The following is a 72,089-nucleotide window of genomic DNA, read 5'->3' on the forward strand; positions in this document are numbered from 1 at the left end:
TTAAACCCTTTTCCAGGGTGGAAAAGACAAGTCTTCTATGTTAAAAAAAAAAAAAAAGAAAGAGAGAAAGAAAGAAAGAAAGAAAGAAAGAAAGAGCCATTGCCTTCAGAAGGTGGCATGCAACTCCCTAATGTTAGTCATGTATCTTTCCTCTTTCTATGTGTGTAGGCATGTATTTATCTGTGTACCTGTTAGGGGACACATGTGCACACGTATATGGAAGTCAGAGATCAACAGGCATTTTCCTAAGTAACTCTCTACCTTCTCTTCAAGATGGAGTCTCTCACTGAAGCCAGAATTCACCCATTGGCCAGACTGCCTGACCAGCAAGTCCCAGCTCGTAAGCCTGTCTTTGCCTTACCTGTACAATCCTTGTATCTCAAAACCACACAACTTGTTTGATGTCCCAGGTCACTGCTGGAGGGGAATTTATCTCAGCATGGCTGATGCCTTGCGTCTCCTCCTTTTCTGCATTAGATGATGTTTACATGAGGCTCTGATCTGGAAGCTTTTGAGTAGTTCCTACAATGAGTTGGGTTAAGACCTTGGGGGCTATTAAAGATGGAATGAATGTGTTTTATATGGGAAACACTAATTTGGGGAAGCATGGATGGAATAGTAAGGTTTAAATGTCCTCATTCCATTCTCTGCTGCTGTCATTGTGTCAGTATTAAAAGATGGGACCTTGAAAGGTGGCTAGGCCATGAAGGTCCCTTCCTTGTGAATGACATCACCTGTCCTCAGGACAAAAACAGCAAAAGGAGCTGGTTGTTCCTTGTCCTTCTGCCGTCTTCCACAAGGGGGCACTGCAGGAGGGCACCAAGCAGGTAGAATGCTAATATACTGATTAGGGGGTGGGGTAGTCTGTCACAGCAGCGTCAATGGAGCACACACTAAAACACAATGTTTTCAATAAAAGCAACAAGGTGACAAAGTTCAGAAGATCCCTTGTGGTGAAGGTAGATGAAAGGGAAGCCACTGGGCCTTCAGCTGTTCTCACGCTGAGCGACGGGATACAGCGACACATCTGTTCCCAGTGATGCCCTTCACACACTTCAAGTGTGTGGGCCTTAATAAAAACTGACAGAGGAAAAAGGAAACAGTTTGAGGTAACTAATTAGGCCCGTTGACTACTCTGAGACGCTGGAATGCTTTCGGTGAGCCGAGCTACGCTGACTGAGGATAAGGCGTCCCACTTCTATGTGAGATTGCGTGAGCGGATTCTGGAGCACGAGAAGTCTCCAGTATGTAGGTCACAGGCTGATTTTGACAGGGTGAACAGGCTTTACGCTTGTTTATCCAGCAGCTAAGCTGTGACTACTGTCTACAGCGGTGTGAGTGTCCAGGGCTAAGCCTTCCTCTAGTGTCTCTGGTTTTGTTTCCTCTGTTGTCTTTAGACTTCCCTGGTGACTCCTTCTTAAATAAGGGGTCAAAGCAACAGCCAAACTCAGTGTTTAGGACATACATTTTCCTGGAAGTGGGAGAGAAAAAAAGTTCTATCTAATAGCTTTCTGAGTCAATATTATCATTTAAATTTAAAGTCTGTAGTTGTCCTTTGGAAATTGAAACAGGAAAATTACCATTGAGTCTACAGCTATACTAGGCTACAGACCAAGGCCCTGAATTTTTTAAAATAGTTATTCATTCAAAAATTGATTTTATGTTACAATATTTTTTCTCTGATAAAATTATAACAACACCGTTGGTATGTGTCAACACTGTAAGAATATTCTTGCAGTAAAAATGAGATTTCTCCCGGTTGTGGCTTGAATGGAAATAGGCTCATATGTTTGAATGCTCGGTCTATATGTGGCGGAACTGTTCAGGAAAGATTAGGGCATCTGGCCTTGTTGGAGGAGGTGTGTCATAGGGGGTGGGCTGTGAGGTTTAAACACCCAGTGTCATTCCCAGCCTCTCTTTCTCTGTTTCCTGCTTGGGGATCAAAACGTTAGATCTCACCTTCTGCTCCAGTGCCGTACCTGCCTGCTGTTTTGCTTCCCACCGTGACGGTCACAGACTCTAACCCTTTGCAACCGTGATCCCCGCATGAAATGTTTTCTTTTATAAATTGCCTTGGTCATAGCATCTTACCACAGAAGCAGAAAAATAAGACACCCCCTAATGTGGTTAGTAAATCATGATGAGATTAATATATACATTGGAAACTTTTCCCCACCAAAGGCTTGCTGATGGTTAAGCTTTCATACATGGGTATCCACTGGTATTTGATTTGAATATGTAAGGCATGATGTGATTTTTGACACAGTTCCTAGACTGATAGTTATATTAACAGACTTGATCTCATAGTCTACAAACTCAGACTATGAAAGTAGTTTCTATCTCCACATGAACATTTTCCACGAATGATAACAAATTAATGCTAGTCAAGCATAACTTCTCAAGACAGTTCTGAAATTTTTCTTTACCCTCTTTTTGATGTCTGCAAGGTGGCATCTACAACATAGACAGATCTATACAACACCCAGGGACTACTATCAAAGGGCACCAGAGACTATTGTTATCCATGCATACCGGCATTTTCTGCTTGTCCTTCCTCTTGTTGGTCTCTAATGCAGGACAACGATCCATTCCAATACCTACCACTGCCCATGGTCCTATCTTGCTTTTCAGATAAACTGGACAGTTCCTCTGGGTCAACTTTGTATAAACCTCGGAGCTCTGTCAGTCTAAAAACTCTTTCCTGAACCACTGGATGATGACGTTTCTCTCTCTCTCTCTCTCTCTCTCTCTCTCTCTCTCTCTCTCTCTGTGTGTGTGTGTGTGCATGTGTGTGTGTCTGTTTCTGTGACCATCTCAAGGGCAGAGCAAGGTTTAACTGCTTTCCCTACTGCCTTGTCCAGAACCATGCCTGTACCATGGCAAAAGGGAACTGTGGACTCTCATTCATACTTAGGGCCATTATCTCATTGCACCAAAAAATTAAAATTATTTTGGTACTTTATTTCAAAATAAGTATGACATTAAAAACGGAAGTCTGCTCCTTTTACTGCCATATATACATGAACAATTACTAATTCTGTGCCAGTGACTAGCCAAGGTATTTACAACACTGGTTCGTCTTCACTGGGGAGGCGTGACTGATTCTGAGAGTCCTCTTTAATGGCATTAATGAAAATATTTCTTAAACATATTCCCAGTGGAGTAACAAGCCGAAGTAGCAGTTCTGCCTGGACAACTCACCCGCCCGTGTATGAACACACATCAGACCCATAAAGAAACCCTGCACGTTCATCGCAGCCATGGCTCTTTCCATCAAAACAGCTGCAGTTTGAGCGCTTCGCAGGGAGCTGAAAATTCTGGTCCACATCAGGGGACTCTTCGTTTCTTCTACGCCAGCGCTAACCCCTTTACTAATCAAATTACTTTTTCCTAATCTAGTTTTCAAAATCAAGTGACCCCAGGCAGAGCTACATACTAGTTCTTTAAAAACAAAACAACAACAACAAAACCTGGGGGTGGGGGTGGGATGGAGAGTGTCATCATGGCTTGCCAGCAAGACTCCATTGAGGCCCATGTGGGGGGGGGGGATTCCCTTTCGTTTTGCGCTAAATGTCAAGGAGCAGTTGTACCCTGGACCTTCTGCACTCACTCATCTTCTCATTCTGCCAAGTGAGGCATTTTAGAAGGGGCATGAGAGGCACAGCTGGACCATGACTCACCCTCCTGCGAACCTCAGCTGGACCATTAGAGCCCCCCAAGCAGCCCAAGAGCCACGATTAAAATCTCTACTCTCTGGCTACTGCTGAAAGCACTAATGTCATGCTCCATCCTGTTTATAGGCCCTGATTTACCGCTGCTGGACAATGACTGCATTCACTTCTTTATTTCCATGCGTAATGCTGCCATGAACATCTTTATGGAGTATGTTTTCCTTCTGCTGAATTCTTTCCATGTGATAAATTCCCATAAATGAGATTATTAAAACTCTTCCAAATGATAATTATGACAATTGTATAAAAATCAGATTTAGGATAAAACTCTGTTAAAAGAGAATGCAAGTTTGCCACAAAACTAACAATAACTGTGCATGTGGTCAAGATGTGGAGAAACACACCAACATGAAAATTGTACCAACATAACAGGGTTATGCTGGTTTCTTTTTTCTTTCAATGTTCATAAAATACTGTTGAATTTTGATGGAATTTTTAAAAAGACCCCTGACATTTTCTAAGCTTAGGAGTTTGTCAGTTTCTCATTGGAGATTATTGTTCATAGTCTTTAAAGAGCCTATAAAAAAAAGAACGGCTTTCCGTCAGAGCCTTACAGCTTTAATTACACAGACTATACTTCCATTGTTTGGTGGAGGCTTCAGTAATTGAGAAGTATCTAAGGGACAATGACAGAAAGAAACATCCCCATTCCACTGTCCTCCCCTTTCTCCTAAATATGCACTCTTGGGGACTGTTGTAATCACAACCGGCTAGTAACTAAGTACACAGAGAGCAATGTTTTCATATTTCCATCCTCATTCAGATTTTAATCTAATTTACATCTTATATGCAAATTCCAGAGGAAAGGCAAACAATAAGAAGGAAATACCATTAAAGTTTAAGTGTCCAAGTTGGGTGGACAAGATGAAGTAAGACATAGACTTTATTTGTAAAATTATCTTTAAAAATTGCCTCAGAGCCATGAGTGTATTCTAATTGCTTATTAATTTCAATCAAATATAATAGACCACAACTCTCTTCTTGTTGTTTCCAAGGTTCATTATGTCATGTCACTCTTTCTTTTTTAATAATCCTTTCTTTTTGAAAATCTTAAAATGCATGTTTTGATCAAAACCACTCCATTCGCTTCCTTCCAACTTCTCCCCTAGTTCCTCAACTTTCCCTCACATGTTTTGTGCACTTCAAGACCCACTGAGTCCACTTAGAGATGCCTGTATGTTCATGAATACCTCAATACTGCGAAGCCTCTAAAATTATTTGTTGAACTTACTCCTCCCTGGTAAAGCCAGGTGAAGAAACGAAGACTCTTAATGTCCCTGACATGATGACTTCAATAAAATACACACAAGAGAGGGGGGTGAGAGATAGAGGTGTGTGTGTGTGTGTGTGTGTGAGAGAGAGAGAGAGGGGGGGAGGGGAGAGAGAGGGGGGCGGGAGAGAGAGACAGAGAGACAGAGACAGAGAGACAGAGACAGAGAGACAGAGAGACAGAGACAGAGAGAGCAAGAGCACCACAAAAAGTAGCTCATAGTAAACATAAGAACAGCCTCGATTCCCTTCCTATGCTCTTCATAGTTGCCGGCATGGTTGTCTTTGTTTGCTGGGTGGTGGGAGCACACACAGATCATGCCCTACAGGCCACAGACGCCTGTGAAAGTCCCAGAACAATTTATAAGTTGCTTCTCTCTTTCTACCATATGGGTTCTAAGGATCAAATTCAAACCATCCGGCCTGGCGTAAGACACCATTATCCTGCGACCTCCTGGCAGCTCCCGGACTTGAGTTTTAAAAAGTGATTTTCACTGAAATCATGTAGATTTGTTTTTGAGAAACAGCACAACCTTCAAAATAAAAATGTGCCTAGGCTGAAAGCTTCCAGACAGTAAAGCATGGGCTTGGAATAGAGTTCAATGAGAGAGGGCTCACCTTGCTTAGACATGAGGCCCTAAGTCTTGTTCTAATACCAACAAAAGAAGAAAGGAGGAGGAGGGGAGGAAGCAGGTACATGTGTTGAGCTGAAAATAAACTGAGATGAAAATGCATTGTTATCTGTTATAACATAAAAACAAAACTATCTTCAAAAAGTTGATTCGCTTGCATGTATTAAACTGTAACCCCATCTCCTAAAACAAAAACCAACGACAAAAAACTGCAAGAAGTTTAAATAATGCTGCAACACGCAAACCTAATTCCATACCAGAGTTGTTTTTCTCTCAAATCTTGAAGTCTGATATACAAACATGTCAGAGGTCAAGATGGTGATAATAAACTTAGAGCTTTAAACTGGTTTCTGAAAAGATGACATTCCATCTGTAAAACTATATTAACAAATTACATGCCAGCAAGTTTATTCCATAAGGGCACTGTTAAAATAACAAACGGCACATTACCATCTAATAGCTGAACTTTATCAAGCATAGCTTAAAAATAATATGCTAGGGCTGGAGAGATGGCTCAGTGGTTAAGAGCATTGCCTCCTCTTCCAAAGGTCCTGAGTTCAATTCCCAGCAACCACATGGTGGCTCTCAACCATCTGTAATGAGGTCTGATGCCCTCTTCTGGCCTGCAGACATACACACAGACAGAATATTGTATGCATAATAAATAAATAAATAAATATTTAAAAAAAAATAATATGCTAATATTTCATGGCTAACTCATAAATTCAAATGACACAATAGCAATTAAAAACTCTAAACTCTGTTTATCAACATTATAAACTGTACAAATTCAACTTCTTTTAAAAATAAATTACTATGTCTCTTTTCCAAATCAAAAAAAAATGATTGTTTAAGAACTTAACATCCTATTTTGATTGCTGTCCTTCCCCAAGTCCTTTCTCTCAAAAGGATTGAGTTACAGTAGCCAATTCTTATTTAAGTTGCCGTATACCTCACCGCCCTGACTCTGGTGTATGAGAGGAAGCACTGTGTACCCTGAGACCTGTGATCACAGAGGTGTTCTCAGCAGGCCTCAGACACAGTAAGGACTATCAGATTCACTGTCGCCAACCTTGTGCCTTTAAAATAGTAAATGCCGTTTTGACAAAAAGTGTTGAGAAACCCTGACTTTTTCTCCAGTTGGACATGTTGAACTCTACTCTCCTAGTTATAAAAGCTTTAACTGAAAACGTGGTTCAGGTATGTATGTGCTCTGAGCTATGTGGGCAGCTAAGGCAGGGGGATGGCAGATTCAAGGGCTGTTCTGAACTATAGCGTGAGTTCAGGGACAATCCTGGGACCCTGTCAAAATAAAAACAGGGCTTGAGGTACAGTTCAGTGGTAGAATGAGTGCCTAGCTTTCATGAGGTCCTAGATGAAAAAGAAATGGGTGGGGGATAGAAGCAGAAAAAAAATACCTGTGATTATGACTAAAATTTATGAACTACTTCAAAGACATGTCTAAATTGGGATTTATCTGACGGGCTTAAAATAATTGGTTGGAGATTAGTAGTTTTTTTTTTTTCTGTGAAGTACAGCCTTTCAGTTTAATTTGGTATAACAGGATTCACATTTTAACTTTCAATTTTTAAAAGTCATCCTAATGCACTACATAGAAAAACACATTTTTCTATAAAATAGTCGATCGCATAACTACATCTAAATGGATTATTCAGCCCATAACAAGCTTATTCAAATACAATAAAAATCACTTAAGATACTTTTATATTAACATCCAAGCTCTGGTTCACATTCACTCAAAATGGTTTAGATGCTGTGGGTCTTGACTTTCTGTCTTTAAGGCATCATGTAAATGTGGCCAAGGGTCTTTCAAAACAGAACAGCTGTCCAAGCTCACAGGAAACGACAGGACATGCGTGGGAGTCCACTTATCTCAAAAGGAATACTAAAGTTTTAAATCACACTTCAGTTGGCAATCCTGATTGGATGATGAGATTTATGTCTACTATTGAACTAGAAAAATTATAGAGGATTATATAATATACATTTGAACTTACAGATTTAAGGGAGAAATCAAAATAAAAATGTGATGTTCTAATGTTGAATCAAAAATGGCACATACATATGCAAAACCAAAATATGGATATAAAACTAAAATGCAATTGTAATGGATTGCTATTTGGTAGCTGAGCTTCCTTGTAACTTAAAGCTACAGGAAGACACAGAGACGACAGAGCCTCAGAGTGAGTTCTCTGTGCTACCCAGTGCAGGCCCCATGCAGGTAACTTAAAGCTACAGGAAGACACAGAGACGACAGAGCCCCGTTCTCCTCCCCCAGGCTAGGACTTTATTTCAAGGGGTGGAGCACATGGACTTCAACCAACAAGAAAAATTCTACAAAGGAGAGAATTAACGTGAATTAGGGAAAACAATTTAGGAGGCTCAATTAGCAAGCAAAACATATGTTTTATTTACCAAAAACAATGAAAAAACCATAAAATACAAGAAATACAAAAGAGGTAATAAAACATAATAAATTTTATTTTTCCTTAAAACTGGAATAATGGTCATGAATAGTTAGATGTGCCTTTTAGTCCGTGTCTAGCAATCAATTTTGTATGTTCTTTGTAGCTATATTAAGTGACAATCTTTACATGTAAGCAGTAATGCAATTTCTATCATCTTTGCTGCTGCTGTTCTAAAGCTAAGATAAAAATGAAAACCCCAGGAAACAGTGATGTGTAAGACGCCAAGCATTGTAGCTATGGACATAAAAGCAGCACGCACTCACCACAGACACTCAGCACCCCTATATTGCACAGATACATTTCCATAAAATCAAAATATGTATTTTCTGTTATTCAGTTCATCTTATGTTTTTACAAATTACAATCATTAAGCAAGGCGCTATTAACAGAAAAAGATTTTATTTGCTAAGTTTAACAAATTAAGCATTTAAAGAAAAATGATTACAATAATACTGAAAGATACTTTTATTGGCTTTTTAAAAGACAAATGCAAATGAGAATATATTTGATAAATCAATTTTTAAAATTGTCTTAGATGTAAATAAATATAAGTTCTAATTCATTCTCTTCTTGTAAGAATTGCTAAGGTGAGTAATCCTCAAATCTAAATCTCTTGTTTGAAAATCCCTAAAACTAGTATTGCCTCTTAGCTTCTTTTTCTTTAAAGGGCATTTGGCATACTCACATCTTCTTAGCGTTCATCTATCTTTAGAAACCATTCTATCTTTAAGAAAGTTTATTTCTATATATTTAGTTTACTTAATTTAAAATTAATAAAAAGAAACCTAGACATAATTCTAAGAAAAGAATGTAAAAAGCAACTTATGTATGATTATTTACAGTTTTCCTAAATAATATCATACTCAAAAAATCTGACAAATCTTTTCTAATAATCACACTGCAAGTTTTAATAAACATCACCTACAGCAAAGAATATTTCATGTTTGGAATTACCAGATGAATCTAAGCCAAAAACTAAAGCATTTGACAAGATTAATAATGTAATTTTTATTACGCTAACAGTCAAGTCAGAAGCATTTACATGCTGGAAGTGTTTACCACTCAACTCTTCCAATTTTATCAAACACTGATTAACCAAGTATGACTGGACTTTGCAACAACTTTGTGGACTTTCAAGTATATGCGTATCTTTTAAATAGGCACATATGCAAATGTGCAAAATAAATGAAGTACAGACAATTAAAAAATGAGCAGAAATGGCTTTTAAGCATAAACCACCCTGTCATTTAACTTCAAAGCTCCACCTCTCATAGCTTCCTCCTGCTCGCAGTAGTCTTCTATCCTAGCAAAGCTGTGGTTTACAGATGACGTGGACATTTCACATTGGTACGAGGAAGGAATGTTGGCTTGATGCAGTCTGGAGACAAAGAAAAAGGCACTCTTAAAATGTATTACGCTATACTTGTAATCATAATACAGTAAAAACACATTTTATAGCTGCATTTCATTTAAGTATGTAACAGTCTTTGGATAAAGATAACCATGTGTTTTAATATTTTTCTAAAAGAAAAAGCCTCTATAAAAGACCTTCATGGAGTCTACAATATTTACATTATATCTGACTCTTTAAAAACCACAAAATAATCACACTACTCAGAGAACAGTGCTCAAGTTAGCAATATTCTCTGCCTTTTAATATTGTTAATACAACAAATCCTTGGTGCCACTATTCACGCAGACATTTTAATGATTAAAAAGAAAATTTAGTATCTTATGGGAATAGGGGATCTTGAGGAACACTTAAACTAATATTTTAATATAATCCAGAAATACCTTTATATACACATTATATTTACATGTATAGTCTTCAGCAAAAATAACAGTATAATTTTTTTTTTTTTTTTTTTTTTTTGGTTTTTTCGAGACAGGGTTTCTCTGTGGTTTTGGAGCCTGTCCTGGAACTAGCTCTTGTAGACCAGGCTGGTCTCGAACTCACAGAGATCCTCCTGCCTCTGCCTCCCAAGTGCTGGGATTAAAGGCGTGCGCCACCACCGCCCGGCTAACAGTATAATTTTTATCTTTTTAATTAAAATATAATTGAATCATTTCCTCCTTTCTTTTCCTTTCTCCAATTCCTCTCACCTAAGTCCCTCTTAAAATCAGGCCTCTTTTTCTCTGTTACTGTAAAATATAAATATAACCTGCTCAATCCATTTAGTGTTACTTGTATGTAAAATTCCAAGGCTGACCACTTGGCTCTGGATAACCAACTAGGGGTTCATCCACGGGGAAGACTACTTCTCTCAATCTCAGAATTCCTTAGCTGCCTATCTTCATGCAAGGGTGGGGTACTTATAATAAGTAACAAAAACTATAAATGTAAATAATCAAATCATAAACTACACAGTTTCCTTGCAAGGAGTAAAATCCTCCCTCAGTAGCTACAATGTGTTGGTTTCAGGACCTCCCTCCAACTTCAAGCTCCTCTGATGCTCAAGATCAACAAATAATTGGCAGGTAGGCAAACATGTGTGCATCCTCTCTGTGTGTGCCACCTCCACTCACGTGCAGTATTCAATACTGTCCAATACACTGGACTGCTGGGACAGCGACAGGAGGAAAATGTGCATGTTCAGTAGGGATGCAGTTCTTTTCAACTGTCTTCAACCCATGGTTGGTTAAGCGCATGGAAACAGAGCCCATAGATACAGAGAGTTGAGTAAACATATAAGCTCTCTTTATCTGAAGAAACCCCTTGGCTGTTTAATAAATGCTGACTTCACACACAACTTCCGGAAACTCTGAGTAACTATCAAGTTCTCTCTGCTCATTTTTTTTCTTACTTTGTGACAAAGTGCTTTTCAATCACAAATCTGGGGTCATTCTGGGTTTTTTGCTTGTTTGTTTTCTACAGACATATGCATGAACCTTGCACTACATTTGCAGAATAGCCATCCTTTCTTCGTAAGTATGTTATTATAAAAATCATTCTTTTCAAAGCCTTCAAGTGTTACGCTGCTAGTTACTTCAAATGCACCAATGACAAAACATTAAAGGAAGTTGAGAAAGGAGGATTTAAATTTCTCTGGGCATAGAGGTGCACACCTATAACTGTAGCACTTAGGAACACCCCAAGTTTAAAGCAAGCCAGGACTACATAGCAAGAGCCTGTCTCAAAAGACCAAGGGCAAGGGCTAACATGCTTGCTTGATCTACGTGTGAAGTACTAGGCTTGATCATGACACCACAAAATATAGAAAATATGAAATAGTTTTCATTTATGATTTTGTATTTTAAAATTTAAATTAATAAAATTCAATTCAAAAAATTTTTATCTAAGTTATCTATGAGGGTCATGTAACTTATTAAATTTCAATAAACTATTAAGTGCATAGCAACCAGCATAAAGCACACTAAATATATTAAGTAAAAATTATGAGTGCATATTAAATATCTAGCATGTATCTGGAAAATATGATCCTATAATGTGAATAAACCAACATCACATTAACATTTCTTACCTCTATAGTAAGAAGAAGTACCTTGTTCTATGCGCAGCTGCCATACTTTCAGACATGTTTCTGACTTTTAGGTAATTAACAAACCCTCTGAAGAAAAGGAGGAGGCCTAGGAAGATTGAAATAACAGATATGTTCTTAACATAAGGGGAGCACACAGACAATAGACAATTATAAACATGATTTCTTCTGCTCAAGGAAGTAAATTTGCAGAATCCCATTTATTCTATATTGTATCTTAAAATATAATGATAACTCCATCGTGATAAAATATAATAACATTTTATTGACATTCTTCCAATTCTTTCAATCATAACCGTAACAAAATTAAAGCAGGGTAAGCTATAAAAATCCAAAGTCACATAGAAATATACAAGCAATGATCGTGCTAAGTAGCAAAGTTAATGTATTTTAAAATAAGCCCAGTCCTAGAAATCTTACTTTTAAAAAAATACAAAAACTTATTCTTTGTGGATTTCACATATGTTGTGTGATATTTTGTTTGTGTTCTGACAAATAAAGCTTGCCTGGACATCAGAGGGTGGAGCTAGCCATTAGTTAATCATAGAAGCCAGGCGGTGGTGGCAAATGTCTTTAATCCCAGCACTCGGGAGGTGGAGACAGGAAGGGATGAGGCAGGAGAGACAGGATCTCACCCCTTTGGACTGAGGAATAAGAGAGGAAGGAAGCAACTGACAGCTGCTCCCAGTCTTTCATCTTTCAGGTTCCAGCCCATATCTAACTCCCTGGTTTTATTGATCAATGCTCTGACTAATGCTTCCCTTAGCTTTCATTCTGGCCCCACTCATCTCCCCAATTCCTCGCATCTGCCCTCTGCCCTTGCAACCACCACCCAATCAAAACCAAATTTAAAAGAAAAACCAAAGACCAATCAAAACAAAGCTTTAAACAAAATAAAAACAGAAAATTTAAAAGAATCTTGTTGGGAAGTTGTAGTGTTGAGACACAGATTACCCTTTAGTCTTTCCTTTTATGAACCTTTCCGATGACTGTAACTACTGAGCAAATGAAGATGTCTATTTTTAAAGTTCCCAGACAAAATGAGTGCAGATAAAAAAACAAGCCTGTCTTCTTACAATATAAAGTGCCTAAACTTGTGAAACTGCACACAAAGATGGGTATGTTTTTAAGTTTTTATTTTTAACTGAGTCTAATAATAAAAACTGAGACAAGCCACTCCGGTGATTTCTGTGATTGGACAGCTGAGGTGGCTCGCTAATCAAAATGCTACTTTATATATTACCCACTTACTTCACTAAAAATGTCTGTGAAATGCTTCTGAGTTTCAGATACAGAATGTATTAGATAGTGTAGAAGCATTAACATTATTCATACCAGCCTCTAAATATTCACATATACTGTTTTCTGGAAAGCACCTAACTCCAGTAAATCTGTCACCAGAAACTGTGGGGAGAAACAAAAGCAGAAGGCATAGATGCATGTGACCGCCTTCACTAGGAAGGAAGAAAAGTGCTTGCTCATTGGAAATCAAGTCCAAAACAAATTTTACCCAATTCTCAGACAGTAATCAGGGCACTGCAGAGGGGCACATGTGTAACAGACTGGAGAGAAGGAACATATAAATGTTAAGGAAATGGAGGCAGGAAGTTTCAATCAAACCTAGTCCCGTCTGCTCTTATACTCAGCTCTCTCCATTTGTGACTTCCTCTCTAGGAACTCTCCCCTCATTCCCTTCCAGATGCAGGCCAAAAACAAAAACGCTGGTTTGTTTGTCTTGTCTTTTTCAAATACAACAGCACTATTGAAAAATAACAGATAAAATTTAGTTGTGAGATCCCTTTTTTTGTCTATGAAGCTGCTAGCCTTTAACATAGTTGTTCTACTCAGGCGTTTTCTAAAACAAGGCATTCATTTTCCAGAACCCACTCAGTGACTACTACCCTTAGCATCCTACTTGTATTTTGCTCGTTTTAAGTATGAGACGGCAGCATTTTAGCGCTGATGAAGTCTGCGTACTCCTGTAACTAAATCTGAGATCCTGGCTCTGATGGGAACAGGGTTGTCGCCCGCATTCTATCCCATCGTTATCTTCTCTAACTTCACTCATCTTTTAATGCACGCATAAGCAAATACACTCACTTTTATGTTTAAATACTTAATAGAACTGATAGTTTCTCCCCCCTTTTAGATAAAAGACTCAACAAAAAGCAAAAAATTCAGGAGGCTAGGACAGAATTAACAATATATAAACCTATCTTAACCATTATATAAATACGATCCCCAACATAGTTGCAACACTAAAATAATTTCACTATAATAATACAGAAAGAATTTAATGACCTTACCTGGCCACCAACAATTTGTTTTCCCAAAAAACCCTAAAGGTTCAATACTACGACTAAAAACCTAAAGGAAGACTGCCACCTACTGTAATCTAAAAGAATTAAAATATGAACTGGCAATCAGGACTTAAAATATGGGTCAAAAGTATAATATGATGTTAAATTAACTTAATTACCATGTGTTATTGTAAAGTCATAAATTTCACTAACATAATAAAGAAACATGCCTTACAAAAAGACAACTAAACCAAAGTGCTGTGATCACTGGGCATGACGCCTTTCCCTGCACTGGCAGATTAATGATTAATAAAGGGCACATTTCAAAAGCACAAAGAATGTTTCCATGATCCAAAAATAAGAGAAAGCACTGACTGCTCAAACCCTCCTACTTGCATAATATCATTAAAATTATGCACATGTGTTTCCTAAGATAATTACTAAAGATAACAATATTTGATTAGGTTGAAACTTTCAAATTCTGCAGGGCTTAATTGCTACTCAGCCTCTAGTTCTCTGTGCTGACAGCTTCTGCTTTTTCCACCTAGGAGACACCACCTAGGAGCCCCCTCTAGGAGTGGTGCCCTCTAGGAGTGGCACTCAGAGAGCTGGGAGCTGAGAAGGGAGAGTGCAAGGATTCTACACCAGAGACCTTATTTCTGCACAACTAGTAACATAGATTATCTGTACTTTATGATCTTAGAAATACAAGTTAACTGAGCAATAAGCCAAGATTATTAAGAATAAACTTACCAAGTACAAGAAATATCCACCAAAGCCAATACTGTCCATTGAAATAGCCAGTAAAATAGTCGGAAAACTAGGGAGTGAACATATGTTAACCATATTTGTATTATTAAATTTGAACATTCAGATTACTCTAAGTTTTAGAATACTTTATCTCAAATAATCTTTAATGCTTAAAAAGGGCATATAAAAGCAGCATGAAAGGAAAGCACAGGAATAATACTTAATGGTATACATATGTATCTGGGGGAAACGCTCTTATACAATTGCAAACATATAAAATGCTCTATGAACAGAACCTCTACACTGCCTGCAGGGAATAAATGCCCAAAAGTTACATATCGGAACTAAACATTTTCTTCATTGAAAAGTTAATGTCGATTTCTTACAGTCTCAAAAACTACAACTACCATTCCACATATGCCACAGCAACCTGCTGCTCTGGATATTAGCACAAAAGACATATTAGTTTAATCTTAGCAGACAAGGATATTGTGCTGACCTCTAGAAAAAGCGCTTTGACCTTCTGTACACCCCCTAGTGTTAATCACTGCCCAAATACCAGACACATAAAGACCCCCAACTCATTAGAGACTTTTCATTTTCAAACTAGATGCCTGGCGTTCAGCTCCCAATGGCGAGCTGAGAGTAGCTAAGTGAACCCTGAAGTGGCATTTCAACAGCTGCTATTACTAGCCGTGTTTGCTGGTCTCCTATTCTGTGAGTTGGGAAGTTAACAGGGCCTCGCAGCACAGGGCACAGGTATCTTCTTTTGAACAGACATTGTACTTAATGGAATTTAAAAGATTTATCTTAACCTATTATGGATAATTCTTCCCTATACAAGTAGCTTATGTACCTTAAATTATGTATACTTTGTATCTTAAATTACTTCAAAATTATTTTAAGTATTTCAGATAACCAAAATAATTAAAAAAAAAAAACTTGTTTTAATTTTATTTCTTTCTATTGGTCTCAAACTGAATCTTACCTACCTAAAAATAATTTTTTTAAATGCAGATTGATGCCTGTATCTGAAATTAATTAAAAGTATTTCCAACTATTTGTTGGTAATTTCTATAAAAGCTTAAAAATCTACAGCTTTAGTAATAATAAAAATACAAATTTCCATGGTATCACAACTTGGGAAGTATATAAATGGAGATTATCAAACCATTTTTTTAAACTACTGAAGCACCTAAATGTCATAGTTCTCATTGTTTGATTTGAATATACTTTGAAAAAGCCCTTGGCAAACTCTACATTATTCTTGGTGACCTTGATCAACCTTAACTAAGAACAAAAAGGCATAGGAAAAAACACTTTAGAAGATATTTAAATTATTAACTTATTAAACAGAAACCTTTGTGTTTTTTAGTTAAGGCACACCTGTACACATCACAAGAGCAGAAAGTATGAGTTATTTAAAACATATATACTGTATTTCTGTATACTATATGTATATACATACACCTGTATACTATATGTTCAAAACATATATACATTATTTCTGCATGCTGTAGGTAACTAGGCAAGGTACTTTGCTTTTTATACTCAGAAATAATCCCATGAGGCAGTTATCAACGTATGAGGAAACCAAGTAAACGCTGAGAACATTTAAATAACTCAAAGTGAGGACACAGATACTACAGGTGGAAGCATTTTCTTATTGCAAACTAACAATCTTTCACATACAGTTAAGGCACATATAGCTATACCAAATCTGCATGGTTAAAGAATGCCAAAATAAAAAGTGTAAGTCTTTACTGGGTGGAATGTGTGTTCATGAAGCAAACACTGCAATGAACAACACATTTTAGGTAGACATTATCAAGATGCTTACCCTAACAATAAGGATCCATTTGATCAGAGAAAGGCCAAATCCACAGATAGCACCATACCTTCCAGCTATGGTGTTGGTGATACAGAAGGATAAGCAGAATCCAAGCCAGTTGAAAATGAATGCCACTAAAAATAACAGAAACAAGCTTTTTAAGGTCATAACTTCTATAAGAAACACAGTTAGTAGCAATGCACCACTGCTTAAATGAAATAGCAATTTCTTTAACTCTACCCACAGACTGCCACAGCTGCTGTCTGCATCTTTATCCAGTACAACAAGCAAATAAACTACTAAGCTTGGCTCCTTCAGTCTACTCAACAGTTTCCTTGAGTTATCAGTGTGTCAAGGCTTATTACTAGGTGTAAAACTACATTATTGTTAAAGAAGTTTAGTTTTCATTAATCTTTTAGGGAGCAAATAAAATAAGTATTTTGACTTTTCATGTGTGTATCATTGTATTTGCTCATATTCACCCCTCCACCCTCCCTCCTCTCCTCCCTCCTACTGGTCTCTTCCTTTAGATATTCCTTCTTTATGTCTCTCATATGTATGTGAATACTTATAATATGTGTAGATTTAAACATATGTGATTTAAACGTAGGTTCTGGATGTGAGAAAGCAGATACTTGCTCTTACTTCCTTTCCATATTCTCACTTAGAATTTCATGTATAAACAAGCAAAATACCACATCACAATATTCTTCCTGTGGAGTCTGATCTCTAAGGGATCAGTCAAAACTGGGCTTTTTGCAAAGGTAAAAACAAAATAATCAAATATTCCATAAATAAGAAGTTATAATTCTAATATATTCTTTTTCTGGACTAAATACCAATATAAACCTAATCTAAAGCTATTTTAGACAATTTATACAGACAGAACAAGTCTGTTTTCAATACATTAGCATCTATATTACCCTTTAAGGGAATGGACCTTTTGAATTTTATGATAGATTCTTGATGAATATGCTCAGTGTCATAATTATTTGAGAAATGGAAATTAAAATCATAATTAGACCACACTACATGCTTTCAAGAAAGTCTAAACTAGAAATATCACCAATAGTAGTTGTTGACGAGGATAAATAAGAGCCCTCAACTATCTACTGCTGCTGAAGCTGAGAGAGAGGTGTAATGAACACTTGAGAAGGGAGGCTGGTATTCCCCCATGTCAGCAGTATTTCACTGTTGTGACAAACATCATCCATAACCAAAGCAACCTGAGGAGGAAAGGTTTATTTGGCTTACACTCCTATATTACTGTTCATCTTCTAAGGAAGTCAGGACAGGAACCCATACAGTATAGGAACCTGGAGGCAGAAGCCATGGAGAGGTGCTGCTTACTGCCCTGCTCCTCATGACTTGCTCAGCCTGTTTTCTTATAGAATCCAGGACCACCAGCCCAGGGGTGACACCATTTACCATGGGCTGGATCCTTCCCGATTGATCACTAATTTAAAAAATGCCTTAATTGAAGTTCCAGTCTCTCAAGTGACTTTAGCTGGTGTCAAGCTGGCATACAACTGTGGGGCCACAGAAGTGGGTCCAGTCCACCTTGACTAAAGGCCAGAGAGCCTAAGCTACTCTTGCTCTTCCCAAGTTACTGACAAGAAGTCTGATTTAATGAGTGGTTACCAACAAGACATCCTGACCTAGAGTGTAGTTACTTGGTGTTTTGGACATTAAGATGGCCCATAGAGGTGGATCTGCTCCATCTTGACCAAAAGTCAGAGTTCAAGCATATTCCAGCTCCTTCATTTTAAAGACAGGAGGTTTGGCCCAAGGAGTGGCTGCCTACAGGATACATGGTCTAAAGTATTGTCATTACATGTCCTGCCTAAAATATCAGAATGCTTAACTCAGAAAATAGTGGCTTGATATCTCAAGTATTGAAGCAAGTGATTGTTGTTTGTCCTTTGTGTGGTGTTAAAGCAGTCTTTTTGGATCGGGGTATATAAGCACACACATTCAGTGTTCACTGGATAGCCCTCCTGGCTCCACCCTCCTCCTTTCATGTCTCTGCTCCTCTTGCCTAACATTTCTAATCCGTACGCCCTACCCTGGAACACTCGAGCCCATAGAGACTGGACCCCGACAGATGTTACCCCAACATGTAGCTACCACATACAACTATCCAGCAAACCCTGCAAGTCACATTTACATTTCAAAACTGTCTTCTGGTTCTGCTTTATTTATTTTTTAAGTGCTAAGTTACAAGAACCCTAATTTTTCTTTAGGTTTTCCTGGTCTACAATAAGAATGATCTGGGTAATTAACCGTAATGTCTCTTACATTCTGATACGAAGAATCTGACACACTAGATACAAACGGTTACAACTTTTCTTTGGAGGAAAAGCTTTCACAAAATGGTCCATCACATTTTAAAGCACTTGCATTCAGTCACTTTCAACCTGGTCAATCATCTAATGGACCAAATATTAATTTCTATAGAGTTAAGGGACAAGCAACTCTATTCCATTCTTTTAAAAAATTTTTGAATTTTGCATGCAAATGGATGGAAACAGAAAACACTATCCTGAGTGAGGTAACCCAGACCCAAAAAGATGAACATGGGATGTACTCACTCATAATTGGTTTTTAGCCATAAATATGGGACATTGAGTCTATAATTCGCGATCCTAGAGAAGCTAAATAAGAAGGTGAACCCAAAGAAAAACATACAGTTATCCTCCTGGATATTGGAAGTAGACAAGATTGCTGGGCAAAAAATGGGAACTGGGGGGTGGGGTGGGATGGGGAAAAGGGGAGATGGGGAGAGAAAAGTGAGAAGGGGAGGATGGGGAGAGCTTGGGGGAATGGGATGGTTGGGATAATGGAAGGATGGATATGGGAGCAGGGAAGTATATCTTAATTAAGGGAGCCATTTTAGGGTTGGCAAGAGCCTTGACTCTAGAGGGGTTCCCAGGGGTCCAGAGAGATGTACCCAACTAGGTCCTTGGGCAGCTGAGGAGAGAGAGCCTGAAATGGCCCGATCCTATAACCATACTAATGAATATCTTGCATATCACCATAGAACCTTCATCGGGTGATGGATGGAGATAGAGACAGAGACCCACACTGGAGCAATGTACTGAGCTCCCAAGGTCCAAATGAGGAACAGAAGGAGGGAGAACATGAGCAAGGAAGTCAAGACCGCGAGGGGGACACCCACCCACTGAGACGGTGGGGCTGATCTATTGGGAGCTCACCAAGGCCAGCTGGACTGGGACTGAATAAGCATGGGATAAAACCGGACTCTCTGAATATGGTGGACAATGAGGGCTGCTGAGAAGCCAAGGACAATGGCACTGAGGTTTTTTTTTTTTGTTTGTTTGTTTTTTTTGGTTTTTCGAGACAGGGTTTCTCTGTGGTTTTTGGAGCCTGTCCTGGAACTAGCTCTTGTAGACCAGGCTGGTCTCGAACTCACAGAGATCCGCCTGCCTCTGCCTCCCAAGTGCTGGGATTAAAGGCGTGCGCCACCACTGCCTGGCCTGGCACTGAGTTTTGACGCTACTGCATGTACTGGCTTTGTGGGAGCCTAGCCGGTTTGGATGCTCACCTTCCTAGTTCCTAGACCTGGATGGAGGGGGGAGGACCTTGGACTGCCCACAGGGCAGGGAACACTGACTGCTCTTTGGACTAGAAAGGGAGGGGGAGGGGAGGGGGGTGTGGGGAGGGGGGAGGGGGAGGGAAAAGGGAGGCGGCGGGGAGGAGGTGGAAATTTTTAATTAAAAAAAAATTAAGAGGCAGTTTATGATAACACCTAACTGAATATGAGATTACTTCCCATATTCTACTAGCCATTATCCAGAGATAGAAATATACACATTTCTTCCCTTTTATTTTCTATACATAAAAATGTAATTATATCATTAAATCTAACTGTAAATCTTTTCTAAGTTTACATGAGTTAAGAAGCAAGAACACAACTGTTGTAAGTAAAGAAGGCAAGAATTACACCTATGAATGGTTTTAAATAAAACTCTTATATCTGTTGTGATTTTGTTTGCAAAAATATAACCTGAAATGCATAAGTTATAAGGTATATTAAAGAATGCATTTCCAAACTACCAGTTTAAGGATGGAATAGAAACCAAGTTGCAATTTCAAAAATAGCCACTAGATGGTAGTAATTACAAATAAATCTATGCTTATCAAAGCAGGCTCTGACAATTCCAGAATAAAATATAATTTTAATCTTATTTAAAGTATTTGTAAAAACGGAAAGCATAAAAGCAATTAATTTGTAGAAATATAATTTTACAGAATTTTACTAAAATTCAGAAACTGTGTATTAAATCTAAGAATATATATATATATATATTGTCACTGACCAAATATAATGTTACCATACATTTATAAGTATTTAAAATCTAAAACATGAATGTTAAATAAAAGATACAGTGGTTAAAAAAGCAATGTACATTCAGAGTCAAATACTTGGATGACATAAATGGCCATGCTTTTATTTCTAAGGAGGCTGCTATTTATATCGATGTCATATTCATAGTTTTTTCTAATTGGTAGTTTTCCCTTCAGGCCATGCGTGTGTGTAATGTAGATGTGTGCATATATACCTTTTTGTTTTTTATGTTTATGTATGAACACATGTGTAGAGGCCAAAAGTTGCCAGTGGGTGTTGGTCTTCCTCAGCTGCTCCCCACTTTATTCATGGAGGCAGGGCCTCTCATTGCAGCCCAGAGACCCTCAGCAGCTGGTCTAGCTACCCAGCTTGCTCCAAAGAGCACTATCTCTTCCTCCCAAGTGCTGGAATTACAGGCAGCTGTCATGCCAGCTAAACATGGGTTTAAGGGATCCAAATTCTGGTCTTCATGTGTGCACGGCAAGGGCTTTACCCACTGAGCCATCTCCATTGCTCCAAAATTTCTTAAAAGTCAGAACAATGAAAGGAATTAATGTTTAAGATGCTCTTTATGTAAATAAAATGTGAGGAATTTGACAGCAATATAAGAGCTTACTAGAAACAAAAATCAAAGATTAAAAACTAAGGCTCATTAGACTAGCAGTATAAAACAGTAGCAAGCGCTTATGTGTAACCAACAAATCCACTGCCTTTTCATGGCATCAACCATACCCATAAAACTGACAGCAAAATGAACTTGGGATTTAAATACTGTACATACTGGATAGCAATGTAAATATAATTACGTGAATTTGAAGAGAAAGTTGCTCTTTCTTTAGTTTCTTTTGTTTGATGGATGAAATAAAGAGAAGAAACCTCAAACTGGGAAGAAGGGTTAAGCCAACCTCCAAACTAAAGGAGTTCAACACATGAAGAATGATTATTTTTGAAGGTGAGTTTATCATTTTACATTAAGTAAACTATTTCTCACTTTCATCTCTAATAAACAATGTGTAATTAGTATGTTTGATTGAACATTAGATGTCTACTATTGGTTTTAGCCACTTAAGCAATTTAGTCCATGCTTTAATAATATTTACCAACAAATTTAATACATGCTAATCCTTGGGTTAGGAAATAAAGACAATGATAGTCTTCCTTCACAGTTTAAATTTACTTTGTAAGTCAAATAATTAATGATTTTGTATGATGTTAAAAGTATTAAGGATTTTAGCCTTCTAACTAGTCCCCTGAATAAGACTTACATATCCATACCTTTGAGGCACTGTTCTGGATTTCTAGAATTTTCCTTTCTCCAGCCCTTCTGATTTCAACCCAAAGCAGAAATGTACAGTTCACTGCATATATTACTACAGCCTCAAAAGGACACAGTATTTCTCTTAAAATTCTCATTCTGCTTTTTCCCCTGTAAGATCTCATATGCATATGTAAATATGCATATACTTCTGGCCAGCATCTACCATAAAGGCTGTAATCAGAATTACCTAACAAATTCTAAGTAAGTTCCAGGATTTATTATGTCCACTGTCTTGAGCAATTTACCTTTTAAATGAGGTAGACCCATGCTAGCAGCATTTTCTTCATTGCTATTTTTAAAAATACATACACCAATAATTCTTAAATGTATAATGGAAAGGTCACTTACTGAAAAAGGCCAGCATGAAAATGCCATCATTGCCTACTCTCAGCTGGTCTACATCACTGAAGTCATCTCTTGGTGTACACTCTTCCTCCTGGTTCTGTAAAAGACATACCAAAACACTTCACTAAAATAATCACAGCTTTTTTACCTTCAATTTAAGAATAAAAACATCAGTAACACCTAACCTCAGGTAGTCATACAGATAAGAGACTAGCAAGTATTTAACATAGGTGCTGCAGAGAAGAATATCTTTAAAGGCAAACACAGAAAAAGGCGACTTGAGGGTTCAGGAGGTGGCTTAGTCAGTACAAGCACGAATACCTGAGCTGGGATCCTCAAACCCACATAAAAGTCCAGCACTGCAGCATGTGCCAATGGCCCATTGTTGGTGGAACAGAGACACAGGTCCCTAAAGCTTACTGGCAGCCAATCTGGCTTAACGGTAAATTTTCGGCCCATCCCTGTTTCAAAAGTGAAAGGTGGAGAAGGACAAAGGAAGAACACCTCAACCCCAATAATACACCCAACACTTACTTCAAGCCTATACACACACCAAACACACACACACACCATATACACACACCGTAAACATACACCTATACACACACATACCATATACACACACCGTAAACATATACCTATACACACGCCATACACACACCGTAAACACACACCATACACACACCATATACATACACCGTAAACACACACCATATACACACACACCATACACACACGCCATAAACACACACACCATAAACACACGCCTATACACACAACCATAAACACACCATATACACACACTGTAAAAACATACCATACACACACCATATACACATTCCACACACACTGTAAACAGACACATACACACACAGTGGGAAGGGGCAATAACATCAAATTCAGGAGAATTATACAAAGAAGACAGATGTGATCCCACTGCATAAACATCAAGTGGGAAAATAAAATTCTTATGAACGGTGACAGAATGTAAATTTGTACAAGCTCTGGTTGGGAAGTAGACAGTAATAATTAAAAATAAAAATGTATATGCCCTCTGATCCAGCAATTTCAATTCTTAAAATATATTGTATATACATAGTCACGCTTCTAAGAAATGATATATTAAAAAAGTTATTGTAGTGATGCTAGCAAGAACAGACTGGACACGATTTAATGCCCCTTAATTGTGGGCTGAGTTGGGAGACAGCTCTACAGGCATGTTTCTGTTTCTTTCATAAAGAAACACTGACTCAATTTTCTGGATACTTACATAGTGGGTACTTTTGGAAGAGTAGAATCTCCCAGCAGAGCAATGGTGTGGGCATTCTTGCGGGTTTTTTTTTTTTTTTTTTTGCTATGGGGGGGGTGTTGAAAAGGGTTTCTCTGTGTAATAGCCTTGGACTGTCCTGGAACACACTCTGTAGACTAGACTGGCCGGAATTAAAGATGTGGGCCACCACCACCCAGTCAGATGTAGGTATTAACGACAGTTAGAAGAGGTGGGATCCCTAGTAACATAGCCCACAGTATGCGGGGATTATCATTTCATCACTCCTGATGCCCTGTGGGATCCGGGGCCTGACGGTCAGCAGAGCAAGACAACCGCTACTTCTCTGAATAATTAAGTCTTTACTTCTGACCTAAGTAACCTCTTGCCTTCTTTCCAAAATACAGGAAACCAACAAACTAATAATCTGTCTACAAACTGGGTTAAAATTCAAGTCAGTGCTTAGTAGATAGATAAATTATAGGACATATATCCTATGAAACTAAAAAATGCGGCATTAAAATTTTTAAGTAAATTTAAAAAGGGTTTAATATCTTGGTGTTTTTATTATTCTAATAAGTTCTAAAATACACTAAATACTGTTTGTATAGTATACCTGTTGCTTACAAAATAATACACTAACATATGAATGTCTTTGCTCAAAAATGTAAAGAACTCTGAAATTACTTGCAAAATCAGTCATCACTGATTGCTTCTAATAGTTAAGAAATATTACTACACAAGATTTTGCTTCCTTAGCCTTGAGCCCTATCAGTTCACACAAAAGAACCTGCATGCTGTCTTAGAGCCTATACAAAAGTCAAACGGGACGAGATAATAAAGACACCAAGCTATTTATGCCATTATTAAAAGGAGCAAATGCATACATGAAAGGGAAGAGGGGGTAAACGGTATACTGGGAGTGGGGAAAGGGAAAAGCAAACCTGACAGAAAATAAATAGGACAGCATAGCTCTGATGACAAGACCATGAAATCTAAGCTCTATGGGGAGAAACACAGGGGCAGCGAAGAGATCAGTGGACACAAGGGCCACAGAAAAGAGGAGCTGCGAGGGTGGTGCCCATCACAGTGAGCAGATGCGCATGGAAAGTCAAGTGTAGGACACGCCTGAAATCAAAACACTCTGAAAAAATAAGAAGCCATAAGCTGAGGCAGGATACAGACAGATCAACAGAAATGGAGGGGTCAAGGACAAGAGAAGGCAAATTTATCTGTCGAGTGTAATGTGACCAATATTGACACACACAGACAGTAACACGAAGACTACACAACTTCTGCACACAGAGAACGATTTCTGTATTAAAGCTACAGGAAGTCACGAAAACACTGTTGAAGAAATGATGTGTTTACTCTTTGAGGTGCTTCCGCTGCTGCAGCTGCCATGGCAGCAGCTTTAGCCTTTTCAGCTTCATCGTATGTGGGAAGAGAGGTAGCAACGCTGTACGGAGGTGGCACGGGGTAAAACTCACTGTAAACTTCAGTATCTGAAGAGAAACAAGATTTTTAAAAGATAAACATTAAAATTTAATATGATTTTTACAGCCATAATCATACTTGAACAGCTTACAATAGACACTAAAGACTGCTGTCGCTGGTGTAGGTCTGTATTGTAAGCTACAGAACATAAAACACTGCCCAACTTTTATCATCTTCCAACTCAAAACTGGCTCAAGACTGAGTTCTGAACATCCATTTATTTTGAATGTGCAAGTTCATTCTCTCCTTCAGCTGTGTGGACTCTTGGGATTAAACCCAGGTCATCAAGGCATGGCCTTATCTACTGAGGCATCTCACTTGAAGCAGGAACCTCACGGTATGTGACATCGTCTATGCTCTCACGGTATGTGACATCGTCTATGCTCTCACGGTATGTGACATCGTCTATGCTCTCACGGTATGTGACATCGTCTATGCTCTCACGGTATGTGACATCGTCTATGCTCTCACGGTATGTGACATCGTCTATGCTCTCACGGTATGTGACATCGTCTATGCTCTCACCCGTCTGCACAAAGAACCTTGCTCACTCGCTCACTCCCATCTCACAGGCCGACCAGGCAAAGGAAAAGCCTGTAAACTCAGCCATCACAGCACCTCTGCCATGCCGACCATGCTGTCTGTCCTCTCTATGCACAAATGTTAGCAACTCTGAGATCCAGTCCCAATCCCACAGGAAATGGCAGCCCCAGAGCCCTCTGCTCTGATGAACAACTACACGGGGTCATTTTCCTATGCTTGTCTCGGCAGCTACCCTCATCGCTTCAGAAAACTCCACGTTCTCTTCACTTAAAGACTAATGGACTTTTAACTCTTTCTCATTCTCACCTCTTTCCTTCAGTTTTTCCAATATCCACATACTTCTCTAGTTTCTATGAACAATTTCTGGCTGATTTTTAAAACATTTTTGAGAAATAGTCTCCAAAAATTATAGTAAAATAGTAAGTATAGACTGCTCATTTTTAAAAATGAAACTACAAAATATATTTCCAATATAATTAGTATAAGTTAGATCAGCATGAACTGATAACGTTTATAGCAGAATGATGACCGTGGAAAACGTACACTCTAAATGTGAGGTCAAACATTAAGGAACACAGAATTTCCTCTAACTATAACTGTAATATTTTGATATTTTCTACACTAGCTTATCATTTTCTCTACAACAGAACTTCTTGCATCTCCAATACAAAAAGTTTTTATTCTAGTATTACATTTTCAGCTATAGAGACTTTAAGAAAAAAATAAGTTACCATATAGCCTAAGAATCTGAAGTTCGGTTATTTCGAATCTACTGACAGAAACTAGAAGTAACAGTACAATTAAGAAGCAAAATCTAAATGAAAACACAATATATTATCAATCTAAGAAAATAACATTGAAATTATAAACTTAAATAGCATACATCATCCAAGGAGATATAATCTTCTACACCAACCACATGTAAAATCTTGAAAACTCTTTAGGTCCCATTAAGGTGTCTAAGCCTCACTAAAGTAGTCACACACCTAATCCAGAAGAGATGGAGCCACGGCATGACAGTTCATGCCAAAAATAAAGATGGGTCAGTTGTTTAAAATCTAAAAGCTATTTTTGTTGCTACTTCATAAATGTAATTTTGCTACTGTTATGAATGATAATATAAATATCTGTGTTTCCCAAAGGTCTTAGCCTACCCCTTTGAAAGGGCCGTTGGACCTCAGAGGGGTCGTGACCCACAAGTTGAGAACCACTGCTTTACAGTGCTTGTGGCCAATGAGAGCCTTTTCCTGATATGGCCAAGATTGCAGCAAAGGGCTTGGCGGGAGAAGCAGAGCAATGATGCTGCCGGCTGAGCTTTAGAAGCCCAGACTCTTTGACAGTTCTCATCCAGAAGCACCAAGCAAGCATGCTGCTAGAATAAGATTCTAACCATAACACCAACACACACTGGCTTCACTATCGAGGGTCTCAGATTACAGCCAAAAACTGCCTTGAAAAGTAAATGAACTTCCAGTGTTTGGTCTTTTGCAGATCACAAATACAAAAATGGTAACTAGACAAAGTTAGCCTGAGCTTCCCACACGGAGTCAACGTTCACTACAAAGAAACAAGGAAGAAAATGTAATGAAGGCTTGTCTTTGTGGTGCTGGCGAGCCATCGAGGGCTGCACGCACACCACACGAGCACTCTACAAGGAGCTAGAGCCCCAACTTAGAAAGGGCTGCTTGCTGCTGTTACAATGTTTTTCAGTAACTAATTTTTAAAATAACTACTTCATAATGAATGTGAAATGGAGAACTTGTAGACACTTTTTGAAATTACTACACTACTCAAAGATTACAGCAGTAAACAGAATCATACAATTATACAAATAAAAGTATATAAAACATGGATGTATAAAATTATTATATGACCAATTGAACACAGCCGAGAAATCACACATTGAGTGGAATTGCCTGACACAGAGGAAAGCAGCAGCAAGCAGGAATCTGACTTGTATGCAAGCATTCTTACCATATGTATGGCATACACTATGCACACTGCTCATGTCTATTCACACATACTTAATCATGCGTCATTATTAGTTTTCCATTATAACCTTATGAATATATGAGCACAAATATACTGTGTGTCTATACACATAGACATGTACATATAGGTATGTACATGTGTGTATGTATATACAACTATGATTACATGTGTGCGTGTATTTCTTTCAAAGTTCATTTAACAAGCTGGGTGCAAAGGCACATGCTTGTCCTCCGAGCATGCATCACTTGGGAGGCTGAAGCAAAAAGATTATGAGTTCTAGGCCACCCTGGGCTACACAGTAAGCTCCAGTCCAGCCTGGGTAATAAAGCCAAACAAAACCAGCAATTGTCCCACTGAAGACTTGATAATCACATACACGCCATGCTGTCGGGAAGAAGACTCAGGGAAACCCACCTGAAGTGGTCGGTACTTCCACGGTAATGCTACTGTATGGTGGAGGCGAAGAGTCAGTTTCCAGGGCTGGGGCTGAAGCAGCAGCTTCCGCGGTCTGTGCTGTGGAGTTAGAAGTTGATGGTTGCTCTACAGTAGATGATTCTGAATTATCGTCTTCATTGTGAAGCTAAAGAACGAAAGAGAAGAAAATCAATGTAATAATTTATTATTTTCTTTACTTCAGCTAATTTTTAAAGATTATTTAAAATTTAAAGATTCAGGAAAAGGAAGAAAAATTAACATTTTAAAAGATGAGCAATAAAGACAATTTAATCAGTATAGGGCAAAAAAAAAAAATCACAAGCAGGAACTAAGTTTATAAGCTTCATCCTGCAAGCAAGCACATGTACCTAGTTCTCAGCATCTTGCTTTAAACATGCACTGAAATCTGGTTTCACGTGTCTAATGTAAAAATATGTTCTGTGAGTAAAGCATTTCTTGTTGGTAAGCAGAACACACTTGGATTCTACAGAAGTGGGGTCCTAAGTGTGCCATCACCTAGCAAGCATGCACACCTGATTAAAATCAAGGGTCAGTAGGGCTTTCGTCAAACAACTGAGCTGTCTGCTAACAAAAGCAGATTTTGTTTTCATCTTAGTTCACACTCTATTACTATAATGAGCACCATAACCACAACGGCTGTGTGGGGAAGCATTCACCTCACAGGTTACAGGCCATCACCAAGGGAAGTCAGAGCAGGGACTCGGGCAGAGATCATGGAGAGCTGCTGTGTGGCTTGCCCCATAGCCTGCTCAGCCTGCTTTCTTACAGCATCCAAGACTACTTGCCCAGGGTAGCACTACCCACCTGGGCTGGGCTCGCCCACACAGACATGCTTATGGGCCAATATGATGGGGGCATTTTCTCTACTGAAGTTCCCTCTTCTCAAATGACCATTGCTTGTGTGAAGTTGAAGAAAACACACATTAACCAGCACATTGCTGCTATGCCTACTCTCATGAATAAAAACAAGCTGTGAAAGAGTAAAGGGTTTTAAGATGAGGACATAATACATAAGTATTATACACATACTAAGTTGTACGACAGGCATGGTATCTGAAGTTTACTTTTTGATGTTTGGTTTTGGTTGTTTGGAGTCGGGACCTCAATATGTAGCCCCAGCAGGCCTATCCTCCTACTATAACCACCCTGGCAGAAAAGAAGACACACTAAAGAGCGATGCCGCTACTAGTGCAGCGCCTGTGCTGTTGTTTCATGGCAGCAGGCAGAAGGAGAGGCGCTGCTGAGGGGGCTTGAGGGGGACGGAGGCCAGAGTGGCAGCGGAGAACCTGACAGCAGTCATGCCAAGTGGCAGTGGGGACAGTGTCACCCACTGGAGCGTGGCATCACAGTTTTCCACACAAGAGGAAGAACTAGGCATTGATGGCATGACCACTTCTGAGAGGGTGGTAGGTCTTCTACCCCAGGTATCACCAATGACTCAAAGATCACAGTGCTCAAACAGGTCCAGGAGCTGATCATCAGCAAATACTCCACCCTGCTCAACAACTTTCCAAGCAGACAAGTCCACTGAAGTGCACAAGTTTGTCATTGGCTTCATTGAGGAGGCATGCAAGCAGGACATTGAACTGCTGCTAAAACCTAATGTCAACCTCAACACGCTCCTGCGGGACGAAAACGTGAATGTGGTAATAAAAAAAAAAAAAGCCATCCTCGCCATGACCCAGCTCTACAAGGTGGCCTTGCAGTGGATGGTGAAGTCTTGAGTCATCAATAATCTCCAGGAGGCCTACTGTGACATGGTGTCCTCCATGGCTGGGGAAATCCTGCTATTGGATTCTGACAATGACTGCATCTATAAACATGCCATCAAGTTTGTGAAGGGCCCCCCTGTCACCCTGTCACCCCACATGGCTGATTTAGAGGTCCCCCAACACCAGGAACATGATATCAGTCTGGACCGAATCCCTCGAGATCACCCCTACATCCAATACAATGTCCCGTGGGAAGAGGGGAAGGTGGTCTTGGAGCAACTGTTGAAGTTCATGGTACACCCTGTCATCTCTCCATCAACCTGACCACAGCCCTGGGCTCCCTTGCCAACATCGCCTGCCAGAGACCCATGTTCATGTCCGAGGTGATCCAGGCCTATGAGACCCTGAATGCCAACCTGCCCCCAACACTGGCCAAGTCCGAGGTGTGCAGCGTGTGTAAAAACCTCAAACTGCACTTGCTGAGTGTGCTCAAGCACCCTGCCTCCTTGGAATTCCAGGCCCAGATCACCATACTGCTGGTGGACCTGGGCACCCCCCAGGCAGAGATCGCCCACAATATGCCCAGCAGCAAGGACTCCCGCAAATGGCCCCAAAATGATGCCAACTCCACACTGAAGAAGATGAAACTGGAGCCCAACTTGGGAGAAGATGATGAAGATAAAGACTTGGAGTCTGGCCCATCAGGGACTTCAGAGGCCTCAGCCCAATCAGTCACGGACATCACTGTGAAGTTCTTGCAGCCTCTGCTGATGCCTGACAATGTAGCCAGTATGGTTCTCATCAACATGGTGTACCTGCCTGAGACCACACCTGCCTCCTTCCAACCATCTACACTCATGGCCACACAATGACAGCTGCAGGACTGGGTCCTGGTGAGTCTTGTGCTGACCCAACCAGGCCGTGGCACTGGACTCTACTTCTGGAGAAGCTGTGGAGACGAAGGTCATGTGCCATCTCACATGTTACCTCTCATCATTAAGCAGAATGCTCAGTGTCTTCAGGCTCTGGGCTTTGAAATCCAACAGACTTCACGCTGAGGTCCAGGCTGAGCCAGACTGACAGTGTCAGGTTACTGAGCCTGAGCCTTATGTCATCAGTATGTTTTTATTTGATGTGTGTGCCCTCAGAGACCAGAAGAGAAGTGTCACATCTCTTGGAGATGGAAGAATCACAAGAGGTTGTTGGGTGTTGGAAGCGAAACTTAGGTCCTTTGCAAGAGAGGCAAGTGCTTTTCACCCCTGAGCCATCTCTTCAGTCTGGGCTTTTGTCTTCTTTAGGACTGGGTCTTGTGGAACCCATGCTGGCCTCTAACTTGCACCAGTTTTCCTGCCTGGTCTCCTGAGTGCTGGAATTACAGGTGTGGGCACACTCGGCACCAGCTTGTTCTCTGAAGTACAAGTCATGAGCAGTACCACAAGCACAGCTCCAGTACCCATCGGCTGTGAACTTCACAAAGCATGTTCTCTCTTTCCATCTCATGTGGTCTGAAAGGCTGGACTCAGCTCCCCTTTACCCTCTGCGCCATTGCACCAGCCCTTGTTTCAGACCTTGTCGTGAGCATGGCTGCTGTCAACAGGGGCTTATGAGTCTTTGGTGCGCTCAGGTTTTCCTGAGCAGTATGCTCCAAGGGATGGGGCTGTCGAGTCACATGGCCTCGGCTGTTAAGGACTGTTTATCATGAGGATGCCCAAGTGGACACACCTGTCATTCCAGGAAGTGGAAGCTGGAAGATCAGAGGTCATCCTTGGATGCATAGTGAGTTTGAAGACATCCTGGGGTACATGAGACCATGACTCACAAACCCCGAATGGGCTGGTATGGCAGCTCAGGGGTACAGTATTTGTTGTCAAACCCAGAATCTGAGTTTGATCCCTGGAACCCACATGATGGAAGGAGAGAACTCCACACCACACATGCAGCCTGGTATATGCGTGTACATCCCCAATTAAGTGAAATTTTAAAAAACATTTAAAAAAAAAAAAAAACAGAGATACCTGTGCACTCCCTTTGGCTACCACACTATTAAAACAATGGTCCCCAAGGGTAGTGGCATTTCAACTGTATTTTAATAAACAGTAACTGCCTAAAGATCTAAGAGTACAACAGTCCCAATGGTCAGCCTTATAAACCAGGTTATGGTAACACACACCTTTAATCCCAGTAGCCACACTAGTTTCTATAGAAATCGGGTGGTGCCCAGCCCTAGAGAGGAATATAAGATGGGACAAAACAGTCTCATTCTGAGATTCCGGGAGGCAGGATCACAATTTCAAACTGAGTTCGAAGTAAAAGCCAGTGGCTGGCTGTTTTGCTTCTTGGATCTTCAGGTTAAACCCCAATTTCTAATCCTGAGCTTTTATTAATCATGCTTCACCAAAGGAACTGAAATTTCCTCAGGAATCTCAAGAAGAAGGAATCCCACAAGAAGGAAAGGCTGAAGCCGGGTGCCAGCAAGAAGAGGAATCTCTCCCCTAGAAAGAGACTGCAGACAGTTCTGATAACTTGTCAGACCACCATGCAGATAAAAGATGGCAAACCAAGATCAAGGAAGTTACCTTGACCAGGACTCCTTAGTGGCGCACACATCCTGCCCTCTGTTTAAATGCTAGTCACATGCCAAGACCCCAAAGAGAGAGATGGGGTCACTGGACCTCTTTAATGTTTCCTCTTCGAAGTATGGTCAAACTGAATAAATCTCCTTTGCCTGTTTTTCATTACTTGTCTCTTCCAATAGTTTAGTGGGGATGGGTGGCTGAGCCCAGCTTGCTAAGGCTGCCAAGGCCCATGCTCCCATCGAACTACTGCAGTAACTCTGCTTCTGCCCTTCTGAGGGCTGACAGCCAGTCCTGGCCACCATGTCAGACTTGGGTTTCCTTTTAAAACATGGAAGTTTTTGAAATCTAGTCTCTAGGCTTGGTGCAGTATCTGTCCATGGCACACTATTCTACTGCATCACTTCAAGCAGATTTTGGGGATTTATTAGTGGGTACGTTATCGTCGTAAGCAATTATCAAAAATATACAGCTGTTTCCTAAAAGGCTTTCCTTCCTTCTGTGCTATCACAGATCCATGGCACTGTGGGTGGGCAGTAGTTATATCCAGACTTTAGATAGATACTAACTGACTGTAAGTGATTAATGATGACTCATCTTACTCCTTTGGCCAAGTGAATCACTCCTTCTGGGAAGCATACCTGGGCTAAAACAACAGTGATCTAATAAAGGACATGCAAAAGTATATAACTAGGGACAAGGTTAAGAAGGGACACAATTAAGGAAACATCAAGGAATGTACCTGTATAAATTTAACAGAGTTCACTCATCTTCAAGACAAGTATGCCATCTATCAAATCACGTTATTAGAAATAACACAGGAAATCCTAGTTTTTAAGCTTCCTTTCCTTAAATGGCTTGAGAACCAAAAATTTAGAAACCCAGATGGAAAAAATACTATAAAACATTTTTCTATGCAGGAAAAAAACGTTTAAAAAATAATGTTTGGCTTTATAACGCCATTTAGATGCTGAGTTTTAAGAAGATTCTGATGGCGACTTTCTACATTCTACTCCATACAGGGAATGACAATATAATAGTAACAGCAATTTGTAATAAAAGCTTCTACTCCTTTCCTGTTCCTGCAATCAAATTAGATAAGAACATTTTGACATATTCTCCAGAAAGTTTCTAATTTGCATGAACTAAAAATAAATCAGCAAAGTAGAGTTGGTAAAGTTCAAAGACTAAAATTGTCTAAGAGCACATTTCTTAATGAAGATTTGGGATAGCAAACCTTAAAGCATGGATAAATATCCAAACAAATGTCACTGGACTTGAAATATACTTCTTTTAGCTATTAGAATCTGAACAATCTAGAAGATTTTAAAGGAAAACTGCTGGGGACAGAGGCTACTGAGGCACAAATGGAATAGGAGCTAGTGAGCCTTAATGTACCCACTCTCTTCAAGGGAGCACCAGTCTGGGCTGCAGTCGTGAGGCTGTGAATACTGTTGTCTGGCAGTTTAGAAGTGTGCTCTGTTTGTGCTAGTAGTTACTAAAGCAAGAAGTGCAGCCTCGGTACATACAGTTCCCTAAGCTTCCACAAGTTTTCTCTAATTGAAGGGGGCTCACTCCAGCAGTTATATATGCTGAACAACTCAAGATCAAGTAGTGCACACATTTCAGGAATGGCTACAATTCTCACAGTACAGTACAGGGTGAAATGTGAAAATTTCGCCACTTAACTATCATGAAGCAGTCATAGTAACTGCATAATCAAGTATCTGCCTCCTAATTTACTAAAGTATACTGTTTTTCAAAACCACAGATCACTATACACTTCTGAACATAATCTCCAGGGGCTAGAAAGACAGTTCAGTGGTCAAGAGCACTGGCTGGTCTTCCAGTGTACCCAGGTTCCATTCGCATGGCAGCTCACAACTGTCTGTAATTCTAGTCCCAGGGGATCCAACACCTTCTTATGACCTCCATGGGCGTAAGTACGCATGTGGTACACAGACATACATGTAGGCAAACACCAAAACACATTTAAAAATTAATTTTGCCTGAAGATCAGAAAGCAGAGCTAAGTAAGCCACTAAAGGCCAGGCAGTGGTGGCACACACCTATATTCCCAGATTTGGGAGACAGAGATGGATGGATCTCTGTGAATTCAAGGTCACCCTGGGCTAAACAAAATTGATCCTGTCTAAACAAGAAACAGCTCACACAAAGGTGATCCCAGCACTTGGAATCACAAACCTTTCATCCCAGCACTAAGGAGGTGGAAACAGGAGCGATATGGCTGGGTAGAGAGAGGGAGGAGGAGACCGGAGCTCAAAGCAGTCTGAAGCAGTCAGTTGTAGATGCAGTCTGAAGATTCATAGGAACAGATCGCCCCTTTGGTCTAAGCTTTGGGAGAGTTAAGAAATCTCTAGTGGCTGGACACTCTGCTTCTCTGATCTTTGGCATAAACACTTATTGATGTCACCATGGTACCAATAGATGTTAGCCCACCCTAACATCTACCCCATCTATGACCTGCAGAGTGTGTGAAGGGACTGGTACTGAGGAACCATAGCCACAGGATCTCCATGACTCAGGGCAATAGCAGATTATCCAAGAGCAGTTTTGGTGAGGGTCCAGCGATGATGATGTGCCAGAAGCTTTGAACCAGACAATGACTTACTACAAAGAATGTTTTGCGGGTGGGGCTGATTGATGCTGTGTAGCACACTGCAGCTCCCGATGCCACTATGAATGAAGAGTGTTAGAAAGACAGAGGAGCGAGGTGGAGTTTGTTGTTTTATTTTTAATTAATTTTCGGAGGGGTGGATTCTTCTGGGGAAATGCTGTAAGGGTAAGGGGGAGATATGAAGAGATTGGGAAGTGAGTGGGATTGGGGTGCATGGTGTGAAATTCCCAAAGAATAAAGAATTATATCAAAAACAAAGTAAATAAAAAGATTTGAAAAAATAAAAATAACTCTACTAGAGATGACATTCTTACCACAGTGAAATAGGAGTCAAAGGAAAGAGAATTAAAAACAAAACAAACAACAAATACACAGACACACAGAGAGACAGATACACATTCTCTCTCTCTCTCTCTCTCTCTCTCTCTCTCTCTCTCTCTCTCTGCCGTAGGAAATCAAAAATTAGTCAAGTCTCTGGATTAGGGACAAGCTACCTAGTACTCTTCACACACTCAGGGGAAAAAAGCATTGATGACTTACAGCACTGAACACGAGCAAATATCTATCCATAGATATGACTTTACTCATTCAGGAAACATCTACTATTAAAGAATATAGAGATAAAAGATTAAATTGGTCATACAGAGGCAATGTTTTCAAATTAGCAAGACTATCCCTGGGGAAAAGCAAATTTTCTTGAACAAACAACACAATAGTAGTATTAGCAGCAAAAATATGAAACTGTTCCTAGAAAAACTGTACATTGGGGCCAGGAGTGGTGTATGCCTTTAATCCCAGCACTCAGGAGCCAGGCAGGAAGCTCTCTTTGAGCTCAAGGCCAGCCTGCTCTGCACAGGGAGTTACAGCCAAGCCAGGCTACAAAGAGAGACTCCTGTTTCAAATAAAACAAACCAAAACTGCACAATGGAATAAACAGAATTAAACTTCTACTAGTAAGGGTAAAATTAATTTAACCATATTGAAGAACAATTTGGTAATTCAGAGTAAAACCAAATGTATACATACCCATGAGTCTATTTTCTAGATGTCAATTTCTGAAAACTCTTGTACTTAAAGCCACACAGGGACACGCTTAAGTTAGCATTTTTCAAAAGAACAAGAAACTATACAGCCAAATATGCCCTGAGTAAATTATTATATAAATATACCACTGCTATATATTACATATACATATAGTTATATACCATATCATGTAAATTGTTATGTAAATATAGCCTGATTTGTATAACAGAATTCACCACTTAAACTGGAAAGTAAATCAATATGTATTAATTGCAGTGGATAAATCTCAGAAGCATACTCTCCTAGTTTCCTTTCCTTTCGCTGTGATTAAATGCCCTGTAAAAGCAGCTTAAGGGAAAAGGGGTCTGTTTACACACACATTCACACAGATGCACATACATGCATATAATTAAAAACAATAATAAATCTCTAAGTAGTTTTTTGAAAGAATATTTAACAACCCAAAGAAATTAAAATAGACTTGAGAACTGAATGAATCATGTTATCCTAATTTTCTTTTTATGTTTATTTATTTATTTTGTGTGTGGAGGGGGTGGGTACGGGCATGCACCAGTCACGGCACATATGTGGTGGGCAGAGGCGGCCTTGATGAAGCTGGTGTTTTCCTTCTACCTGTACGTGGGCTCCAGGAATTGAATGCAAGTCTCCAGGCTTTTACAGTGTCACTACCTGCTAACCCACCTTACCAGGCCCACTTAAATAATTTTAAATAAGACATAGGGTTATTTAAAAATAACGATTTTAAAGAAGACATAGGGTTATTTAAAAATGACTACTCTCACCATTATTTAAATTTTAAAAAAGACAAAATGTTGTTTCAAAATGACTGCTAATAAATAAAATAGGCAGAATGGATTCTGGAAAATTTTGGATTCTTTTTCATTTTCTTTTTTACTAGTCTGTGCTTTCCCAAGATATTTACAAGAAAGATAAAAAAAAATTCTTTGTTTCTAATGTGAGACATAATGATATAATAAAGAGATTTCTGTGTTTAAAGGAATTTCTGTAAGTTGGTTAAACCTGGGGTTATAAGAAAACTTATATCTCTAAAATTTCTCCTTAGTATTGAACAAGACCATCACAGACTCCACATAATATTCAAAACCTTTTATAACCATCATCAGGAGAAAGGTCAGGCCACAGATCCATATTATGAGGCAACTGCCCCAGTCAGCCACCCTGCAGCACTTAAATACTGTACTGTCAGCAAGAATCCATTTCCTTGTGGTGACTTGCTAATGAAATTCAGCTTAAAGGTCAAAGGGCTTCAGAAGGGCTTTTTGTTGCTTTGCCACCTGTAATAACAACACTCTTCCCTCATGGTGATCTTTTCCCACACACAACATAAACCACATATATTCAGCGATATAATCTGAAGAGGCATTCTGAAGTCAGGATCCTCAGTTAGACCCTGCCTCAAAAAAAAAAAAAAAAAATCTGCTTTTAGTTTGGAATACATAGTACCTATTCCTTAAAAACCTGTTAACACACACTATACGCAGTCCTATAGAGGTGCTCACTAAGCAGCTTTTTCCCACTGCTCTCCTACCTACAAGTACAAACAGCCCTTCAATCCATACTAAATTCAAGAACTTAAAACTATTACCTTATTTAAATGCTGTTTGGTAAGAAAGTGCCAAAATGATGGGGTCCACAAAAACATGATCTGAGTAATATATATATATATATATATATATATACACAATTATAACTCAGAGAATAAAATATGAATCTGTAAATCCAATCTTTTTTTTTTTTTTTTTTTTTTTTTTTTGGTTTTTCGAGACAGGGTCTCTCTGTAGCTTTGGTGCCTGGCCCGGAACTAGCTCTTGTAGACCAGGCTGGCCTCGAACTCCCAGAGATCCGCCTGCCTCTGCCTCCGAGTGCTGGGATTAAATGTAAATCCAATCTTATATAAGTGAATTGAACCATGGGAAAGCTCTCCCTTTTAGAATTAAAGTTAGTAAGTTCTTATTGAAAGATGAATTGGGAAACTAACTTGACAAGCGCTATCGTTACTATTTCAATCTAGAATAGTCAGAGCCGTAAAGCCAGTAGAGCATTTCTAAAGCCAGGGCATTTGTAGGCTGTGTTACAGAAGCCCTGACCTGACCTTTTCCAAACACTGTCAGCAAAGACTACAAGGTCAGAATGTTGATGTTTTCTATTCTACCTCCAGAAACCCTGTATGATGTTCCTTCCTCCACTCCACTCTCAGCCTTTCCAAAACCACCTATGAGGAATCTCTCAGATAACACTGCTATTCCTCCTTCTGGACTTTGTACAAAATTATCTGAGAGACTACAACTGCAGATCATAAGCCTCTCTTCCAGTTTACACAGTGCACACAGCCTGCCAGACCCTTTAGAGGAAGGGTAAAAAGACAAGGCAAAGAGAAGATGAGAAATAGAGTCCCTCACTCTCTTGCTTTTGATTCAAGCCTCACGAGTCAAGAATTTCAATACAAAGCCAAACCCTTACAAGACACTCTTGTTATGTTCTGTTGTTGTTGTTGTTGTTTTGAGAAACATTTTTTCAAAAGAGCATTAAAACAGCTAATGAACAATGCTAAGGTCAAAACCTTATGACTTTTGACTTTTAATCTTACCTTTATCCTTTATAATCCACAAGCGTGGACTACACCCTGTATAAACCATGCCTCAATCACACAAAGGAAATTCTTTAGATAAAATAAACCTTTGTACCTTATTTTAAAATTTATTGTTTTAAACTTTACTCTTTAAACTTAGCTACAGATTTAATCTCTAGAACAAAGTAACTTGAAAAGGCACAAAAGTCTCTTACACAGCTACTAATAGGACATTTTACTGCCCTTCTGTAAGCTGAGCTCTTTTCCTCCTCCTTTATTTTAGTTCATGTGCATTGATGTTTTGCCTACATGTATGTCTGCATGAGGGAGTCGGATCCCCTGGAGCTGGCATGTGGCTGCTGGGAACTGAACCCAGGGTCTCTGGAAGAAAGACTAGTGCTCTCAACCACTGAGCCATCTTCCCAGTCCCTACTGCCCTGTTTTGTGTCCTCCACACTGTGTGCACTCTTCCTGATTGATAAACTCCACTTTTGTCCTCTACTGAGAAGACCCTGCCGCCTAGTGGGTCCGCTCTTCAAACTCTGTCTCTGACTCAGTGCTGTCTACCTACATCACCCACATGGATTGTATTTACATCACACTAACAAATGACAGCAAACAAAAACCTGCCCATTTAAAATTACTCTTTCTCTGCTTTTTGAACTCACACTTCATTCCTTCACACTCATCCTGAAAAGAAAAAAATAAAATAAAAGATGTCTTACTTCATTCTCTGCCATTCTGATTTCTATTTCTTCCCCAATCCATTACCATATAGTTTTTACTCAAACATCTCCTACTAAAAATAATGACCTTCTAATTGTTAAATTTGAATTTTATTTCCAGTCCTCAGCCTCACAAAGATCTTTAATACTTTCAACATACCAAACTGTACTGGTTAGACTTTAGCTTCCGATCATTCCCCTCTCCTTTTCCTCACCGACCATTCGGTCCCGTTCTTCTTGAGGGATCCATGTTTTCCTTTAAAATGTAAATGGCCCCCTAGGCTCATAGATTTGAATATCTGATACCCGGTTGGAAGAACTGTTCGGGAAGGATTAGGAGGTGTGGCCCTGTTGGTGGAGGTGGGTCACTGAGGGCAGGTTTAAGGTTTCAAAAAATGCTCAACCATTTTTCCGAGTGCTTTGTGCTTCCTGTCTGTGGATGGCAGCTCTCAGCTGCTGCTTCAGTGTCAAGCCTGCTGTCACCATCATCCTCACCATGACACCATTATAGTGATGTACTCCTACCTTTCTGGACACATAAGCCCAAATAGCCCTTCCTTCTGTAAGTAGCCTTGGTCATGGTGTTTTATAACAGCAATAGAAAAGTAACTAAAACAAAGACTCTCCACTAAAGCTGAATCCTGAGTAACAGATTTGGTTGTTTAGTTTTCCTACCAAGACTTAGGTTTAGTAATATATATTACAATACTGGGCACAGCGAATAGATTCAATACCATTAACACCCAGAACCTGGAGGTTCTGACTGAGGAGTTCTAGCAAAAGGCTGTGACAGGGTGCTACTGGTGCTGCAGCAAGGAGAATAAACAAGAATGCCTGTATTTGATCACAGGTAACACAGTGAACTGAGACTACCAGGGACCAGGCCGAGATGCCTATTTCTTCAGACAAAGTTTTATTCTTCCCTTTCCAAACAGCAGGAGTCTAAGAACAGAATCCTCAAGCAAAACTAAGTACAGTGACATCTGTTACTAAGGCATACTGTTGCTGGTGATTCATTCAGGAAGCAGCAAGTGCCAAGATACCACTATAGACACTATTAAAGGAATTGATCCATCAAAGTGTTACATACAAAACCAAAGATTCTCAAAAGTTGGCCAGGTTTAAACACACAAACTGAGTAAATCTAGATTACCAGAAGACAAACACCCATGTAAACATATGTTATGAATCTTCTCTCTCTCCGCCCCCCAAGTTAGGAATAATGTACCTCTAAATTTATTTGCCATATTGTAGTAGGTCTTAATAAGTTTTTAGATTTTGACTCACAGCAAATGTCAGCTTAAAGTGCAGCAACTTTCCACACAACTTTCCTGCCCCTCCCCCATTATCTTTATCACACAAACTAGCCATGGACAACTGGCTGTGTTTATAGTATCAGTCAGTTTTCTTCCTGTCAGTGCAGACCTTACATCCAATTAGACAGCTGTTGGCTACCACCAAGATATGAATGTTACTATTTTACCATGATGACCATTGTAATAGTTCATAGGTGTCACAGCTAGTTCTTGGCAGCTTGCATAACACCTTCTAGTATGGTAAATAAATAAACAAATAAATAAATAAAAAGTAGTTATTAGAGAGAAGGCTTTCAGATCAGTGCCACTCAAATCCTAAGTCCTGTATCAGAAGCAAATGGTGTCTTCAGCGATAGAGACTATCTTCAATTTCTGGGAGGCAATGAAGAGCAACAGCAATAGCTTGTTATAGCAAATATAGCTTGGGGAGTCTCTTGGACTCCCCAGAACAAAAACTTAAAAGGAAGTTTCTCATGCATGGTACTGGAACTTTTGTTAGATAGTCTATGGCTCCTGGGAATGCATTATTATGCTAAGTGGCATAAATTCATTTAAGGTATCACACATAAACTCCAATATGTACTATATGCAATTTTAGGTAAATACAAAATGATTGCCTATGGCCTTTTCAAACATCATTAGAAGCCAGGCGGTGGTGGTGCACACCTTTAATCCCAGCACTCGGGAGGCAGAGGCAGGTGGATCTCTCTGAGGTAGAGGTTAGCCTGGCCTACAAGAGCTAGTTCCAGGACAGACTCCAAAGCTACAGAGAAACCCTGTCTCGAAAAAACAAAAACCAACCAAACAAACAAAAAAACCAAACATCCTTAGAATTATTTGTGACCTTCCCTCTCTGTCCTTTTGTAAATTGTTTTGGTGTTAATTTTAATATTGCAATTATGTTTACAAGTAGTGAAATTTGTCCTCCAAGTTTAGTGTATAATCTCAAATAGAAGTTCCCATAGATAGACTTCCATTTTATAGGATGGTTGAAGAAAATGATTAAGTACTCCCTACTTACGAAAGACCTACAAAGAACTAGTCTCTTTTCATGGTGTCTTACTTAGTGTTTTTATTGCTGTGAAAGGGCACCATGACCATGGCAACTCTAGTAAAGAAAACATTTAATTGGGATGGCTCTCTTACGGTATCAGAGGTTCAGTCCATTACTACCATGATGGGGAGCATGGCACTGTGCAGGCAGATGTGGTGATGGAGCTCAAAGTGCTACATCTTGCAGGCAACAGGAAATCAACTGTCACACTGAGGGAAGATTGAGCAAAAGAGACCTTAAAGCCTGCCCCACAGTGACACACTTCCTCCAACAAGGCCACAGCTCCTAATAGTGCCACTCCCTTTAGAAGCCACTTTCTTTCAAACCACCACATCCCATTCCCTGGCCCCCAAAAGCATATATCCATATCATAGTTCAAAGAATGCAATTCAGTTCAACTTCAAAAGTCTCCTTTTTGTTTAAAAAGAAAAGAGGAGGTGATGTGGGAGTCCCCTCTGTGTGTTGCTTGGATTGGTTAATGAATAAAGAAACTGCTTTTGCCTAATAAGGCAGAACTTAGGTAGGCAGAGAAAACAGAACTAAATTCTGGGAGGAAGAGAGCAGAGTCAGAGAGCCGCCATGGATCCGCTGGAGACAGACGCTGGGAATTTTACCCGGTAAGCCACTGCCACATGACAATACACAGATTAATAGAAATGGGTTAAATTAAGATGTAAGAGTTAGCTAATAAAAAAGTTAGAGCTAAAGGGGCCAAGCAGTTTCTGTGTGATTATTTCAGGGATATGCTACCCGGGTGGCCAGGACAAACAAGCAGGCTCTCCCTCCTACACCATAGTCTATAACAGTCTCAAACAGTCCAAAGTGTCTCCTGAGATGCATGGCAATTTCTAAACTATAATCACCCATAAAAATCAAAATGTGGATCACATACTTCCAACATATAATGGCACAGAATATATATTACCATTCCAAAAGGGAGTAAAGGTAGCATAGTGAGGAAATACTGGACCAAAGCAAGACTGAAAACCAGCCAGGCAAACTCCAGACTATGCATCTTCATTGTCTGATGTCGATACGCTCTTCAGATCTCCAACAGATCTCCAACTCTGTTCAACTTTGTTGGCTACAACATATTTCTCTCTCTTAGGCTAGTTCCACTCGCTGTTAACTCTCCTTGGCAAGTTATCTCATGTCTCTGGCATCTCTAACAACTTGGGTTCTCCAGGGCAATCCAGGCCTCAACTTCACAGCTTCACACAATGGCCTTTCTACTAGGCCTCCATTCAGGGACACCCCTGACACATGCCTGGCCTCAATGGCTTTTAGGTGTGGAGACAAATTCCCTAACTGTTTTCTTCCATCTTTAATTCTAAAGTCAGAACCACATGGCTGAAGCTGCCACGTTTTGTAGCTTGCTGCGGCTAGAACTTCGCCCCTCGTTCAAATACATCTATACCAGCTTTGTGTCTTTCACTGACTAAGCTTGGCTGTCCTGAAACTTGCTCTGCAGACCAGGCTGGCCTCAGACTCAGAGATCTACCAGCCTCTGTCTTCCCAGTACTGGGATTAAAAGTGTGTCCCATCATATCCAGATGTAGGTTTTTCTTCAGTTTCTTTTCACAAGTTGGAAACTGAGCTGGATGGGATCTTGTCCCCACTCCCTTACTCCCTTTATTCTATTTCTCAATTGTTTATCTCCTTGAATATAGGATTTGGCTTCATTCCATTTCCTGGTGCTCTTTTTCTCCTCACAAATTCACTTCTTGTAATTAACCCTGCTCAGCTTCATCAGAGTTATCACTAATATTCACATGACAGTCTACACTAGGCTGTTTTGAGATTTCCTCTGCCAACGGTATTCATCCAAAACTCTTCACTTCAGCCACAGGTAAAGTCTTCAGATAAGAGCAAAAGGCAATGACTTCCTTCACCAAAATATCACAAGACTGATCTCTAGGCGACATACTAAAATATTTCTACTCTGAAACCTCTTGAATGAGCCCCCACATTTCAAGTAACTCTTAGTACCACTGTCTTCCATGCTCCTACTAGTATCATCCATAAAGCAGTGTTTAAAGCATTCCACTGCTTTCCAAACCCAAAGTACCAAAGTCCAAATTCCTCCAAACAAACACATGGTCAGGCCTGTCACAATACCCCAGTCCCTGACACCAGCTTCTGTCTTAGTTAGGGTTTTTACTGCTGGGAGAAGACACCATGACCATGGCAACTCTTATAAAGAATACATTTAATTGGGGTGGCTCATTTACAATTTCAGAGGTCCAGTCCATTATCATCATGATGGGGTGCATGGCACCGGGCAAGAGGATGGACTGGAGCTAAGAGTGCTACATCTTGCTGAGCAGGCAACAGAAAGTCGACTGACTGAGTGAAGCTTGAGCAAAAAAGACCTCAAAGCCCGCCCCACAGTGACACACTTCCTCCAACAGGGTCATTACCTCCTAATAGTGCCACTCCCTTTGGGGGCCATTTTCTTTCAAACCACCACAGATGGTTACTAAATGTAAGTTGCTAAACAGAAGAGGCATTATGTAAAACTATAAGAATTAAAGAGCAGTGCTATCCACAGTACCTATCCTAATGACTCACAGGAAAGATGTTAGTATTTTATAGTTGGACAGCATACTTTTCCAGTACGGAACTCTGTAACATGATGTATCACTCTATAATACACTCTTTTATCCACACTGACACTTCTAACACTCAAAAAAGATATCCAGCTATTTATTTTCATTTTCTCTCCTGTATATTTGCTTTCTCTGGTTTCCTGAGATAGTGTCAAGCTATGTAACCCAGACAAGCTTCAACACAAATTTTCCTGCCTTAGTTTCCCAAGTAATGAGATTACAGGTGCACATCATCACATCTAACTCATTTACCTCTTCCAGAAGTCATTTATTTTATCCCTATAATAGACCTGCAACAATTTAATATACTTTTATAAGCAAGACAGATCTAGTTCCTACTTCCTATAGTCTAATGAGCAAATATATACTGCAAATTAAGAGCTAAAATAAGCAAAAGTGCAGTGTTAAAAAGACATATATAACTTGGAAATAAAAAGTGGAAAGGGCAACGAGATGGCAGAAAGTGAGAGGACACTCTTCCAGAGAAAATATCATGTAAATGCAGACATAAATAAAGATTAGGAATTAGTCCTGAGAGGGAAGGATAACAGAGAAGGGGAGAATATTGTGTTTAGTCAGAGATTAACATGATGATTACAAAAGAGAGAGAACAAGAGAATTAAGAGTATAATACAAGGCTGAAGAGTATACCGATGCAATAATAAAATACACAGAAATAAACTAATCATTTTGCTAAGATTACAGAAAAATTCATTTAAGTCTCAAGTTTTATCTCAAGACCTTGTCTCTTGAAAAAATTACACAAAATGTCATTTGATTTCATTAAAAGCCCTCCTGGGGTAAAAATAACAAATTGGTGCGCGACAATTGTCTATATTCTGTCAATTATGTTTTAAATAAACGGTGATTGGCCAGTAGCCAGGCAGGAAGTATAGGCAGGACAACCAGACAGGAAGTAGAGGCAGGTCAATGAGAACAGGAGAATTCTGGGAAGGAAAAAGTCCATTCCTCCCCAGTCCTGTCCAGAGACCAAAAAAAGGAAGATGTGACCTATCCTGCTGAAAAAGTTACCGAGCCATGTGGCTAACATGTACTACAAGAATGGGCTAATCTAAGTTCTAAGAGTTAATAAGAAGCCTGAGCTAATGGGCCAATCGGTTTGTAACTAATGTAGACTCTCTGTGTGATTTTCTTTGGGGCTAAATGGCTGTGGAACCTGGTGGGAAGACAGAAAACAGGCAGGCCAGAAAATTCAGACAACGACAAATGACCTTCAAAACCTCCCACTGGAATATTCATTGGTACTCCAATATCCAACAGACTAAAAATGTCTTGATACCCCCAAAATTACTGAAGAGATTAACATCATCACACTAAAAGATATTTACATAATAAATGAGTTAGTTCCTATTCTCAAATCTGCTGTCCAAGTAGCATGATTTCTCTACATAATGTTAGGGATAACTCTGCAGAGACATCACAGATGAATGAAAACACTGCACATTCCTGAATTTAAAGTTATTATGTTGTTCATGTTCAAACAAATCTTAAAAGTAAGAATGTCAAAACAGTAAAATAATCTGATAGTAAATCTTAAACTATTGCAACATTTCCCAACTTGCACTTGGCATGTCTTTAACAAGAATTTTTACCGACACCTTAATTCCAGCTAAGTGATCAAACTTCTTAAAGAAACCATAACAACATAGTCAGAAAACATAGACATAATGATGACTTAAAATCACATGGTAGGTAGGGATAGTCTTAATTAGAATCATGAAAGTAAATTCACATTAATAAATGACAGCAGTAAGTATTCCATAGTTATTTTAAATGCATGTCAAGACTATCTATATAGAATACCAACAGAATTCCAAAATAATGTTATCAAATATACATGCAACCAGACAATATTTTAGAATGTGAGGTTGGATATTAAAAATAAAAAGAACCTAATTGCTAAACAATCAATATAAAACAGTAAGAACAAGCTAGAGAGACAGCTTACTGTGTAAGAGTATTTACTTCTCTTGCAGAAGATACACGTCCAGTTATGAGCACTCATATCCTACAGCTCACAACTGCCTATAACTCTAGCCTCCACCAACACCACATTATTAACTCACAGACACACACATACACATAATTAAAACAGTGTTTAATATAATCTGTAGTCACTGTCTTAAAATTCTTTTTCTTTATTTTTTTTTTTCTTTTCTCTTTTTGGTTTTTCAAGACAGGGTTTCTCTGTGTAACCCTGGTTGTCCTGGAAGTAGCTTTGTAGACCAAGCTGGCCTTGGATTTACAGAGATCCGCCTGCCTCTGCCTCCTGAGTTCTGGGATCAAAGGTGTGGGCTCCCACAGTTAGCCTAATTGAATCTGAATTGTGTATGTGTTGTCCAGTCAAGACTGCCATTGAGCGTGTGCTAGGGACTTGCAATCTCAGTTCATAGTTTATCTCCCCTGCAAGGGTTTAATCAGCTTCACCCTCTGACTCAGTTCTCCCATAGTCTCCTAGCTTCATAGCCATAACTGTAGGAAGGCATCTTGGAACTTTAAGCCAGCAAATCGGAAGAGTCTCTTCCTGTTGCTGATTCAGATATGGGTATGTCCTACTGTGGAGGTGGCAACACCTGAAGACTTTGAAGTCTGTCTGCAATGAACTCAAGCAACAGACTACAAACTGGTGAACAAACCTCACCTCAGGCCAGAGTCTCAGTTTCATTTGACTCTGTGTCTTGCTACTTAGCTGAACCTGACTGCTTTCATGACATAAAAACTGGAAACCAGAGTTATCAATGGAGTTCTGTTTTCCTATCAAATTCAGATACAAATTATTCTGAGTTTTGGCCCACTCCCAATCCCCACTTCACAGAAGCCTTTTGGCTTTCTTTCTGTCTTAAACCAACAAACTCATGTGGGCCATTACCATACCTGCAATGCTCACCCACAAGAACTAGATCTTTTCTCAGTCAGGTTTCAGTCTTCATAGTGCACCTTACTGCACCTTCATAGTGGATGGGATCCTAAATATTTTAGTACTTATTTACTGAGGGGTTAAAATGTCCAATTCAAAGATGAACAACATCAACCTCAATATATTCCCTCAAAATAGGTGCATCCTCTGCCCCATTAAAAGATGGGAGTTGAGTCAGTATGGTGGCTCATGCCTATAATCCTAGCACTTCAGAAGCTGAGACAGGAGAATTGTTAGAAGTTCAGAGCCTAGCCTGAGCTACTGTGCAGCTGTCTCAAAACAAGTGTGAGAGTAAAGCAGGGAGATGTGCTCCCTCTCCTTCCGAATCTGGGCTGGTCTTACAATTGCTCTGACTAAAAGAAATGAAAGAGAAATTAAATTCTAAACTTTTAAGTCTAGACCTCAAGAAAAATGGCAGCTTCTTCCTTCTCCTATGCTGTAAGAAGCCAAGGCCATATTGAGAAGGCACATGAAGACATAAGAAAACACACAGAGAATTAGGGGTGTTCCTGCCAATATATTTTATATTTTCTCTTAAAAGATTTTTATTATTTTTAATTATGTAAACATCTGTGTGTATGTGTACAGGTGTGCAGGTGTGCTCGAAAGTAAAAACCACCCAACATGGGTGCTGGGAACTGAACTCAGGTGCTCTGCGATAATACATACCCTTAACCCAAGCCACCTTTTCAGCCTCCAGGATAAACTTACAGATTATCTGTATCATAGTATTCTTATGATCTAAATTATTATTTAAATGCTACTGGGTACATATTAAACTAGTACTAGAATATGTACAGCTAGCTAGCTCAAATATACCTAATAAGGGTCTAAATTTGATTCAGTATTGCTCATGAATGCTGAAGTAATTAATTGATGTATGTAGATGTTTTAATGAGGTACATTCAAGTCAATGCACTGTAACTTGAGCGGGGCCTGCTTGTTGGGGTTTCTGTCCCGCCCTGTACCCCACAGCCAGCAAGCCCCAAAGAAAATTACACAGAGTTGTAAACTGATTAGCCCATTAGCTCAAGTTTCTTATTAGCTCTTATCACTTATATTAACCCATTATTCTGATCTATGTTAGCCGTGTGGCTCAGTACCTTTCACAGCAGCACAGATCACATGTTGCTTCTTTGGAGTCTGGGCAGGAGTGGGAGGAATCAACTTCCTCCTTCCCAGAATTCTCCTGTTCTCATTGCATCATTTCTACTTCCTGTCTGGTTTTCCCACCTATATATACTTCCTGCCTGGCCAATCAGCGTTTATTTAAAACACAATTGACAGATTACAGACAATTCTCCAGCACCAATGCACAGTTTCAATTGTTGTAATAGTCACAGAAATAGCAAGGGGAACTTTAAGATACACTGGAAAACAATTTGCCCTTGCAATCAAAGGAACATAATGATGATTCTAGAACATGTCAGAGTGCTGACGTGCACTTTGGTAAACCACTTGATACGCAAAAATTTGATTGTAAATTTTCTCATGTACAAATTTTCTATACTTTACAAGTCTATTTGAAAGATTAACTAAAAAGCAGTCTTTCACAGAACCTCTGAAGCACCTCTGAGAAAAGCACTAGACTCCACAGTAGAAAGGCGCACAAGCATGTAAATCCAGACAACACTTTTTCTAATATTGTGATTCTCAACTTTTACTTTGCCTTGGTGCAAATAGCAGATCCAAAACTCTTCTAATTATAGATTTACAGGGATTCCTACATTTAAGAATAAGATTGCACCAGGTGGTGGTGGCACACACCTTTAATCCCAGCACTCAGGAGGCAGAGGCAGGAGGATCTCTGTGAGTTCGAGGCCAGCCTGGTCTACAAGAGCTAGTTCCAGGACAGGCACCAAAGCTACAGAGAAACCTTGTCTCAAAAAAAAAAAAAAAAAAAAAAGAACAAAAATAAACAAATAAATAAAAGAATAAGATTGCATGAGGCAAATAAACCAAATTAGGTCTTCACATAAAGTAAAAAGAACTATAAGTGGGAGAGAATATACTATGGCTGAAGAATTAACAAGAAATAAGCCCTGCTAGACATCACAATCAGTACCTAAAAACAAAGGAGGGAAGATTGCTGAGATATGGCTCTGTACAGGTACGCAAGGCCCAGTCAAGGAACCTGTATGCTAAGAATCACACACTGCACATTCAAAAGTCATCATAGTAGAAACAAGTTTAAAAACTGAGAGGTCCCAAACATTAAAAATGAAGTCAAATCTACCTATGAGGGAAATTAAAAAAAAAAAAAAAAAAAAAAAAAACTAGACAACTATTTCAAGAAAAGAAGTTTGGGTCAGATAGTTTCTTATACAATTAAATAAACATCTACACTATTATCTAATGATTCTATCCAAAAGAAATAAGTACATCCACAAAAAGACTAATACAAGAATATTCTTAAGTTTCATTTACAATAGCCAAAAGCAAAAACAATACAAATGTCTCCCAACAGAGCAACAGATAAGAGAGGTTTTATATTCATACAACTTGTATCAAGTAAATCTAGTCAATAACATAAAGAGATGATCCTTCGACATTTTAACATGGATCCATCTTAAAACCTTCACACTGAGTGAAAGAAGCTTTATATTCTATTAGCTAACCATTCTAAAATAAGAGAGTCCATCTATTTAACGTGGAAAAACAATCACCTGGGGGATAGGAACTGACTGGCAAAGGTTGTACAAAAACTTTCTGGAATGTTCTCTGTATCATGGCAGTGAGTTTTATTTGTAATAACAATGGTAGAGACTGGGTATTTGTGCTTCTCAGAGCTGCAGAATGAGACCTTGTCTCAAATTTTAAAAATTAAAACTTAAAAAGAGAGGGCCAGGTGGTGGTGGTACATGCATTTAATCCCAGAATTCCAGAGGTGGAGGCAGATGGATATCTCTGCAAGTTCAGCTGTAACACAGCGAAGTCCTGTCTTGAACAAAAAATGAAAAAGAGGATGCTAAGTATGAAGGCAATTCAGTAGGGGTAGATCTGGAAAAGGGACAGGAGGAGTATGGATGAATATGATCAAAATACATTGTATGCATGTATGAAATTCTCTCAGAATAAAGATATTCTATCTTTTAAATAAGACTGAAGACATACAAAAGCATAAATGTAGCAGACTTATTTCTCCCAGTCTTCTATATATTTCTGCGTATTTGAAAGCTGTAATAGTAAGTGCTATTGAATGGTAGGTGGGGGTTTAGAAGGAAATCACAGAAGGTTTTTGAGAAATAAAAAACAAATTTATATTAAAAGAACATGACTCATGCCAGGCAAACAGTAAACCAAAGGGCAGCTAAGCAACTGAAGAAAGTAGCAATTATTTCATATGAAAGGCACCAGCATTTAAGGAACCAGGAAGAATTCACATCAAGAATAAAGACAAAGATGTCAAAAGAAAGCTTCTAAATATCAGGAATATGGAAGGACGTTTAGGGCACTGTTCAGAGTCAATATGATGGAGATTAAAGAAGACAAGAGCTTCAAAGTATCACATTATGCAACTGGACAAGTCTGAGTATGTAAAAACGCAGTAATATAAGACAGATAATGTATACTGATAAATTTAAAAGAAACAAGGGTCATGAAAATCGGGAAGGTCGTGAAAATATGTCATAATAGAAGCAACATAAGGTAAAAGACTACAGTATTTCTTTACAGTGGGAAATGAAAGCAAACGACCACACCTAGAATCCACCATCTAGTACGTCACCTAGAATGGTCTACTGGGTGAGGCAGTGGCCTTGGGTCTGAAAATCTCTGGGCATTCTTGCCTAGTGTGTCATCCCAAGCACAGCTTTCAGCGCCTGATGAGGGAACTTCCCTTGAAATAAGTCTACAGACAACAGAGAAGCTGCCTTGCGAAGGCAAACAAACAAGCATCGTTGTTTGCTACAATGTTATCTGCTTCCTACAAAATAAAGAGATAAATAGTAAGTGCTAAGCCAGGACTCTGGTTGACTCAGATGTGACGCTAACTCAGTGCTGTGTCTCTCTAATATTCATTAACCTCATAGGACTTTGAACAAGGAAAAGTACTCAAATATGCTGTGTTCCTGTTGCTTGGCGCAACTATGAGTAAATGTCATTTGTTCTGACTTAGGAGTCTTCTGTTTTCTGCCAACAACCATGAAACATTAACAGACTAATTAATTAATTCACTAGTTTATGAAAACAGTAGTTACTTCTATATGCCAGACTCTATATTAGTGGTTCTCAATCTTCCTAATGTTGAAACATTTTAATACAATTTCTCACGTTGTGGTGACTCCCAGCTATAAAATTATTTCGTTGCTAGTTCATAACTGTAATTTTGCTACTGTTATAAATCATATTGTAGACAGGCAGTGGTGGCATATACCTTTAATTCCAGCACTTAGAAAGCAGAGGCATGCAAAAATAAATAAATATCTGATATGGGAGGCCTGAGCTATTCAGGACAACTGGGAACAGAGGAGGGAGGGGGCACTGATTGGGAGGGAAAAAAGATTAATTGATTAACTAATAAAACAATTAAAAGTTTTAAAAATAGAAAAAAAAGATGGATCAGTGGTTAAGAGTATTTGATGCTCTTCCAAGGACCAGAGTTCAGTTCCCAGCACTCTCACCAAGTGGCTAACAACCATCTGAAACCAAAGCTTCTGGTACCCTTGAGGAACAGCACACATACAGCGTACGTATATACAAAGAAAAGAGGCTTTTTTTTTTTTTTTTTTTTTTTTTTTGGTTTTTCGAGACAGGGTTTCTCTGTAGCTTTGGAGCCTGTCCTGGAACTCTCTTTGTAGACTAGGCTGGCCTCAAACTCACAGAGATCCGCCTGCCTCTGCCTCCCGAGTGCTGGGATTAAAGGCGTGCACCACCACCGCCCGGCGAGGCATTTTTTTTTTACATTGCAAACAGAACAACCTAAATATAAACCGGGCGGTGGTGGCACACGCCTTTAATCCCAGCACTTGGGAGGCAGAGACAGGCGGATCTCTGTGAGTTCGAGGCCAGCCTGGTCTACAAGAGCTAGTTCCAGGACAGGCTCCAAAACCACAGAGAAACCCTGTCTCAAAAAAAAAACAAAACAAAACAAAAATATATAAACCTAGATGACATTAAGCCCATTTCTTGTTGTTTTGTAGTGCTAGAGAAGGAACCAGAGCCTTCTGGACAAACATTCTAGGCCAAGTGCTCTACCACTGAGCTACATCCCAGCTCTCTAACTCCATTTTAGATTTCAAGCCTCTTTCCTTAATTGATTTATCAGGAGCAACTTTAATTTTCCAGATATAAAAGTACTCAGCCCTCTATAGTACAAATACCTCAAATTATATTTCAGAAAAAACTTACACTGTAGTAAATTATTTAAAAAAAACTTTGTGGCCAAAGATCAAAAATAACTAGGATTAAAAAAAAAAATCTAAGCTACTGTCTTTACTGAAGAGTGTCTCAGTGTTAGTATTTAGACATAATCCAAGAACACCTATTGTTGGCATTCTAGTATATAGTTTGAGAAACTTCTGCTGCAATTAACACTGCCAATTTAAATTGTACGTAGTCTTTTAAATCTTTTAAATCTTAGCAGTCAGCTTGTTGTAGGTACATGAGCCTTCAAAATAGAGACCATCAAAGCCAGAACGCAGTTTGGCAGCTGCAAGACAAGTTAACCACTTAACCATCTGCACACGGCTCTTTGCCTGTCAAGCACAACTCAATTTCCCATAACACAGTGAAAGTCATGCCTGATTTTTTTTTCTGAAATTAAAGGAGTACCAAGACTTTGTAGCGGTAATTTTATCTACTGTTATGGATCTTTTTAACAATGGAGAGGAAAGAAGAGGGGGAAAACAACTTCTATAGCCAGGAATGATGGTGTGCGCTTGTTATCATAGTAGGAAGCAGAGGACAGACGTGAGGGTGTTGTATTCAGCTGTAAAGAAACTGCAGCATTCACAAGAAACAGGGAAACAGGTGGAACTGGGGGTTAATGTGTTAAGTGAAATAAGCCAGATTCAGAGAGAAAAATACATAGTTTCTCTTATAAGGGGACTCTAGATTTAAATTTATACATACATGTATACATACATTTACGTAGGATGTGACGTACAAAAAGAACTTATAAAATTTACTAATTAATACACAGATAAAGACAGTAGGTCACTCTGATGGTCCCAGGCATCACCACCATGGAAAGGGGGCTTTAGCTCTTGAAAAGGAGCACAGCCCAGCATTGCTCATCACTACACGTAGTTCCCCATCCCTGACATAACCATCTTCTTAACACACAACAACCAAAGTTGTTAAAACATTCTAGAGTTTCAAAACAAGGCCTGAGCTAAAAAGGCAGCCATAGTCATGTTCGCCATATAAGCTGGGTTTCCAGATTGATAACTAGCTACAAAGTCTACTCAGAATATGAAATTGAGTTCTACCTATGCCATGTTCCCAGACGGTTATATAACAGGAAGTTACTCTCAGCAAACCAAAAGTTGTCCCAGAGACAAACTTGCTATGGAACTGGACAAGTGAAAAAATTAAAATGCAAATGTAGACCACGATAAAATTCTCTAATGCACCTGCTTATAAAAGAAAAAATATTTTACCTAAAATCAATAATTTATTTAGAATGACTGATTCTTGCCCTCTTCCCTTATGGAGAGCCTCCACCCATTCAAAGTCTATATAGAGCATAGCTTCAGTTTTGAAGGGGAAATAAAAAAAAAATGTGGTATTTTCAACCTACTTTGAAAGTTTAGACAAAAAGGAGATACATTAATGGCAAAAGTAAACGCCAACACTTTATCTGGAGAGATTTTGAGAAAAAAATAGTTCCAACTAGCTACATCTATTGAAAGCAAAAGAGACAACATAATAAATTGCTTACTGTTAAAAGTATTTAAGTATTTTAAGTAGTGGTCATAGTTGAGCACAGTAAGGAAAATTATACCAAAGAAAGATTTCAAATCAATTTATATTACTAAGAGACACTCATAGAAATGGGAAAGAATTGAAAAATAAAGCAAGTATCGATGATAAAATTATTCAAGATGTTATCAGTGGCATCGCATTTCTGCAAAACACTTAGAAAGGCGTCTTTAAAAGTACAGTGCAACAACTTGACAATCACCTTCTATAAAATGGCAATCTTTGTACTAAATCATTCGTGAAAATTTTCAGAAAATTCATAATCTGTATCACCTGGCCATGTTAGAGCAATAAACTCAAATGATGTGAGACTCTCACCAAAGAAAAATGAAAAATCAGTTATGGTACGATCCACTCTCCCACAATCCTTGGCAATTGTCAAAAGGCACTTGATAGAAAGGCTTGGGTGACAACACACATGCAAACAGACAGGAAAGGTGACATACTGGACTAGCTGTACAATTCCATAAACTATGGCAAAACGCACCATCAACAATGCACAAATGCTTTTCTTCTGTCCCTCAGTAAATAGGTTTCACTAAATTTTCTGAAATTCATAAGTGAAAACGCAAACACAACATAGCAAATATTGCCGACAATGATATTTGCAATACTCATCTCCAACGACACCATTAGAATACACGAAGGGGGAAAAAGTACAGAAATCCTGACAAAGAAAATACAGGGCACGTTTCACTCATTTAAATACAGTTAGAAGTTTATACACTTGAGAGATAAGATTGTATTAAATGAAAACTAATTTATTTTCAAACAATTTATTTCTAACAAAAACGCTCCACTCCCACCAAAATACGCGCGCGCACACGCACGCACGCACACACACAAAGTAGGGGCAGGTTTTTTTTCCAACAAACGATCACTTTAATACTAACATAATGGAAAAGGGCAAAATGACAAGGTTAAGTAGAATAGAGGCACGTTCGTTCCCCACCACGGCTCTTCTCTATGGGTCCACGGCCCCTAAAAGCGGGGTTTTCAGCCCAGCTGCATCTCACTCTACAGTGTGGACCCCCACGCCACTCAATGACGCCTATCGCCTCCCTGACAGGTCGGTGCACGCAGCCCCGCCGCCGGTGGAAATCCCACGACAATGTCTCCTGAGTGTCTCAGTCAGGAAAGAAGGAAACGACACGACAGGAGGAGAAACAGAGACCCGGGCAAGTTGGGGAGTTCGGGGAAGGGGATTTGGTGAGGAGCAGGCCGTCGGGTGCGACCAGGGGCTGGAAGAGAGGTGGGCCGGGCGGGAAGGGTCTCGCGGGGGCGGGGAAAGGGGGCAGACCGTGCTCCCCGAGGTGACCCGGAGGTGGCTGCGTGGCCCCGCAGAATGGCCCGGCCCGTGATCCCCGGGGTAGCCCGGAGGTGGCTACGAGGTCCCGCCGGGGTTGGGGGGCAGCCCGTGCTCCCCGGAGGTGGCTGCGTGGCCCCGCAGAATGGCCCGGCCCGTGATCCCCGGGGTGGCCCGGAGGTGGCTGCGTGGTCCCGCCGGGTGGCCCGGACTGTGGCCCGGACTGTGCTCCCCTGGGTGGCTGCGTGGTCCCTCCGGGTGGCCCGGGGCCCGCGTACTCACCACCTGGTAGCGGCCAGTCCCCAGCTGGTGGTGGTCCATCCTGCCCGCCTCGGGGTCCGGCTTCCGAGCGGGCGTGTCCCCTCGGCGCTCAGTTCCTTCGGCCTCTCCCCCGGTCGACGACGTCGTCGCCGCAGAGCCCCTTCCGCCGCCTCGGGTTCTGCCGCCGCGGTCGCCCAGCGGAGCCGCTTCACTTCCTGTCGCTCCCTCGGCTACCGCCGAGACCTCCGCGTCGCTCGCCGATCGGCGCCGCAGCTCCGGGGAGCCGCGCGAGCTACTGAGCATGCTCGGGTTGGACGCGCATGCTCTCTGGCTCCGCCGCCGCCGCCGTTCCATCCGCGTCCCCGCTGCGAAGGTGTCCCTAGGTGGGATGAGGTGGAAAAAGTCAGGCAAGTCCCGGGGAGCCCTCTAGGACGTCAACCTGTCGGGAGTGGGCGGTAGCAAAAGGAAGGAAAAAAAAAAAGAAAGAAAGAAAAAAAGAGAGACAATCGTCCCACTTGATTGGCGTTTTCGGTGAGGGCAGGTTTCACTGTGGGACGAGCCAATGCACCGTCACTGCGGAGAGGAATGAACGTTCAGGAGATGCATTCCTAGAGCACATGAGGACAGACCGCCCTTTTGGTAGTCCCAAGCCTAGAACATCTCAGAGATCCATCTTCAGGGCAGTCCTAAAACGCTTGTTCAAATCACTAATGAGGTAATGGGTTACCAAATATATGTACGTTTTTTATATATGCACATACGTATTGTGTGTATTTATAATATATGTGATAATATATGTGTGTGTATATATATATATAATCAGCTTTAAAGCCACAATAAAATTTCGAGGAAAGGAAAAGACCCTTATTCTCGCTCTGCTTACACATAGCCTTCCTCACCTAATTTGTACCAAATGTTGAGCCCACGATAACATACCTTATCACCTAGAACACATCGGGGTTCATTTTCAGTAGTGTACGTTCTAGGGGTTCTGACAAATAGGCCATAACGATGCACCGTTATAGTTCACACCGCGTAGTTTCACTGCCCTGAAAATCCTGTATCGCACTTTACCTGCCTCTTTTGCCTCCAGAAGCCTCTTTAGACATATCCCTATACCTTACAGAGAAAAAGGCCTTCAGAAATAGGAAATGAGAAGAACAGAAGAAAATAATGAAGTGAGGTAGGATTTTTGCGGTAACTCTCAGGTGTTACTAAAATTTGATAATGGTGAGGAAGCACGTTTTGTGGACCATCATAATACCCAGCGGCTAGCCACACGTCACCTACTATGTGAATAAAACGGAACAGAGTGTACCAAGCTTTTTCTTTTAGAGCACCAACCAGCTCCCAAATCATGACACCAAGACTTATTAGTTATGAATACCTAGCCTAGGTTAGGCTCATTTCTGGCTAGCTCTTTACATTAGCCTGTTTCTCTTTATCTACCTTTTGCCTTGGGGCTTCTTCCTTTCCTTTCCTTCTGTGTATCTTGCTTTCACTGCTTCCTCCAGTGTCTGGCTGGATGGTGACTGCCTGGTTTCTGGCCTCAGGAATGTCCCTGTCTTTCTCCCTCAGTCTCTTTTCTCTTCTCTCAGTCCTCTTTTCTCTCTTCAGCCTCAATTTCTCCTCCTGTTTATTCTCTCTGTCTGCCAGTCCTGCCTATCCTTCCTCTACCTAGCTATTGGCTGCTTGGCTTTTTATTAGACCAATCAGGTGCCTTAGGCAGGCAAGGTGAAACAAATGTAATACATTTTTACAAAATTAAATACACACCCTTACATAATTAAACAAATGCAACATAAACAAATGTAACACATCTTTGCCTGATAAAAATATTATTTCACCACAACAGAACATGTTTCTCTCACAAGATAAAAGATAACATGAAAGAGTACAGCAGACCATGAAAAGGTATCTTTTAATCAAAACATCTGCTTATTGTACCCTAAGAACTATAGCACCACCTGATCTGGCCCAGCTATCCTCTTTAAGACAACCAAGCCCTTTGTCCATAAATCATCTTACTCGGGATCCCTTGAAGGGGACAGGGGAGAAATCTGTAAATCTCTGTACTTTACTTCCATGTATGTACAGACGACAATTCTGAAATCAAGGAAGCCAGCAGAGGAGCCTGGATAACTGGTTCAGCTAGCAAGACACAACGAAGTTCAATAATCTTTGGATAGTCCTTAACTAAAAAAGTTAAGTCTTCCTGATACTTTTATTTTTCAAGTCATTTATCAGATCTCTGTTTGGGCCATCTTAAAATTTCTAATATCAACATTGCCAGTCTAGCAATAATACAAAGCACTGGTATTGCCCCTACCTAGTTTTCTTTAAACTTGCTTTCATATGCTCCAATGTAATATATTTTAGATTCTAAGATAATAAGCATGCCATTTCATTGATATTATTAGTGTAAATGCTAACTCCCCCTTACAATATCACCCTGAATAGAATTACCTCTCATGACACCTAATGATAGCAAAGAAAAATTAGATTCCTGTATAACTTCATATCTCTAAAGATAATTTAGAAATGAATTTTGTGTCTTTTTATTTCACTTTTTAAATCACTTAGGTTCACTTGTTTTTAAATTTATTACTTCTAAAAAAAGAAAAAGTCATTGACAACGAGAGACTGACTCAAAGTAAACACCCTGAATCCTGTTTCTGTATCAAGTATTTCATTTTACTCCTGCCCAGGTTCTCGAAATGTGTTTCCAGTTTCACAGATGACATAATTCAATAACACATTTTCAGTGAGGAAGGATAGGAGAACAGTGAAAACAAATCGGCAGCACACAGCACTGAAATCTCCTGAGTCTAGTCCCTATGTATGTGTTATTTTTTTTTTTTGGCTCCACCCCACTCTTTGGTGTAGGTAGGCATGACAGTGGTCGCCACTTAACAGAAAGAGAAACTAAGGAACTGAGAGGCTGAGCAATTTTACTAATGCTGAAGTCACCAGTAAGTGGTGACAGGCACCAGAACCTCCACAATGTTAGGAATTATGCTAAATATTACACTATGGATAAAGGAACTAGTCTTTGTCCCCTCCCCTTCCTGGCAATCTCCACCGTGGCACTCGTGCCGAAAAGAGGAAATAAGGGTACAGCACAAGTAGCTGATCTGAATTCCCTCCATCCTGCCTTTATCGTCCACAGGAAACTGTGATGCTTTCTCATCATAGCTGATCTGAATTCCCTCCGTCCTGCCTTTATCGTCCACATGAAATCGTGATGCTTTCTCATCATCTACAGAAGAGGCATCCTGATCACATTTCCCATGTCCGCTAACCTATGACCACAACACAACAAGATGCCCACAGCCCCTCTGGGAGCCACTCCTTGGGGGTGAAATGGAAATCCTCTTAAGAGATCTGAAACAAATGGCAATATTCTCCAGAGGTCTTAAACGATATCTGGTAATATTTCCAACACTTGATCTTTTAACATTGATTCCAGTTACCTAAATAAACAACTGATGGCGATTCACTACTATGAGCTACCTCAAGCAGAGCTGTAGGATTTTTGCTGTAGTTGGCTAACACTTCCTGCTAACCTAATCAAATTCCATCTCCAAATACAAATACAACCACCCAAACATTTACAAGTGCTGCATGCCATCGTGGGTAGAATATCTGCCCCAGATTCTCTTACAGGAAAGTTCAGTCTGCTCAGCTGTAAGGAATGTGGGCTGCCAGCACCTTTGAAGTTTTAATCCTGAAGTGATGCTCTTTTCTGGACAGCATCCAGCCATTCACTGATGAGGCAGCTGGACAATGCCTAAGTTGTTCTTTTGTAACACCAGATCTCTTTAAGCTAATCTCACCAAACTGTTGAGCAGGACTTCATCAAATATGCCTCCTGTGATGGCTTCTCTCCCTGCCTAACCCCTTTTTCCTTTCAGACTTATTATTTAATGTCACCCACTCTTAACTTTGTGCCAGCATCTGCTTTCTGGAAAAGCCGAACCTAGGCAAGTACCAAGATGTGTTAAAATAACTATAACTATCATTTTGTGTGGCTAGTTTTTCATGTCCACTATGATTTTCAGTACTCTTCGTTAGCATTTTCTCATTTAGATACGTGTCTTCAACCTTCTCCTTAAGAACAACTTTGTTGTTATTTTATAGAACAATCACATGAGGTCATAGCCAACTGTTTGGGACATGCTTTTCCCTGAACTACTCCCCCCTTCCCGGAGGCAGAGCCATTCCCTCTAGGAGGAACTGCTTCCATTTGCCATCGTCTCTCCTAAGTAGGTCTGTTAAGCTGCTTATACAGATAGCGAATTCTTCATTTATGATTCCCAGAAGTTTAAGAGCAGTAGAGATGCTGTTGCCCACAGAGAGCCACAGGTCTAAATCACAACTTGGCAAGGGATCCAGCTTCTAGAGATTTTTAGTTTTGTGTTACTCCTTCCACACGGTATACCATGTAAATATATGTTATCCTCAAAGTAGCTTCTAGGTTTTGGTAGTGAGTAAGACAACTGAATCCTGACAAATCCTGACTGTTGAAGGAATATATGTGATATATGTGACTTTGCACGTTTATCTATAGAATGACTGGAAAGAAGTAAATTACCTTCTCGTGGAGACTTCTGTCTATATCTAACCAAAATCCATTGTCATCTTCTGAACTTTAATATCCTCAAATATATTTCAGAACATTCAGAAATCTGCATTTCACTTTAGTAAATGAGAACCAGCACATTTATCAGTCCAAACTTTTCAACATGACTGTATATACTTGCCCTTAAAGCAGTTGTAGGCTTAACCTCAATTTAGCATCATATCGTGTTCTTTATTTAGCTGGTTATGAGATTCCTGTCATCTGTTCAGTTCCATAATTTTAGAGAGAAAATGTAAAGTTAGCTATTTGACGATGTGGCACTTGCTGTTTTCCTCTCTCCTCATTCTATTCCAGTGTAAAGGAAACTCTAAAGTGAAGCTAGTCTTCCATCCATCAGAATTCACCTTCAGAAAGAGAAGGGAATACATGCTAGGAATGTATTGAGGAGAGGGCTGGAGAGATCACCGAAAGGGTGGATTTTGGATTTGTTGTTTTTGTTTGTTTGTTTGTTAACTTTGTTTGTTTTGAGGGAAGGTATCTGCGGTTTTTATTTTCTAGATTCCGCAGGTAACGGGCTCCAAAGCTCTGCAACTCTGGCAGGAGCTAAAGGTTCCATTTTAGGCAGAAAAATATCTTCTTAAGGAAACCCAGCTCTGCTTTCTAAATACACTTAAGTGATCACATCAGCTCCACGCAGATTATAGAAGATAACCGTCACTTAAGTCAGCTGATTATGAACTTGAGCTGTCCTTTAAAATGCCACCGCAGCAAAGCTCCTTTTGACTGATTAGTCAAACCACCCCTGGCCATATTGATGTGTTGAACTGGTTTCACAGGTTTTTATCCACAGAAGCTAAAATGGCCTCTGTAGAATAAAGATAGAGCATGAATAGAAAGGGGAAACTACCCGAAAGGTAGCTTATAGGTTAAAATAATCTTATATTTGTTTCCCGTCAGGTTTATCTCATATAAAGTACTTAGGTGTAGTTATACATGGAGGCCTCACTAGGCAACAATTCAAAAAAAATCAGGAGTATGATTAACTGTATTTCAGTCCTAACAATAGAATTAGCATTTTCAGTTGTTTCCATTGTGTGGTTATGGAAAACAAATGTGAACAAATCAACAGCCATTACATTAGGGAGTTCAAACTGGAGGTTATTAAATAATGTCTTCTGTTTCCTGGATACCTTTAGTTCTTTGACCATACTAAAGCATACTTGTTCTGCAAGTCAATCCTTGTGATTGTAAAGAAGCGTTATTGCCTGTTGTGACAGGTTTCTTTCACTGATTAATCTGTGATCGCTGTGTAAGAAAAGAATTACGTGGAAAATAGGAGGAGGAAAGGGAAGTCTACCGCATATCGGCCTCTGTCGACATGTTGGCGAGCACAGCTCTTACCTCCACAGTGAATCTGTCCTCTGTTCAGTGCAGTCTGACGGGAGGCACTTTTCACCTCCCGCAGTGCCGCACGTCAACAATAAGGTCCCTGTATGAGGTCCCTGTATGAGGTCCCTGTATGAGGTCCCTGTATGAGGTCCCTGTATGAGGCTGCCTTACGTTCAGCACTGAGCATAAGGACCCCTAGCATTAAATGGATGAACAAAGATGATAATCAGGCAAAAATGGCTTCCCAAATGCTGCTTTTTCAAAAGCAAGAAGCAACTCAAACCTATTTCCTGCCCTTGACTTTCAAGTAGGGAAAAGACTGGTGGTCTCATAGAGCTCAAGAAAGTAAACATAATAAAACCAAAAGAAGTTCCTTTGATATCTCACTTTGATTGTCACTAATATGTAAAGTTTAAGATCTGCCGAGCCAGGCCTGGTGGTGCACACCTGGAATCCCAGCTCAGAGAAGTGGAGGCAAATCTCTGAAAGTACAAGGCCAGCCCCTTCAACACAGCAAATTCCAGGCTAGGCAGAGCTACACAGTGGGACCCTGTCTCTAGATAAACAAACAAATTTTGGGAGAGTTCCTCTGAATCAAAGACATCAAGTTTTAACCTTCTTTCTCCAGGTACTTTTAAAAACAAACACATTAAATGATACAAACACATGTGTGCACATACTCATTCAGCATAGAAAGTCCAACTTTTTGTTAGTTCAAATGAAGCAGATGATATGATTGACAATGGCATTTGACAAGAAACCAAGTGTCTGGAAAACAAGACTCCTAAAACTCTAGCATTTGTGTACTTACCACCCAAAACTGCAAGATCACCCAAGTCAGCACCTTCATTTGAAAGAAAAGGAAACGGATCTAGGCACTGGGAAGATAGTTCAGTCTGTAAAGTTTGATCCCCAGAACCCACGTTTAAAAGGCAGGAGGAGTGGTGTATGCTTGTAACTGCAGCAGTGGGGAGACAGAGGTAGATTTCTGAAGCTAAGTGGCCAGTTAGCCAGGGCCATTGGTGCTATGGGACAATGGTCTTTTGTCTATGGCTTGTATTATTTTTAATAAAATGTTGATTGGCCAGTAGCCAATCAGGAAGTAGAGACAGGGCGATGGTGACCAGGCAGGAAGTAGAGGCGTAGCAATGAGAATTATGGAAAGAAGAAAGTTTCAGTTCTCAGTCATCACCCATACACAGAGGAAGACAGACAAAGAGCAAGCAAGATGTGACTGCCTCGCTGAAAAAGGTCACCAAGCCACATGGCTAACACAGACAAGAATTATGGGCTAAAATAAGTTATGAGTTAATAAGAAGCCTGAAATTCTAGACCAATCAATTTATAATTAATGTAGACCTGTGTGATTTCTTTGGGTACTTAATAATTGTGGGAACCGTGCAGGACAGAAACTTCAGACAACACATTGGGGGTCTCCAGGTCAGTGAGGGACCCTGCCTAAAGCAACAACAACAAAGTAGACATGACTGAGGGATAAAGCCATGCTGACTGCTGCCTCATGCCACATGTTCACATGCCAAGCATGCACGCGTGTGTGTGGGGCTTGCACAAACTGAAGCGTAAGGGGTAAGTTCAGACATTTGGGCTATATCTGTAATCCATTATCATTTCTGTCTCAACTTTGCTTAATAGTTAATTAAAACTTAAAAAAAATTTCAAAATACTTTTGGCTTTTCCCACCTCATCCAACAAGAAATAGCACTCTAAAACACTGCTACTATTGTAAGTCAGTAAGGTAGAACTCCAGCAGACATGAACTCAGTATGTCAAGTTCTTTTAGAAGAAATAAGATAGCTAAATATATTGCCTCCAAAAGTGTCTAAATTGGTATGAATTCTTTCCAGGTTTCTGCTTTGGAACAAGTAGGACAAATGCAGTAAAATATGTTACCCATAAATCATTTCCTTACAAATAGAGTAGATATCACATTCAGGCTTGAAAGTCAAACAATCCTTTTCATTTATATAGAGTTGAAGATGTAAGAAAACCTAAATGTAGAGATAGAGTAAGTAGGATTCTGTCTCCCTTGACTAAGCCTCCACTCTATGACCATGCCCATTTTGATGTGTTTCCTAAAACAATACAGCTACTCTGTCCAACATGCCAGGCCCTAGTCATGTATAGTCATTTACATATAAACTAAATAAACTACAAATTATTTTACTCGCTCACCCAAGACACATTTCAAATATTCAGTTGCCACAGGTAGGTCTAGTGGCTACTGTACTGATCACCACAGATACAGAACACTTACATCACAGAAAGGTCCATTGGGCACTGTTGTTCAATAAGACATTCTCTTATTCACCTTGAACTATCCCCACCTCCCTTCACTTCCGGAATTCGCCAACTAATTTTGTAATGGCCTTGGTCTCAACTTTGCCATGGCTTAGCAATGTAACCCCTGGATAAATCAACTTGCTGAACAGCTTTGCTTATCTTTCATATCATAATAATTTATTCTCCATCTGTCCCATAGATTATTCTGAAGCGCAAGTAAAAATGTAACCATTCAAACAGAAAGAACTATTGTTTCCAGAGGCCCTTTTCCTAACATTAGTGTTCCAAAAGCTTTAAAATGTTTGTACTTAAATTTGGGGATAAGTATAATGATCTCTATATAACACTGAAATTAGTTAGGCCTTCCCCACCATAACCATATCATATGTTCTTCTGGTATGACTAGGCTTATACTGCACATACCAAGCCATCATAAAGTAATAGACTTCACTGTGTGTCACCATAGAAAATATGTCTGAAGTTGTTTATCCAGTAGTAAAATTATGATGTGGCATATTAGTCAATCGTAATTATGGTAATAATGGATAATGTTGCCAGCAGTTTTGCTGAGTGTTTCATACATATTGCCTCGCTAAGTTCTCAGAGTAAACATGTGGAGTAAGCACTATTGTTGCTAGTGTAGGATAAAAGGCCCAGCCAAGGAAACCTACCCTGGCCCTGGAACCAGAGCCAGTGAAAGAAATATGTCCTGGTCCCAAAACTAGAGAAAAAAAATCTTAAGAAAAAAAGGTCATGGGCAAAACCAATCAATCCCTGAGCAGAAAATCTTCTCCCTGGAAAAACTCAACCCCTAAGAAGTCCTATATAAGCCCCTCTTCCTGTTTAGTTGCTAAGTCAGCCACTTTCCTGGCTCCTTCTCAAATAAATCTCTTAAAGGAGTTTTGGATGAAGATCTTCTTTACCCTGCATAAAGCAGACCCTTTGCTGAGTCGTTCCCTTGGGGGTGCTGAGCAGGAAAAAAAAAAAAAAAAACAGAAGAAACAGTTACATTTTCTAAGAAACATCCTTAGGAGTGGAGCAGAAAAAGTAACTTTTTGTGGGAACAGGAGATTGTTATATTTCTGTAGGGGTTTTTCCTTTAGCCAGAGTGAAGCCTAAGAAGTAATATCTTGGGCTAGAGCTGAACAAGCAAATGAACACTCTGCTAGAATATTCCCTTAGGGGAACCAAACAGAGTTCAGCTCTCTAGGAGAAGAGCAGGATTGCTACAAATTGTGGGGAGACCATCTCCCACCACACCCCAGGTTCAAGTACAGCCTGACTTCCCAACAAGTCAGGATATCTTTCCCTCCAGAGCTTTCCTATCACAGCTCCAGCCTCCAAAGTTGCCCCTTTGAAGCCCCAGGTACAGCCTGACTTCCCGACAAGTCAGGATGCCTTTCCTCCAGAGCTGTAACCCTCAGTTACCAAAAGATACAAGCAAGTCAGAGAAGAGGAATGTACCATATTATACTTTTAATTTAACGGTATTTTATTTCAATATAACCACACATAAGAAAGTATGCAACGCCTAAGTCTATACCTTGATGATTTTTGTAAAGTATTTAATCTCATGTAGCCAGAATCCGATTTAAGAAATAGAATTATTTCCAGAACACCCAAAAGAGCACAGTCATTTTTTCTTATCTTTTACCTTGTGCAAGGAATAACAATTAACTTGACTAGTGGCACTAAAAATTAGTTTTTACTTTTCAAAATCTTACATTAAATTTATTGTTTCATTTGTTTAATCTTATATAATTAAGATTTAGTTTTATTCTTGAATGTGGTTGTTTATCTAGTCTGACACCACATATCCTTTCATTTATACAAGTTTTATTGAGTAAGCACAGCTTATATTCCTTTCCTGGAACTCACTACAGTAAAGTACCATAAGTGGTTTAAATAACAGAAATGTATGCTTTCATAGTTCTGCAGGTTCCAAGTTCAAGATCAAGGTTTCAAAAGACCTGGTTCCTTCAGATATCCATAAGAAAGAATCAGTTCTGTGCCTCCCTAACAGTTTCTGGTGGTTTCCTTGCAATCTCTTGTGCTGAGATGTATCACTTTTTTTCTTTTGTGTGTAGATGTATCACTCTCTTGTTCTCTTCATCTCTTTATGGTACGTTCTGTGTTAGCCTGCTTGTGCAGAAAGGACCCATTGTACAAAAAGGGTCACCAGTTAGTGGATTAAGGTTCCAAAGTGCTGTCTGATTTCATCTGTGCCACAGATTTGTACAGCAACACTATTTCCAAATAAATTCAAATTCTCAAGCCAGAGCTTTCAACACAGGAATACAGGAGATACAAAATTCAACCCCTAAGAGAAACATTGTGAGCAATACTGCTAAAAATGTTCTCACACATGGTTCGGTAAATAGATGTGTTCATGTTTTAAAATATATGTTCCTAATAATAATACATATTATAACCATGTTTGTAATAAATATTTGTATAAATGTGTGTTTGTATGTTTGTGTATATAATCCAGCTTTAGCTGATGCAGCAAAATGATTTTTGAAAATGGTTATAATATTATTTTTGTTCCTAATAAGTGTATGGGAATTAAATTCATCCACAGCTTTACAGACATTTGGTTTGCAATTAAAAAAAAAACAACTTTTTTCTTAAAGATCAGGATCAATCATTCTCAGACTAGAGATGGCTCAGCAGTTAAGAGTACCAGCTGCTTTTCCAGAGGACCTCAGCTCAATTCCCAGCACCCACATGGTGGCTCCCAACCATCTGTAACTCCATTTCTAGGGGCCCCAACACCCTCTTCTCTGTGTATAGCAGGCATATAAGAGGTGTACAGATATACATGCAGGCAAAACACCCATACACACCTGACATCTTCCTCAGGGGAGGGGGTGAGGAGGCGCAGTGTCAACATCTCAGACACTGGGAGTCAGAAGGTGTACAACAGACTCGTTTATTTAACAACAGGAAAAAACTTATATACTCTCCCAGCACCCAGGCATTCTGATCCGTTGACAGTTGACATCGCATGGTTGCTCCTCATTGGCTAGGCACCATCCAGACCTCTGACAATGCCTGTTGCTAGGCCCCCAGGAAACATCGGTTGGTCATCCCTCATTGGCTAGGCATGATCAGTAACTGATAGCACTAGGCAGATTCCAGGTTGGCTCCTTTTGGCCTGGTAGGCCTTAACTTCCTACACACAACAAGTAATTTTTTTTAATTTAATTTTAGTCAGTTTTGTAAGAGTCTTGCTTCTCTTAATGATAAGTTTGAACTCTTTCGAACGCACCTTGGTCATCTTTTCTAAACTGCTCATTTGTCTGTTTCTGTAACACTGGCTTTTTTTGTTGTTGTTGTTGGATTTGCCAGCAGCCTTTTATTTTATGCATTTATTCATTAATTTATTTTATTTATCTTTGTTAGATATAGCTTTGAAGTTGGCAGTAAACCTTAGCATCCATTTTGTTTTTCTTTTATTTTTCAAACAATCAAAAGTCAGTTTATTTTTATCTGATTTTCAAGCTTAAGGAAATGTTACAGAAACAACTTGTTGTTCTCACATATTTTTCACATAGCTTTGTCTAATGTTGGCATCTTAGAGGACCAAGGTAACATCATCACCGTCATCATCAAGAATAGAAGATCGGCCTTAGTGTAACACTATTATTTAAAGCACAGAACTTACGTGAACATTAGTGATGCTTCCACTTACATTTGCTCTCTGCTCTAGGAGTTTTACACAGTACTTAGTCGTCATTTCTGCCGGTCTCTTCTAGTGTGTGACAGCTTCTCCCATTTTCCATTACCTTTCATGACACTTGTATCTTTTCATAAGGACTCATTTTCTTCTTATTCTTCTTCTTTTTTTTGAGTCTCAGGATTCTTTTTCTTTTTTTAAAGAAAACAAACTATCTTTTTTCTTTATACATACCAATCCAAGTTCCCACTCCCTTCCCTCCTCCCATTCCCTCCACATACCCCCATTACCACGAATCCCCCCCCCCCATCCACTTCTCTGAGAAGTTAATGCACATTGCTTTGGAGAAGGTCCAAAGCCCTCTCTACTATATCTAGACTGAGCAAGGTATCCATCAAAAGAGAATAGGTTCCCCCCAAAACACTACAAACAGTAGGGATAAATCCTGGTGTGCCAATGGCCCATCAGTCTGCCCCAGCCATACAACTGTCAACCACATTCACGGGGACTAATTTGGTCCTATGCTTGTTCCTTCTTAGTCCAGCTGGAGTTGGTGAGCTCCAATTAGCTCAGGAAAACTGTTTCAGTGGGTGTACCAATCATGGTACCCATCATGGTCTTGACCTCCTTGCTCATATTCTCACTCCTCCCACTCTTCAACTGGACTTTGGGAGCTCAGTTCAGTGCTCTGACTTAGCATCCACTTTCATCTTGTTTGTAGGAGGCAAGCTTCAAGAGTGGGCACGTGCAGTCGATTTCCTCCCTTTCCTGCATTCTCTCTAATGTGTTTTAAATGCCTGTCTTAGAGTTCCTATAATTGTGATAAAACGCCATGACCAAAAGCAACTTTGGGAGGAAAGGGTTTATTTCATACTTTTCCAGATAATAGTTCATCATTGAGGGAAATCAGGGCAGAAATTCAAGCAGGGCAGGAACCTGAAGGTAGAAACTCATGCAGAGGTCATGGAGGAGTGCTGCTCACTGGCTTACTCCCCATGGCTTGCTCAGCCTGTTTCTCATTCCATCCAGGACCACCTGCATAGAGATGGCACTGCCCACAGTGAGTAGGGTCCTTACACATCAGTCATCAATCAAGAAAACGAAGTACAGGCAAAATTTATAAAGGCATTCTCTCAATTGAGATTCTGGCTTCCCAGATGGCCCCAGTTTGTGTCAGTTTGACATAGAAATCATCCAGGACAATGCCAATCAGTGATGGAAGGGGAAATCATCTTTTAAAGCAGAAACAGGAGCTGTAAATCATACAAAGCCATCAGTAGATGGACTGTGTGAAGATTTCTGTTTTCCTTCATTAAGCAACCTTTGGTTTCAGGAGTGAATGCACGTGCATCTGTCTCTGGGAGCTGCCGCTGAAGTTTCTTTCAGAAACTGTAGCTGCTTGTCTTTATTCATGGATTTTCATCAGGCTTGATTCCCCTTTCCTCAGGTCTAAAACTGTTAAGATTTATTCATAATGTTCCTGGGATGGGGTTCTTCCTTTCTCAGAACCTACTGTGGGTCCTTATCACTTTATCACCTCTAGCTGACTGATGTTCCTATCCCATCACAATGATGGGATGATGATAAAATGCTACTTCATTTAATAAGCACTGTCCATCTTAACAAAGAAGCACTGCAGGACATAACAGAAGTGCCACGCTTTGCAGGTGGAGTTTAAGAAGCCGCTGATACTTGTCGTTGACTTTTCCCTAAGTGTAAATGGGGTCTGGCCACATAAATGCCATCTTCTTTCTGTTTTCATCTATTACTGTGCATAGAGTCTCTTAGGATCTCAACCAAGTGTTGGTTCTATAATGAGATAAAATACAACTTGGGTTTTCAAAAGTCACTTTATTATGGTGGTAAAATAAGCCTAATAGAAAAGTTGTCCCATTAGCCATGTTAAGTGTACAGCTCACTGGCATTAAGCACAGTCCTGTGCTCTTGTCTCCACTGCAGCCAGCATTCACACCCATCTGTCATCACCACGTACTGTCGCAGTGTGCCTATTGAACGTCAGCTACAAGTGGCTTTCTCCTCCTAGGCTCTGGGAGCTGGTCAGCATTCTGCTTTCTGCCTCTATCATTTTTACCGAGAAAAGTACTTCATCTATGTGAAATTATAGAATATTTGTTTTTCTTTGACTTGATTTCAATTACCATAAAGTCTTCAGAGTTTACCCACGTTGGGCCGGTGAAATGGCTCACTGGATGGCAGCACCTGCCATCAAGCCTAATGGCCTAAGTTCCATCCCCAGGACCAACATGATGGAGGGAGGGAACCGACTCTCTGTGTGTGTCACACACACATGCACATGCGTGTGCCCACACACGTACACACACACACATATACACTGCACACACAACTGCACAGCCACATGCATGTAAACAGTGTCTCAAATTGTATTTATTTTGATATATCAGAATTTCATCCATGTTACAGCATGTGTTAGAACTATTTATTTGGCAAAAATAATGTTCTATTGTATAATAAGCTAAGATTTATTTATATAATCATTTTTGAATAGACATTGGGCTGTTTCCACTTGAGGTATTTTTATTTATTTAATCTCTGTAACTACAACCCAAGGCAAAACTGCACTTTAAAGGTGGACATGTCACTGGATATCAGTTAAGCCTAGCTAAGTTGAATATTCCTTTTATACATTAATTTCTTTATTAAAAATAAAAATGAATGTACCTACACACCTCACTGTAGTATATGTGAAGGTTTAATAAGAAAACAAAATACCTGGTGTATCTAGAGCCTGACAAATAGTTGAGTATCTATCACCAGGCAGCTAGACATGGTTCCCCTTGATAGTAGACAACTGAAAAGTCTAATCCACACATCTAAGACAACATCCAGGCTGACATATACAATATATAGCTTGCTTTCTGAAAAGTCATTTTAGGTCAAATATATATGGCTTATCCCCAGGGTACTTTTAAACTTCCACAGTATACTAAAATCAATGAAAGGAGACAGGGATAATTTGTGAACCATGCACTTTTTCTTCCACCCACAATCTATTTGCCAACCTCATAGAGGTTAAAATGTCAATTCGAAAGTCTGGTTTTAAGCAGTATCATTTTTGTTTATCGGACAAAATCAAACTTTTAAGGAATACGCACTTAGTAACTTACATAGAAAAACATCTTCAGGCCGGGCGGTGGTGGCGCACGCCTTTAATCCCAGCACTCGGGAGGCAGAGGCAGGCGGATCTCTGCGAGTTCAAGGCCAGCCTGGTCTACAAGAGCTAGTTCCAGGACAGGCTCCAAAGCTACAGAGAAACCCTGTCTCGAAAAACCAAAAGAAAAAAGAAAAAAAGAAAAAAAGAAAAAAAAGAAAACATCTTCAGAATCAGCTGAAGATAAACTGATTCACAGAGTAAGCACTGATCAAACTTTTCAGAAGAATTTCTTTAATTGTGTGTGAGTAAGGTGTACATCTATATGTGTGTATGTGTGAGTAGGTGCAGTCACTTTTGCGTGTATGTGCGTGGGTGCACTTCTGTGTGTGTGTTTGTGTGCACGCACGTGTGTGCACTCACCTCTGTGTGTGTGTTTGTGTGCGCGCGCGTGTGTGCACTCACCTCTGTGTGTGTGGGTGTGGCAAACAAAGGCCAACTTTGGGTAACTTCTTTTATTGCTCTTTACCTCAATTTTTAATTTTTTTTATTTATTAGGAGCCGAAATTTCGCACAAGTGCCGCAGCTTGTGTGTGGAGGTCAGAGGACAACTCGTGGGAGGCAGTTCTCCCTCATGCTTGTGGTTTCCTGGGACTGAACTCGAATCATCTGGCTTGGAAACAAGTGCATTATACTCAGTGAGCCATTTGCGGACCTGCCACCTTATTTTGTGAAAATGTCTCCCACTGAACCTGGAGTCCTCTGTTTCAGCTATATTAGCTGGCCAAGCAGCTACGGGACCTACCTGCCTGCCTGTCTCTGCCTCCTCTTTACCTCCCAGAAACCCCTCAGGGTTACAAATGCATACCACCATACCCAAATTTCATGTAAATTTTATTTTAGACTGGAACATGGGTTCTCATGTTTGTATAGTGAGCAGTTTACCTCTGGAGCCATCTTCCTCAGTCACCATGGAATTATCTTGAATAGATTTTATATAAAAAAATAGGTTGCCTCTTATAAAATATT

At 39.8% G+C, this 72,089-nt stretch overlaps 1 protein-coding gene across 1 annotated transcript; it reads right to left on the reverse strand.

Annotated features, from left to right (window-relative positions):
• Nucleotides 1-7,395: 7,395 nt before the first annotated feature.
• Ndfip2 (Nedd4 family interacting protein 2) lies at nucleotides 7,396-56,348 on the reverse strand. Its single transcript, XM_057786578.1, has 8 exons — nucleotides 56,001-56,348; nucleotides 28,248-28,413; nucleotides 25,173-25,306; nucleotides 22,538-22,631; nucleotides 16,512-16,636; nucleotides 14,675-14,741; nucleotides 11,604-11,709; nucleotides 7,396-9,499 (listed from the first exon to the last, which is right to left on the reverse strand). Exons 1-7 carry the CDS (start codon nucleotides 56,331-56,333, stop codon nucleotides 11,606-11,608), a joined length of 1,023 nt encoding a protein of 340 aa, XP_057642561.1. The 5' UTR covers nucleotides 56,334-56,348; the 3' UTR covers nucleotides 7,396-9,499; nucleotides 11,604-11,605.
• Between the last annotated feature and the right edge of the window lie 15,741 nt (nucleotides 56,349-72,089).

The sequence above is a fragment of the Chionomys nivalis genome, chromosome 12 (genome assembly GCF_950005125.1).
Source record: "Chionomys nivalis chromosome 12, mChiNiv1.1, whole genome shotgun sequence".
Taxonomy (NCBI): Eukaryota; Metazoa; Chordata; class Mammalia; order Rodentia; family Cricetidae; genus Chionomys; species Chionomys nivalis.

Bases quoted from the DNA above. Each gene is read 5' to 3' on its own strand.
- Ndfip2 (XM_057786578.1), bottom strand. From the start codon at position 56,333: ATGGAACGGCGGCGGCGGCGGAGCCAGAGAGCATGCGCGTCCAACCCG. The intron at 28,414-56,000 runs GTGAGTACGCGG...TTCGTTCTTTAG, and splicing joins GGACTGGCCGCTACCAGGTG to CTTCACAATGAAGACGATAA. The intron at 25,307-28,247 runs GTGGGTTTCCCT...GTTTCTCTTCAG, and splicing joins GGAAGTACCGACCACTTCAG to ATACTGAAGTTTACAGTGAG.